Source organism: Lepus europaeus, chromosome 19 (assembly GCF_033115175.1).
Source record: "Lepus europaeus isolate LE1 chromosome 19, mLepTim1.pri, whole genome shotgun sequence".
In the NCBI taxonomy this organism is placed as follows: Eukaryota; Metazoa; Chordata; class Mammalia; order Lagomorpha; family Leporidae; genus Lepus; species Lepus europaeus.
In genome coordinates, this window is record NC_084845.1 from 29,056,270 (window position 1) to 29,128,358 (window position 72,089).

Below are 72,089 nucleotides of genomic sequence, written 5' to 3' on the forward strand. Positions count from 1 at the left end.
GTTTGCATACATGACATTTTATGAACTGGCCGAAGGAAAAGACTTTGCTTTTCTCCAAAACCATTCTTACTGTGATTTTCTCGGTCCAATACATACGAATTCCACACCACTTTCCGGATATGCCAGGATGAAAACAGAAATATCCGGTTGTGTTTTGGCTAACTCAATGCCAGATATTGCTACAGCCTCTGTGTTGGTGTTTTCCGGATATTATCAATGGACTTTATGGTTTTTCATGTCTTTTATCAGGGAACATTTAATTTTTTGCTGGGGAACACTAGTTGGTTCCACATGGAGACACCAGCTCTACACATTCGTATTTTCTGGGGAGACAGCTAGAGGAACTGCAGCAAACAAACATGATATTTCTGTTTATATAGATGGCATTTTATGCACTTGGCAAATGAAAAGACTTTGCTTTTCTCCAAAACCATTTTTACTGTGATTATTTTTTCGGTCCATTGCATACGAATTCCACGAAACATTGTCCGGATATGACTGGATGAAACCAGAAATATCCGGTTGTGTTTTGGCTACCACAATGCCAGATATTGCTACAGCCTCTTTGTTTGTGTTTTCCGGATATTATCAACGGACTTTATAGTTTTTCATGTCTTTTATCAGGGTACATTTAATTTTATACTGGGGAACACTAGTTGGTTCCACATGGAGACACCAGCTCTACACATTCGTATTTTCTAGGGAGAAAGCTAGAGGAACTGCAGCAAGCAAACATATTTCTGTTTATATAGATGACATTTTATGCACTTGCCTAAAAAAAGAATTGGCTTTTCTCCAAAACCATTTTTACTGTGATTTTCACGGTCCATTGCCTCCGAATTCCACACCACTTTCCGGATATGCCTGGATGAAAACAGAAATATCCAGTTCTGTTTTGGCTAACTATATCCCAGATATGGCTACAGCCTCAGTGTTTGTGTTTTCTGGATATGATCAACAGACTTTATTGGTTTGACTGTTTTTATCAGGGAACATTTAATTTTGTCCGGTAGAAACACTAATTGGTTCCACATGGAGACACCAGCTCTACACATTCGTATTTTCTAGGCAGACAGCTAGAGGAACTGCGGCAAACAAACTTGATATTTCTGTATGAATAGATGACATTTTATGCACTTGCCTAATGAAAAGACTTTGCTTTTCTCCAAAACCATTTTTACTGTGCTTTTTCGGTCCATTGCATATGAATTCCACCCCACTTTGTCTGGATATGACTGGATGAAACCAGAAATATCCAGTTGTGTTTTGGCTAACTCAATCCCAGATATTGCTACAGCCTCTGTGTTTGTGTTTTCCGGATATTATCAACGGACTTTATGGTTTTTCATGTTTTCTATCAGGGAACATTTAATTTTATGCTGGGAAACACTAGTCGGTTCCACATAGTGACACCAGCTTTACACATTAGTATTTTCTGGGGAGAAAGCTAGAGGAACTGCGGCAAACAAACATGATATTTCTGTTTATATAGATGACATTTTATGCATTTGCCTAAAAAAAGACTTTGATTTTCTCCAAAACCATTTTTACTGTGATTTTCTCAGTCTGTTGCATGCGAATTCCACACCACTTTGTCCGGATATGCCTGTATGAAAACAAAAATATCCGGTTATGTTTTGGCTAACTATATCCAAGATATGGCTACAGCCTCAGTGTTTGTGTTTTCCGGATATTATCAACGGACTTTATGGTTTTTCATGTTTTCTATCAGGGAACATTTAATTTTATGCTGGGGAACACTAGTTGGTTCCACATGGTGACACCAGCTCTACACATTCGTATTTTCTAGCTAGAAAGCTAGAGGAACTGCAGCAAATAAACATGATACTTTTTGTTTGCATAGATGACATTTAATGTACTTGCCTTAAAAAAGACTTTGCTTTTCTCCAAAACAATTTTTACTCTGATTTTCTCAGTCTATTGCATGCGAATTCCACACCACTTTGTCCGGATATGCCTGGATGAAACCAGAAATATCCAGTTGTGTTTTGGCTAACTATATCCCAGATATGGCTACAGCCTCTGTGTTTGTGTTTTCCGGATATAATCAACGGACTTTATGGTTTTTCATGTTTTCTATCAGGGGACATTTAATTTTATGCTGGGGAACAATAGTTGGTTCCACATGGTGACACCAGCTCTACACATTCGTATTTTCTACGGAGAAAGCCAGAGGAACTGCAGCAAACAAACATGATATTTCTGTTTGTATAGATGACATTTTAGGCACTTGCCTAAAAAAAGACTTTGCTTTTCTCCAAAACCATTTCTACGGTGATTTTCTCAGTCTATTGCATCCGAATTCCACACCAATTTGTCCGTATATGCCTGGATGAAAACAAAAATATCCGGTTATGTTTTGGCTAACTATATCCAAGATATGGCTACAGCCTCAGTGTTTGTGTTTTCTGCATATTATTCACAGACTTTATTATTTTGAGTGTTTTTATCTGGGAACATTTAATTTTGTACCCTAGAAAACTGATTGGTTCCACATGGAGACACCAGCTCTACACATTCATATTTTCTAGGGACAAAGCTAGAGGAACTGCGGCAAACAAACATGATATTTCTGTTTGAATAGATGACATTTTATGCACTTGCCTAATGAAAGGACTTTGCTTTTTTCCACAACCATATTTACTGAGATTTTCTCGGTCCATTGCATAAGAATTCCACCCCACATTGTAAGGATATGACTGGATGAAACCAGAAATATCCGGTGTGTTTTGGCTAACTCAATCCCAGATATTGCTACAGACTCTGTGTTTGTGTTTTCCGGATATTATCGATGGACTTTATGGATTTCCATGTTTTTTATCAGGGAACATTAAATTTTGTGCTGGGAAACACTAATTGGGTCCACATGGAGACACCAGCTATACACATTCGTATTTTCTAGGCAGAAAGCTAGAGGAACTGAGGCAAACAAACATGATATTTCTGTTTGCATACATGACATTTTATGAACTGGCCGAAGGAAAAGACTTTGCTTTTCTCCAAAACCATTCTTACTGTGATTTTCTCGGTCCAATACATACGAATTCCACACCACTTTCCGGATATGCCAGGATGAAAACAGAAATATCCGGTTGTGTTTTGGCTAACTCAATGCCAGATATTGCTACAGCCTCTGTGTTGGTGTTTTCCGGATATTATCAATGGACTTTATGGTTTTTCATGTCTTTTATCAGGGAACATTTAATTTTTTGCTGGGGAACACTAGTTGGTTCCACATGGAGACACCAGCTCTACACATTCGTATTTTCTGGGGAGACAGCTAGAGGAACTGCAGCAAACAAACATGATATTTCTGTTTATATAGATGGCATTTTATGCACTTGGCAAATGAAAAGACTTTGCTTTTCTCCAAAACCATTTTTACTGTGATTATTTTTTCGGTCCATTGCATACGAATTCCACGAAACATTGTCCGGATATGACTGGATGAAACCAGAAATATCCGGTTGTGTTTTGGCTACCACAATGCCAGATATTGCTACAGCCTCTTTGTTTGTGTTTTCCGGATATTATCAACGGACTTTATAGTTTTTCATGTCTTTTATCAGGGTACATTTAATTTTATACTGGGGAACACTAGTTGGTTCCACATGGAGACACCAGCTCTACACATTCGTATTTTCTAGGGAGAAAGCTAGAGGAACTGCAGCAAGCAAACATATTTCTGTTTATATAGATGACATTTTATGCACTTGCCTAAAAAAAGAATTGGCTTTTCTCCAAAACCATTTTTACTGTGATTTTCACGGTCCATTGCCTCCGAATTCCACACCACTTTCCGGATATGCCTGGATGAAAACAGAAATATCCAGTTCTGTTTTGGCTAACTATATCCCAGATATGGCTACAGCCTCAGTGTTTGTGTTTTCTGGATATGATCAACAGACTTTATTGGTTTGACTGTTTTTATCAGGGAACATTTAATTTTGTCCGGTAGAAACACTAATTGGTTCCACATGGAGACACCAGCTCTACACATTCGTATTTTCTAGGCAGACAGCTAGAGGAACTGCGGCAAACAAACTTGATATTTCTGTATGAATAGATGACATTTTATGCACTTGCCTAATGAAAAGACTTTGCTTTTCTCTAAAACCATTTTTACTGTGAGTTTCTCGGTCCATTGCATCCAAATTCAACCAAATTTTTCCGGATATGACTGCATGCAACAAGAAATATCCGGTTGTGTTTTGGCTAACTCAATCCCATATATTGCTACAGCCACTGTGTTTGTGTTTTCCGGATAATATGAATGGACTTTATTGTTTTGAATGTTTTTATCAGGGAACATTTAATTTTGTACTTGGAAACACTAATTGGTTCCACATGGAGACACCAGCTCTACACTTTTGTATTTTCTAGGGAGAATGCTAGAGGAACTGTGGCAAACAAACATGATATTTCTGTTTGTATTCATGACATTTTATGCACTTGACGAAGGAAAAGACATTGCGTTCCTTCAAAAAAATTATTATTGTGATTTTCTTGGTCCATTTCATGCGAATTCCACACCACTTTGTCCGTATATTACTGGATGAAACCAGAAATATCCGGTTTTGTTTTGGCTGACTCAATCCCAGATATTGCTACAGCCTCTGTGTTTGTGTTTTCCAGATATTATCTACAGACCTTATTGTTTTGAATGTTTTTTATCAGGGAACATTTAATTTTGTGCTGGAAATACTAGTTGACTCCACATGGAGACACCAGCTCTACACATTCGTATTTTCTAGGGAGAACGCTAGAAGAACTGCGGCAAACACACATGATATTTCTGTTTCAATAGATGACATTTTATGCACTTGCCTAACGAAAAGACCTTGCTTTTCTCCAAAACCGTTTTTACTGTGGTTTTCTTGGACCATTGCATACGAATTCCACAACACTTTCTCTGGGTATGACTGGATGAAACCAGAAATATTCAGTTTTGTTTTGGCTAACCTAATCTGAAATATTTTGAAAGCCTGTGTGTTTGTTTTTTCCGGATTTTATCATTGGACTTTTTCTTTTGAATGTTTATTTTATCAGGGACTATTTAATTTTGTGCTGGGAAAACTAGTTCACCCCACTTGGAGACACCAGCTCTGCACATTTGTATTTTCTACTGAAAAAGCTAGAGGAACTGCGGCAAACAAACATGATAGTTCTGTTTGTATACATGACATTTTATGCACTTTCCTAACGAAAAGACTTGCTTTTCTCCACAACCATTTGTACTGTGATTTTCTCGGTCCATTGCATACGAATTTCACACCACTTTGTCCGGATATGCCTGGATGAAAACAGAAATATCCGGTTGTGTTTTGCCTAACTAAATCCCAGAATTTGCTACAGCCTCTGTGTTTGTGTTTCCTGGATATTACCATTGGACTTTATTGTTTGAATGTTTTTATCAGGGAACATTTAATTTTGTACCATAGAAACATTAATTGGTTCCACATGGAGACACCAGGTCTACAAATTCACATTTTCCAGGGAGAAAGCTAGAGGAACTGCGGCAAACAATCATGATATTTCTGTTTGTATACATGGCATTTTATGCACTTGCCTAAAAAAAGAATTTGCTTTTCCCCAAAACCATGTTTACTGTGATTTTTTTGGTCCATTGCATATGAATTCCACCAAACTTTGGGCTGATATGACTGGATGAATCCAGAAATATCCGGTTGTGTTTTGTCTAACTAAATCCGAAATATTGTGAAAGCATCTGTGTTTGTGTTTTCTGGATATTATCAACGGGCTTTATTGTTTTGAATGTTTTTATCAGGGAACCTTTAATTTTGTATCATAGAAACACTAATTGGTTCCACATGGAGACACCAGCTCTAACAATCGTATTTTCTAGTGAGAAAGCTAGAGGAACTGCGGCACACAAACATGATATTTCTGTTTGTGTAGATGACATTTTATGCACTTGCCTAACGAAAAGACTTTGCTTTTCTCCAAAACCATTTTCACTATGATTTTCTGAGTCCATTTCATATGAATTCCACCAAACTATGTCCGGATATGACTGGATGATACCAGAAATATCCGGTTGTGTTTTGGCTAACTTAATCCCAGATATTGCTACAGCCTCTGTGTTTGTGTTTTCTGGATATTCTCAATGGACTTTATTGTTTTGAATGTTTTTATCTGGGAACATTTAATTTTGTCCGGTAGAAACATTGATTGGTTCCACATGGAGAAACCAGCTCTACACATTCGTATTTTCTAGGGAGAAAGCTAGAGGGACTTTGGCAAACAAACATGATATTTCTGTTTGAATAGGTGACATTGTATGCACTTGCCTAATGAAAAGACTTTGCTTTTCCCCAAAACCATTTATACTGTTATTTTTTCGGTTCATTGCATACGAATTCCACCCCAATTTGTCCAGCTATGACTGGATGAAACCAGAAATATCCGGTTGTGTTTTGGCTAACTCAATCCCAGATATTGCTACAGCGTCTGTGTTTGTGTTTTTTGGATATTATCAATGGACTTTATTGTTTTGAATGTTTCTATCAGGGAACATTTAATTTTGTACCGTAGAAACACTAATTGGCTCCACATGGAGACACCAGCTCTGCACATTTACATTTTCTAGGGAGGAAGCTAGAGGAACTGCGGCAAACAAACATGATATTTTTGTTTGTATAGATGACATATTATGCACTTGCCTAATGAAAAGACTTTAATATTCTCCAAAACCATTTTTACTGTGATTTTCTCCGCCCATTGCATACGAATTCCACATCACTTTGTCCAGATATGACTGGATGAAACCAAAAATATCCGGATGTGTTTTGGCTATCTCAATCTGAAATATTGAGAAAGCATCTGTGTTTGTGATATCCGGATATTATCGATGGACTTTATTGTTTTGAATATTATTATCAGGGAACATTTAATTTAGAACCGTAGAAACACAAAATAATTCACCATGGAGAAACAAGCTGTACACATTCGTATTTTCTGGGAGAAAGCCAGTGGAATTGCGGCAAACAAACATGATATTTCTGTTTCTATAGATGACATTTTATGCACTTGCCTACAGAAAGGACTTTGCTTTTCTCCAGAATTATTTTTACTGTGATTTTCTCGGTCCATTGCATACGAATTCCACACCACTTTGTCCGGATATGACTGGATGAAACCAGAAATATCCGGTTTTGTTTTGGCTAACACAATCCCAGATGTTGTGAAAGCCTCTGTGTTCGTGATTTCCGGATATTATCAACGGACTTTATGGTTTTGAATGTTTTTATCAGGGAACCTTTAATTTTGTATCGTAGAAACACTAATTGGTTCCACATGGAGACACCAGGTCTGAACATTTACATTTTCTAGGGAGGAAGCTAGAGGAACTGTGGCAAAGAAACATGATATTTCTGTTTTTATACATGACATTTTATGCACTTTCCTAATGAAAAGACTTTGCTTTTCCCTAAAACCATTTTTACGGTGATTTTCTCGGTCTATTGCATCCAAATTCCACCAAACTTTGTCCGGATATGACTGGATGAAACCAGAAATATCCGGTTGTGTTTTGGCTAACTCAATCTCAGGTATTGCTACAGCCACTGTGTTTGTGTTTTCCGGATATTATGAATGGACTTTATTGTTTTGAATGTTTTTATCAGGGAACATTTAATTTTGTACTTGGAAACACTAATTGGTTCCATATGGAGACACCAGCTCTACACTTTTGTATTTTCTAGGGAGAAAGCTAGAGGAACTGCGGCAAACAATCATGATATTTCTGTTTGTATATATGACATTTTATGCACTTGCCTAAAAAAAGAATTTGCTTTTCCCCAAAACCATTTTTACTGTGATTTTTTCGGTCCATTGCATCCAAATTCAACCAAATTTTGTGCTGATATGACTGGATGAAACCAGAAATATCCAGTTGTGTTTTGGCTACATCAATCCGAAATATTGTGAAAGCCTCTGTGTTTGTGTTTTCTGGATATTATCAATGGACTTTATTGTTTTCAATGTTTTTATCAGGGAACCTTTAATTTTGTACCGTAGAAACACTAATTGGTTCCACACGGAGACACCAGCTCTAACAATCGTATTTTCTAGGGAGAAAGCTAGAGGAACTGCGGCACACAAACATGATATTTCTGTTTGTGTAGATGACATTTTATGCACTTGCCTAACGAAAAGACTTTGCTTTTCTCCAAAACCATTTTCACTATGATTTTCTGAGTCCATTTCATATGAATTCCACCAAACTATGTCCGGATATGACTGGATGATACCAGAAATATCCGGTTGTGCTTTGGCTAACTCAATCCCAGATATTGCTACAGCCTCTGTGTTTGTGTTTTCTGGATATTCTCAATGGACTTTATTGTTTTGAATGTTTTTATCCTGGAACATTTAATTTTGTCCAGTAGAAACACTGATTGGTTCCACATGGAGACACCAACTCTACACATTGGTATTTTCTAGGGAGAAAGCTAGAGGGACTTTGGCAAACAAACATGATATTTCAGTTGAATAGGTGACATTTTATGCACTTGCCTAATGGAAAGACTTTGCTTTTCCCCAAAACCATTTATACTGTTATTTTTTCGGTTCATTGCATACAAATTCCACCCCAATTTGTCCAGCTATGACTGGATAAACCAGAAATATCCGGTTGTGTTTTGGCTAACTCAATCCGAAACATTGTGAATTCCTATGTGTTTGTGTTTTCTGGTTATTATCGATGGACTTTGTTGTTTTGAAGTTTTTTACCAGGGAACATTTAATTTTGTACCGTGGAAACACTAATTAGTTGAAAATGGAGACACCAGCTCTACACATTCGTATATTCTAGGGAGAAAGCTAGAGAAACTGCAGTAAACACGATATTTCTGTATGTATAGATGACATTTTATGCACTTGCCTAATGAAAAGACTTTGCATTTCTCGAAAAACATTTTTACTGTGATTTTCTGGGTCCATTGCATACAAATTCCAGCCCATTTTGTGCGGATATGACTGGATGATACCAGAAATATCCGGTTGTGTTATGGCTAACTCAATCCCAAATATTGCTACAGCCCCTGTGTTTGTGTTTTCAGGATATTATCGACAGACTTTATTGTTGTGAATTTTTTTTATCAGGAAACCTTGAATTTTGTACCGTAGAAACACTAATTGGTTCAACATGGAGACACCAGCTCTACACATTCGTATTTTCTAGGGAGAAAGCTAGAGGAACTGCGGCAAACAAACATGAACATGATATTTCTGTTTGTATAGATGACATTTCATGCACTTGCCTAATTAAATTACTTTGCCTTTCTCTAAAACCATATTTACTGTGATTTTTTTGGTCCATTGCATAAGAATTCCACCCCACTTTGTCTGGATATGACAAGATGAAACCAGAAATATCCGGTTGTGTTTTGGCTAACTATATCCCAAATATTGTGAGAGCCTCCGTGTTTGTGTTTTCTGGACATTATCAACGGACTTTACTGTTTTGAACGCTTTTTATCAGGGAACATTTAATTTTGTGCTGGGTAACACTAATTGGTTGTACATGGAGACACCAGCTCTAAACAGTCGTATTTTCTAGGGAGAAAGCTCGAGGAACTGTGGCAAACAAACCTGACATTTCTCATTGTATAGATGACATATATGCACTGGCCGAAGAAAAGACTTTACTTTTCTCCAAAACCATTTTTACTGAGATTTTCTTAGTCCATTGCATATGAATTCCACACCACTTTGTCCGGATATACCTGGATGAAAACAGAAATATCTGGTTGTGTTTTGGCTAACTCAATGCCAGATATTGCTACAGCCTGTGTGTTTGTGTATTCTGGATATTATTGATGGACTTTATTGTTTTGAATGTTTTTTTATCAGGGAACATTTAATTTTGTGCTTGGAAACACTCGTTGACTCCACATGGAGACACCAGCTCTACACATTCATATTTTCTAGGAAGAAAGCTAGAGGAACTGCAGCAAACAAACCTGACATTTCTGTTTGTATAGATGACATTTTATGCACTTGCCTAACGAAAAGACTTAGCTTTTCTCCAAATCCATTTTTACTCTGAGTTTCTCAGTCCATGGCATGCGAATTCCACACCAATTTGTCCGGATATATCTGGATGAAAACAGAAATATGCGGTTGTGTTTTGGCTAACTCAATCAAAAATATTGTGAAAGCATCTGTGTTTGTGTTTTCTGGATTTTACCCATGGACTTTATTTTTTTGAATGTTTTTATCAGGGAACATTTAATTTTGTACCGTAGAAACACTAATTGGTTCACATGGAGACACCAGCTCTACACATTCGTATTTTCTAGGGAGAAAGCTAGAGGAAGTGCGGCAAACAGCATGATATTTCTGTTTGTGTAGAATACATTTTATGCACTTGCCTAATGAAAAGAATTTTTTTTTCTCCAAAACCATTTTTACTGTGATTTTCTCAGTCCATTGCATCCGAATTCCACACCACTTTGTCCGTATATGCCTGGATGAAACCAGAAATATCCGGTTCTGTTTTGGCTAAATATATACCAGATATGTCTACAGTGTCAGGGTTTGTGTTTTCTGGATATCATCAACAGACTTTATTGTTTTGAATTTTTTATCATGGAACATTTAATTTTGTACCATAGAAACACTAATTTGTTCACATGGAGACACCAGCTCTACACATTCCTATTTACTAGTGAGAAAGCTAGAGGAACTGCGGCAAACAAACTTGATATTTCTGTTTGTATACATGACATTTTATGCACTGGCCGAAGGAAATGACATTACTTTTCTCAAAAAAAATTCTTATTGTGATTTTCTCAGTCCAATGTATCCGAATTCCACACCACTTTGTCCGGATATGCCTGGATGAAAACACAATATCCGGTTCTCTTTTGGCAAACCTTATCCCAGATATGGCTACAGCCTCAGAGTTTGTGTTTTCTGGATATTATCAATGGACTTTATTGTTTTGAATGTTTTTTATCAAGGAGCATTTAACTCTGTGCTAGGAAACACTAGTTGATTCTACATGGAATCACCAGTACTACAAACCTGTATTTTGTACGGTGAAATCTAGAGGAACTGCAGCAAACAAATGTGCCATTTCTGTTTGTATAGATGACATTTTATGCACTTGCATAACAAAAAGACTTTGCTTTTCTCCAAAACCATTTTTGCTGTGATTTTCTCAGTCCATTGCATACGAATTCCACACCACTTTGACCGGATATGCCTGGATGAAAACAGAAATATCTGTTCTGTTTTCGCTAACTCAATCTGAAACATTGTGAAAACCTCTGTGTTTGTGTTTTTTGGATATTATCGATGGACTTTATTGTTTTGAAATTTTTTACCAAGGAACATTTGATTTTGTACCATAGAAAAACTAATTCATTCCACATGGAGACACCAGTCTAAACAATCCTATGTTCTAGGGAGGAAGCTTGAGGAACTACAGCAAACAAACATGATGTTTCTCTTTGTATAGATGATATTTTATGCAATTGCCGAAGGAAAAGACTTTGCTTTTCTCCAAAAGCATTTTTACTGAGATTTTCTCGGCCCATTGCATACCAATTCAATACCACTTTATCCGGATATGACTGGATGAAACCACAAATATCCGGTTGTATTTTTGGTAACTCAATCCCAGATATTGCTACTGCTTTTGTGTTTTTGTTTTCTGTATATTATTGAGGGACTTTATTGTTTTCAATGTTCTTTAGTTGGAAACATTTAATTTTGTGCTGGGAAACACTAAATGGTTCCACATGTAAACACCAGCTCTACACATTTGTGTTTTCAAGGGAAAAAGCTAGAGGAACTGCTGCAAACAAACATGATATTTCTGTTTGTATACATTACATATTATGCAGTTGCCTAAAGAAAAGACTTTGCTTTTCTCCAAAACCATTTTTACTCTGATTTTTTCGGTCCATTGCATACGAATTCCACACCACTTTGTTCGGATATGACGGGATGAAACTAGAAATATCCAGTTGTGTTTTGGTGACTAAATCCCAGATATTGCTACAGCCTCTGTATTGTGTTTTCCAGATATTATCGATGGACTTTATTGTTCTGAATGTTTTTATCAGGGAACATTTAATTTTGTACCGTACAAACACTAATTGGTTCAAAATGGAGACACAAGCTCTACGCATTTGTATTTTTTAGGGAGAAAGCTAGAGGAACTGCGGCAAACAAACATGATATTTCTGTTTGTATAGATGACATTTTATTCCCTTGCTGAAGGAAAGGACTTTGCTTTTCTCAAAACCATTTTTACTGTGATTTTCTCGGTCCATTGCATACGAATTCCACCAAATTCTGTCCGGATATAACTGGATGAAACCAGAAATATCCCGTTGTGTTTTCGGTAACTCAATCCGAAATATTGTGAAAGCCTCTAAGTTTGTGTTTTCTGGATATTACCAATGGACTTTATTGTTTAAATGTTTTTATCAGGGAACATTTAATTTAATACCATAAAAACACTAATTGGTTCCACGTGGAGACAACAGCTCTACACATTCTTATTTTCTAGGGAGAGAGCTAGAGGAACTGCGGCACACTATCATGATATTTCTGTTTGTATACATGCCATTTTATGCACTTGCCTAACGAAAAGACTTGCTTTTCTCCAAAACCATTTTACTGTGATTTTCTCGGTCCGTTGCATACAAATTCCACACCACTTTGTCCTTATATGACTGGATGATACCAGAAATATCCGGTTGTGTTTGGCTAACTCAATACCAGATATTGCAACAGCATCTCTGTTTGTGTTTTGTGGATATTATCAATGGACTTTATTGTTTTGAACGTTTTTTATCAGGGAACATTTAATTTTGTTCTGGGAATCACTAATTGGTTCCACATGAAGACACCAGCTCTACACATTCGTATATTCTAGGGAGAAAGCTAGAGGAAATTCAGCAAACAAACATGATATTTCTGTTTTTATACATGACAGTTTATGCACTTGCCTAACGAAAAATCTTTGCTTTTCAACAAAACCATTTTTACTGTGATTTTCTCGATCCATTGCATACAAATTCCACACCACTTTGACCGGATATGCCTGCATGAGAACACAATTATCCTGTTGTAATTTGGCTAACTCAATCCGAAATATTGTGAAAGCCTCTGTGTTTGTGTTTTCTGGATATTATATATGGACTTTATTGTTTTGAATGTTTTTATCAGGGAACATTTAATTTTGTACCGTAGAAACACTAATTGGTTCAACATGGAGACAACAGCTCTAAACATTCGTATTTTCTACGGAGAAAGGTAGAGGAACTGCGGCAAAGAAACATGATATTTCTGTTTGTATACATGACATTTTATGCACTTCCCTAACGAAAAGACTTTGCTTCTCTACAAAACCATTTTTACTATGATTTTCTCAGTAAATTGCATATGAATTCCACACCACTTTGTCCGGATATGACTCGATGAAACCAGAAATATCCTGTTGTGTTTTGGCTAACTCAATGGGAAATATTGTGAAAGAATCTGTGTTTCTGTTTGATGGATATTATCAATGGACTTTATTGTTTTCAATGTTTTTATCAGGGAATATTTAATTTGTACCATAGAAACACTAATTGGTTTAACATAGAGACACCAGCTCTACACATTCGTATTTTCTAGGGAGAAAGCTAGAGGAACTGCAGCAAACAATCATGATATTTATGTTTGTATAGATGACAATTTTATGCACTTACCTAACGAAAAGACTTGCTTTTCTCCAAAACCATATTTACTGTGATTTTCTCGGTCCATTGCATACAAATTCCAGACAACTTTGTCCGTATATGACTGGATGAAACCAGAAATATCCAGTTGTGTTTTGGTTAACTCAATGCCATATATTGCTACAGCATATCTGTTTGTCTTTTTTGGATATTATCAATGGACTTTATTGTTTTGAATGTTTTTTATCAGGGAACATTTAATTTTGTTCTTGGAATCACTAACTGGTTCCACATGGAGACACCACCTGTACACATTCGTATTTTCAAGGCAGAAAGCTAGAGGAACTGCGGCAAATTAACATGGTATTTTCGTTTGTATAGATGACATTTTAAGCACTTGCCGAAGGAAATGACTTTGCTTTTCTCCAAAACCATTTTTGCTGTCATTTTCTTGGTCCATTGCATACGAATTCCACACGACTTTGTCAGGATATGAATGGATGAAACCATAAATATCCGGTTGTGTTTTGGCAAACTCAATCCGAAATATTGTGAAAACCTCTGTGTTTGTGTTTTCTGGAAATTTCCTATGGACTTTATTGTTTTGAATGTTTTTATCAGGGAACATTTAATTTTGTACCGTAGAAACACTAATTGGTTCCACATGGAGACACCAGCTCTACACATTCGTATTTTTTAGGGAGAAAGCTAGAGGAACTGCAGCAAAGAAACATGATATTTCTGTTTGTATACATGACATTTTATGCACTTCCCTAACAAAAAGACTTTGCTTCTCTCCAAAACCATTTTTACTGTGATTTTCTCAGTCCATTGCATACGAATTCCACACCACTTTGTCCGGATATGACTGAATGAAACCAGAAATATCCGGTTGTCTTTTGGCTACTCAATACCAGATATTGTGAAAGCCTCTGTGTTTGTGTTTTCCGGATATTATTGATGGACTTTATTGTTTTGAATGTTCTTTAGCTGGGAACATTTAATTTTGTTCTGTGAAACAATAATTGGTTCCACATGGAAACACCAGCTCTACAGATTTGTGTTTTCAAGGGAGAAAGCTAGAGGAACTACGGCACACAAACATGATATTTCTGTTTGTATACGTGGCATTTTATGCACATGCCTAACGAAAAACTTTGCTTTTCTCCAAACCATTTTTACTGTGATTTTCTCTTTCCATTGCATACGAATTCCACCAAACTTTGTCTGGATATGATTGGATGAAACCAGAAATATCCGGTTGTGTTTTGGCTAACTCAATCCCATTATATTGTGAAAGCCTCTGTGTTTGTGTTTTCCAGATATTATCAACGGACCTATGGTTTTGCATGTTTTTTATCAGGGAACATTTAATTTTCTGCTGGGAAACACTAATTGGTTCCACATGGAGACACCAGCTCTACACATTCGTATTTTCTAGGGAGAAAGCTAGAGGAACTGTGGCAAACCAATATGAGATTTCTGTTTGTATAGATGATATTTTATGCACTTGCGAAGGAAAAGACTTTTTGATTTTCTCCAAAACAATATTCCTGTATTTTCTCCATCCATTACATACGAATTCCTCCCCACATTGTCCGGTTATGACTGCATGCAACCAGAAATATCCGGTTGTGTTTTGGCTAACCCAATCCCAGGTATTTCTACAGCCTCTTTGTTTGTGTTTCCTGGATATTATCAACGGACTTTATTGTTTTGATTGTTTTTATCAGGGAACATTTCATTTTGTACCATAGAAACACTAATAGTTTCAACATGGAGACATCAGTTTGCACATTCATATGTTCTAGTGAGAAAGCTAGAGGAACTGCGGCAAACAAACATGATATTTCTGTTCGTATACATGACATTTTATAAACTGGACGAAGGAAAAGACTTTGCTTTTCTCGAAAACCATTTTTACTGTGATTTTCTCGGTCCATTGCATATGAATTCCACCCCACTTTGTCCGGATATGCCTGGATGAAACCAGAAATATCCGGTTGTGTTTTGGCTAACTCAATCCCAGATATTGTGAAAGACTCTGTGTTTGTGTTTTCCAGATATTATAAATGGAATTTATGTTTTTGCATGTTTTTTATCAGGGAACATTTCATTTTGTGCTGGGAAACCCTTTGGTTCCACATGGAGACACCACCATTACACATTGGTATTATCTAGGGAGAAATCTAGTGGAACTGCAGCAAACAAACATGATATTTCTGTTTCTATAGATGATAGTTTATGCACTTTTCTAAATAAAATACTTTGCTTTTCTCCAAAACAATTTTTCCTGTGATTTTCTCGGTCCATTACATACGAATTCCACACAACTTTCTCCGGATATGACTGGATGAAACAAGAAATATCCTGTTATGTTTTGGATTACTATATTCCAGATATTGCTACAGCCGCAGTGTCTGTGTTTTCTGGAAATTATCCATTTATTTTATTTTTTGAATGTTATTTTATCAGGGAACATTTAATTTTTGCTGGGAATCACTAATTGGTTCCACATGGAGACACCAGTCTACACATTCGTATTTTCTAGGGAGAAAGCTAGAGGAACTGTGGAAAACAAACATGATATTTCTGTTTTCATACATGACATTTTATGCATTTGCGAAGGAAAAGACCTTTTGATTTCTCCAAAACCATATTTACTGTGATTTTCTCCGTCCATTGCATACGAATTCCACCCCAATTTGTCCGGTTATGACAGAATGCAACCAGAAATATCCCGTTGTGTTTTGGCTAACTCAATCCCAGCTATTGGTACAGCCTCTGTGTTTCTGTTTCCTGGATATTGTGGACAGACTTTATTGTTTTGAATATTTTTATCAGGAACCCTTTAATTTTGTAACGTACAAACACTAATTGGTTCCACATGAAGTCACCACTCTTCACATGCGGATGTTCTCGGGAGAAAGCTAGAGGAACTGCGGCAAACAAACATGGTATTTCTGTTTGAATAGATGATATTTTATGCACTTGCCTAACGAATAGACTTTGCTTTTTTTATAAAATCATTATTACTGTATTTTTCTTGGTCCATTGCATACAACTTCCAACCCAATTTGTCCGGATATGACAGCATGAAACCAGAAATATCCGGTTGTGTTTTGGCTAACTCAATCCCAGATATGCTGAAGCCTCTGTGTTTGTGTATTCTGGATATTATCAATGGAATTTATGGTTTTGAATGTTTTTATGAGGGAACATTTAATTTTGTACTGGGAAACACTAATTGGTTCCACATGGAGACACCAGCTCTACAAATTCATATTTTCTAGGAAGAAAGCTAAATGAACTGCAGAAAACAAACATGATATTTCTGTTTGAATAGATGACATTTTATGCACTTGCCTAAAGAAAAGACTTTGTTTTTCTCCAAAACCATTTTTACTGTGATTTTCTCGGTCCATTGCATACGAATTCCACACAACTTTGTCCAGATAGGACTGGATGACACCAGAAATATCCGGTTGTGTTTTGGCTAACTCAATGCCAGATAGTGCTACAGCCTCTGTGTTTGTGTTTCCTGGATTTTATGGACATACTTTATTGTTTTGAATGTTTTTATCAGGGAGCATTTACATTTGTACCGTAGAAACACTAATTGGTTCCACATGGAGACACTAGTCTACACATTCGTATTTTCTAGGGAGAAAGCTAGAGGAACTGCAGCAAACCAATATGAGATTTCTGTTTGTATAGATTGCATTTTATGCACTTGCCTAATGAAAAGACTTTGCTTTTCTCTAAAACCATTTTTACTGTGATTTTCTCGGACCATTGCATCCAAATCCACACCACTTTGTTCGGATATGACTGGATAAAACCAGAAATATCCGGTTGTGTTTTGGCTAACTCAATCCCAGATATTGTGAAAGCCTCTGTGTTATTGTTTTCTGGATATTATCAATGGACTTTATGGTTTTGAATGTTTTTTATCAGGGAACATTTAATTTTGTACCGTAGAAACATTAATTGGTTCCACATGGAGACACCATTCTACAAATTCTTATGTTCTAGGCAGAAATCTAGCGGAACTGCGGCAAACAAACATGATATTTCTGTTTGTATAGATGACATTTTATGCACTGGCCAAAGGAAAAGACTTTGCTTTTCTCCAGAATTATTTTTACTGTGATCTTCTCGGTCCATTGCATTACGAATTCCACACCACTTTGTCCGAATATGACTGGATGAAACCACAAAAATCCGGTTGTTTTTTGGCTAACTCAATCCCAGATATTGCTACAGCCTCAGTGTATCTGTTTTCCGGATATCATCAATGGATTTTATGGTTTTGAATGTTTTTTATCAGGGAACATTTAATTTTGTGCTGGGAAACACTAATTGGTTCCACATGGAGACAGCAGCTCTACATATTCGGATTTTCTAGGGAGGCATCTAGAGGAACTGTGGCAATCCAATATGAGATTTCTGTTTGTATAGATGATATATTATGCACTTGCGAAGGAAAAGACTTTTTGATTTTCTCCAAAACCATTTTTCCTGTGATTTTCTCCGTCCATTACATACGAATTCCACCACACATTGTCCGGTTATGACTGCATGCAACCAGAAATATCCGGTTGTGTTTTGGCCAACCCAATCCCAGGTATTTCTACAGCATCTGTGTTTGTGTTTCCTGGATATTATGGACGGACTTTATGGTTTTGAATGTTTTTATCAGGGAACATTTAATTTTGTACCATAGAAACACTAATTGGTTCCACATGGAGACACCAGCTCTACACATTCGTATCTTCTAGGGAGAAAGCTAGAGGAACTGCGGCAAACAAACATGGTATTTCTTTTTGTATGGATGACATTTTATGCACTTGCCTAACGAAAAGATTTTGCTTTTCTCCAAAACCATTTTTACTGTGATTTTCTTGGTCCATTGCATATGAATTCCAACCAAATTTGTCCGGATATGATTGGATGAAACCAGAAATATCCGGTTGTGTTTTGGCTAACTCAATCCCAGATTGTGAATGCCTCTGTGTTTGTGTTTTCCGCATATTATCAACGGACTTTATGGTTTTGCATGTTTTTTATCAGTGAACATTTAATTTTGTACAATAGTAACACTTGCCTAAGGAAAAGACTTTGCTTTTCTCTAAAATCTTTTTTACTAAGATTTTCTTGGTCCATTGCATACGAATTCCAACCCACTTTGTCCGGATATGACTAGATGAAACCAGAAATATCCGGTTGTGTTTTCGCTAACTCAATCCCAGATATTGTGAAAGCCTCCTTGTTCGTGTTTTCTGGATATTATCAATGGACTTTATGGTTTTGAATGTTTTTTATCAGGGAACATTTAATTTTGTACTGTAGTAACACTAATTGGTTCCACATGGAGACAACAGTATACACATTCGTATGTTCTAGGGAGAAAGTTAGAGGAACTGCGGCAAACAAACATGATATTTCTGTTTGTATAGATGGCATTTTATGCACTTGCCTAAAGGAAAGACTTTGCTTTTCTCCAAACCATTTATACTGTGATTTCTCGGTCCATTACATACGAACACCACACCACTTTGTCCGGATATGACTGGATGAAAACAGAAATATCCAGATGTGTTTTGGCTTCCTATATCCCAGATATTGTGAAAGCCTCTGTGTTTTGTTTTCTGCATATTATTTATGGACTTTATTGTTTTCAATGTTTTTATCAGGGAACATTTAATTTTGTGCTGGGAAACACTAATTGGTTCCACATGGAGACACCAGCTCTACACATTCATATTTTCTAGGGAGAAAGCTAGAGGAACTGCGGCAAACAAACATGGTATTTCTGTTTGTATAGATGACATTTTATGCACTGGCGGAACGAAAAGTCATTGCTTTTCTCCAAAACAATTTTTACTGTGATTTTCTCGGTCCATTTCTTACGAATTCCAACCCACTTTGTCCAGAAATGACTGCATTCAACCGGAAATATCCTGTTGTGTTTTGGCTAACTCCGTCCCTGATATTGCTACAACCTCTGTGATTCTCTTTTCCGGATATTATCAACAGACTTTATGGTTTTGCATGTTTTTTTTTGCAGGGAACATTTAATTTTGTACAATAGAAATATTAATAGGTTCAACCTGGAGACACCAGCTCTACACCTTCATATGTTCTAGGGAGAAAGCTAGAGGAAATGCGGCAAACAAACATGATATTTCTGTTCGTATACATGACATTTTATACACTTGCCTAACGGAAAGCTTTGCTTTTTTCCAAAACCATTTTTACTGTGATTTTCTCGGTCCATTGCATACGAATTCCACCAAATTTTGTCCAGTTATGACTGGATGAAACCAGAAATATCCGGTTGTGTTTTGGCTAACTCAATCCCATATGTTGCTACAAATTTTGTGTTTGTTTTTTCAGATATTATCAACAGACTTTATGGTTTTGCATGCTTTTTATCAGGGAACATTTAATTTTTTGCTGGGAAACTCTAATTGGTTCCACATGGAGACACCAGCTCTACATATTCGTATTCTCTAGGCAGAAATCTAGAGGAACTGCGGCAAACAAACATGATATTTCTGTTTGTATAGATGGCATTTTATGCACTTGCCTAAAGGAAAGACTTTGCTTTTCTCCAAACCATTTATACTGTGATTTTCTCGGTCCATTACATACGAACACCACACCACTTTGTCCGGATATGACTGGATGAAAACAGAAATATCCAGATGTGTTTTGGCTTCCTATATCCCAGATATTGTGAAAGCCTCTGTGTTTTGTTTTCTGCATATTATTTATGGACTTTATTGTTTTCAATGTTTTTATCAGGGAACATTTAATTTTGTGCTGGGAAACACTAATTGGTTCCACATGGAGACACCAGCTCTACACATTCATATTTTCTAGGGAGAAAGCTAGAGGAACTGCGGCAAACAAACATGGTATTTCTGTTTGTATAGATGACATTTTATGCACTGGCGGAAGGAAAAGTCATTGCTTTTCTCCAAAACAATTTTTACTGTGATTTTCTCGGTCCATTTCTTACGAATTCCAACCCACTTTGTCAAGAAATGACTGCATTCAACCGGAAATATCCTGTTGTGTTTTGGCTAACTCAGTCCCTGATATTGCTACAACCTCTGTGATTCTCTTTTCCGGATATTATCAACAGACTTTATGGTTTTGCATGTTTTTTTTGCAGGGAACATTTAATTTTGTACAATAGAAATACTAATAGGTTCAACCTGGAGACACCAGCTCTACACATTCGTATGTTCTAGGGAGAAAGCTAGAGGAAATGTGGCATACAAACATGATATTTCTGTTCGTATACATGACATTTTATACACTTGCCTAACGGAAAAACTTTGCTTTTTTCCAAAACCAATTTTACTGTGATTTTCTCGGTCCATTGCATACGAATTCCACCAAATTTTGTCCGGTTATGACTGGATGAAACCAGAAATATCCGGTTGTGTTTTGGCTAACTCAATCCCATAAGTTGCTACAAATTCTGTGTTTGTATTTTCAGATATTATCAACGGACTTTATGGTTTTGCATGTTTTTTATCAGGGAACATTTAATTTTTTGCTGGGAAACTCTAATTGGTTCCACATGGAGACACCAGCTCTACATATTCGTATTCTCTAGGCAGAAATCTAGAGGAACTGCGGCAAACAAACATGATATTTCTGTTTGTATAGATGAAATTTTATGCACTTTCCTAAAGAAAAGACTTTGCTTTTCTCCAAAACAATTTTTCCTGTGATTTTCTCAGTCCATTACATACGAATTCCACACCTCTTTCTTCGTATATGACTGGAGGAAACCAGAAATATCCAGTTGCGTTTTGACTTCCTATATCCCAGATATTGCCACAGCCTCAGTGTCTGTGTTTACTGGATATATATGGATGGATTTTATTTTTTTGCATGTTTTTTATCAGTGAACATTATATTTTGTGCTGGGAAACACAAATTGGTTCCACATGGAGACACCAGCTCTACACATTCGTATTTTCCAGGGAGAAAGCTAGAGGAACTGTGGCAAACAAACACGATATTTCTGTTTGTATAGATGACATTTTATGCACTTGCCTAAACAAAAGATTTTGCTTTTCTCTAAAATCATAATTACTGTGATTTTCTCGGCCCATTGCATACGAATTCCACCCGAATTTTTCGGATATGACTGCATACAACCAGAATATCCGGTTGTGTTTTGTCTAACTCAATCACAGATATTCCTACTGCCTATGGGTTTGTGTTTTCTGGATATTATCAACGGACTTTATTGTTTTGAATGTTTTTATCAGGGAACATTTAATTTTGTACCATAGAAACACTAATAGTTTCAACATGGAGACATCAGTCTACACATTCATATGTTCTAGGGAGAAAGCTAGAGGAACTGCGGCAAACAAACATGATATTACTGTTTGTAGACACGACATTTTATGCACTGGCCGAAGGAAAAGACTTTGCTTTTCTCGAAAACCACTTTTACTGAGATTTTCTCTGTCCATTGCATAGGAATTCCACCCCACTTTGTCCGGATATGACTGGATGAAACCAAAAATATCCGCTTGTGTTTTTGGCTAACTCAATCCCAGATATTGTGAAAACCTCTGTGTTTGTGTTTTCCAGATATTATCAACGGAATTTATGTTTTTGAATGTTTTTTTATCAGGGGACATTTAATTTTGTGCTGGGAAACGCTAATTGGTTCCACATGGAGACAGCAGTTTTCACATTCATATTTTCTAGGGAGAAAGCTAGAGGAACTGTCACAAACAAACATGATATTTCTGTTTGTATACATGAGATTTTATGCACTTGCCTAACGAAAAGACTTTGCTTTTCTGTAAAATCATTATTACTGTGATTTTCTCCGTCCATTGCATATGAATTCCACACTACTTTGTCCGGATATGCCTGTATGAAAACAGAAATATCCAGTTGTGTTTTCGCTGACCCAATCCGAAATATTGTGAAAGCCACTGTGATGCGTTTTCTGGATATTATCGATGGACTATATTGTTTTGAATGTTTTTATCAGGGAACATTTAATTTTGTACAGTAGAAATACTAATTGGTTCCACATGGAGACACGACTCTACACATTCGTATTTTCTAGTGAGGAAGCTACAGGAACTGCGGAAAACATGATATTTCTGTTTGTATAGATGACATTTTATACACTTGCCTAATGAAAAGACTTCTTCTTCTGCAAAACAACTTTTCCTGTGATTTTCTCGGTCCATACATACGAATTCCACAACACTTTGTCCGAATATGCCTGGATTAAAACAGAAATATCCGGTTCTTTTTGGCTAACTATATCCCAGATATGGCTACAGCCTCAGTGTTTGTGTTTTCTGGATATTATCAATGCACTTTATGGTTTTGACTGTTTTTTACCAGGGAACATTTAATTTTGTGCTGGGAAACAGTAATTGGTTCCACATGGAGACACCAGGTCTACAAATTCGTATTTTCTAGGGAGAAAGCTAGAGGAACTGGGGCAAACAAATATGATATTTCTGTTTGCATACATGACATTTTATGCACTGGCCGAAGGAAACGACTTTGCTTTTCTCCAAAACCATTCTTACTGTGATTTTCTCAGTCCAATACATACGAATTCCAAACGACTGTCTGGATATGCCTGGATGAAAACAGAAATATCCGGTTCTGTTTTGGCTAACTATATCCCAGATATGGCTACAGCCTCAGTGTTTGTGTTTTCTGGATATTATTCACAGACTTTATTGTTTTGAGTGTTTTATCAGGGAACATTTAATTTTGTACCGTAGAAACACTGATTGGTTCCACATGGAGACACGAGCTGTACACATTCGTATTTTCTAGGGAGAAGGCTAGAGGAACTGCCTAAAACAATCATGATATTTCTGTTTGTGTAGTTGACATTTTATGCACTTGCCTAACGAAAATACTTTGCTATTCACTAAAACCATTATAATATGATTTTCTGGGTCAATTCCGTAGGAATTCGACGCCACTTTGTCTGGATAAGACTGGATGAAACCAGAAATCTCCGGTTGTGTTTTGGCTAACTCAATCCCAGATATTGTGAAAGCCTCTGTGTTTGTGTTTTCTGGATATTATTCACACAATTTATTGTTTTGAGTGTTTTTTCAGGGAACATTTAATTTTCTGCTGGGAAACACTAATTGGTTCCACATGGAGACACCATTCTACACATTCGTATTTTCTAGGGAGAAAGCTAGAGGAACTGCGGCAAACAAACATGATATTTATGTTTGTACAGATGACATTTTATGCACTGGCTGAAGCATAAGACTTTGCTTGTCTCCAAAACCATTTTTACTGTGATTTTCTGGGTCCATTACATACGAATTCCACAAGACTTTGTCCGGATATGACTGGATGAAACCAGAAATATCCGGTTGTGTTTTGGTTAACTCAATGCCAGATATTGCTACAGCCTCTGTGTTTGTGTTTTCTTGATATTATCAATGGATTTTATTGTTTTGAATGTTTTTATGAGGGAACATTTAATTTTGTACCGTAAAAACAATAATTGGTTCCACATATGGGGACACCAGACTACACATTCATATTTTCTTGGGAAAAGCTAGATGAACTGTGGCAAAGAAACATGATATTTCTGTTTGTATAGATGACATTTTATGCACTTCCCTAACGAATAGATCTTGCTTTTCTCTGAAACTCTGTTTATTGTGATTTTCTGGGTCCATTGCATACGAATTCCACACCACTTTGTCTGGATATGACTGGATGAAACCAGAAATATCCGGTTGTGTTTTGCCTAACTCAATCCCAGATATTGCTACAGCCTCTGTGTTTGTGTTTTCTGGATATTTTCGATGGACTTGATTGTTTTGAATGTTTTTATCAGGGAACATTTAATTTTCTGCTGGGAAACACTAATTGCTTCCACATGGAGACACCAGTCTACACATTCGTATGTTCTAGGGAGAATGTTACAGAAACTGCGGCAAACAGGCATGATATTACTGTTTGTATACAAGACATTTTATGCACTGGCTGAAGGAAAAGACTTAGCTTTTCTCCAAATCCATTTTTAATTGATTTTCTCATTCTATTTCATAGTAATTCCACCCCGTTTTTCCCGGATATGACTGGATGAAACCAGAAATATCCGGTTTTGTTTTGCCTAAATCAATCCCAGATATTGCTACAGGCTCTTGTTTGTGTTTTCCAGATATTATCAACGGATTTTATGGTTTTTCATGTTTTTTATCATGGAACATTTAATTTAGTGCTAGGAAACATAATTGTTTCCACTTGGAGACAACAGCTCTACACGTTCGTATTTTCTAGGGAGAAAGCTAGAGGAACTGTGGCAAACAAACATGATATTTCTGTTTGTATAGATGATATTTTATGCACTGGCCGAAGGAAAAGACTTTGCTTTTCTCCAAAACCATTTTTCCTGTGATTTTCTCCGTCCATTACATACGAATTCCACCAAACTTTGTCCGGGTATGACTGGATGAAACCAGAAATGTCCGGTTTTGTTTTTGCTTACTATAACCCAGATATTGCTACAGCCTTTGTGTTTGTGTTTTCTGGAGATTATCGATTTATTTTATTGTTCTGAATGTTTGTATTAGGATACATTTAATTTTTGTTGCAAACACTAATTGGTTCCACATGGAGACACCAGGTCTACACATTCGTATTTTCTAGTGAGGAAGCTACAGGAACTGCGGAAAACATGATATTTCTGTTTGTATAGATGACATTTTATACACTTGCCTAACGAAAAGACTTTTTTTTTTTCTGCAAAACAATTTTTCCTGTGATTTTCTCGGTCCATACATACGAATTCCACACCACTTTATTCGAATATGGCTGGATGAATCAGAAATATCCGGTTCTGTTTTGGCTAACTATATCCCAGATATTGCTACAGCCTCTGTGTTTGTGTTTTCTGGATATTTTCGATGGACTTGATTGCTTTGAATATTTTTATCAGGGAACATTTAATTTTCTGCTGGGAAACACTAATTGGTTCCACATGGAGACACCAGTCTACACATTCCTATGTTCTAGGGAGAATGTTACAGGAACTGCGGCAAACAGGCATGATATTACTGTTTCTATACATGACATGTTATGCACCGGCCGAAGCAAAAGACTTAGCTTTCCTCCAAAACCATTTTTACTTGATTTTCTCGTTCTATTTCATAGGAATTCCACCACAGTTTTCCCGGATATGACTGGATGAAACCAGAAATATCCGGTTTTGTTTTGCCTAAATCAATCCCAGATATTGCTACAGCCTCTGTGTTTGTGTTTTCTGGATATTATCAACGGATTTTATGGTTTTTAATGTTTTTTTATTATGGAACAAAATTTACTGCTGGGAAACATAATTGTTTCCACATGGCGACAACAGCTCTACGCATTCGTATTTTCTAGGGAGAAAGCTAGAGGAACTGTGGCAAACAAACATGATATTTCTGTTTGTATAGGTGACATTTTGTGCACTGGCCGAAGGAAAAGACTTTGCTTTTCTCCAAAACCATTTTTACTGTGATTTTCTCTGTCCATTGCATACGAATTCCACACTACTTTTTCTGGATATGACTGGATGATATCAGAAATGTCCAGTTGTGTTTTGGCTAACACAATCCGAGGTATTGCTATAGCCTCTGCGTTTGTGTTTTCTGGATAGTATCGACGGACTTTATTGTTTTGAATGTTTTTATCAGGGAATATTTAATTTTGTACAGTAGAAACACTAACTGGTTCCACATGGAGACACCAGTCTACACATTCGTATCTTCTAGGGAGAAAGCTAGAGGAACTGAGGCAAACAAACATGATATTTCTGTTTGCATACATGACATTTTATGAACTGGCCGAAGGAAAAGACTTTGCTTTTCTCCAAAACCATTCTTACTGTGATTTTCTCGGTCCAATACATACGAATTCCACACCACTTTCCGGATATGCCAGGATGAAAACAGAAATATCCGGTTGTGTTTTGGCTAACTCAATGCCAGATATTGCTACAGCCTCTGTGTTGGTGTTTTCCGGATATTATCAATGGACTTTATGGTTTTTCATGTCTTTTATCAGGGAACATTTAATTTTTTGCTGGGGAACACTAGTTGGTTCCACATGGAGACACCAGCTCTACACATTCGTATTTTCTGGGGAGACAGCTAGAGGAACTGCAGCAAACAAACATGATATTTCTGTTTATATAGATGGCATTTTATGCACTTGGCAAATGAAAAGACTTTGCTTTTCTCCAAAACCATTTTTACTGTGATTATTTTTTCGGTCCATTGCATACGAATTCCACGAAACATTGTCCGGATATGACTGGATGAAACCAGAAATATCCGGTTGTGTTTTGGCTACCACAATGCCAGATATTGCTACAGCCTCTTTGTTTGTGTTTTCCGGATATTATCAACGGACTTTATAGTTTTTCATGTCTTTTATCAGGGTACATTTAATTTTATACTGGGGAACACTAGTTGGTTCCACATGGAGACACCAGCTCTACACATTCGTATTTTCTAGGGAGAAAGCTAGAGGAACTGCAGCAAGCAAACATATTTCTGTTTATATAGATGACATTTTATGCACTTGCCTAAAAAAAGAATTGGCTTTTCTCCAAAACCATTTTTACTGTGATTTTCACGGTCCATTGCCTCTGAATTCCACACCACTTTCCGGATATGCCTGGATGAAAACAGAAATATCCAGTTCTGTTTTGGCTAACTATATCCCAGATATGGCTACAGCCTCAGTGTTTGTGTTTTCTGGATATTATCAACAGACTTTATTGGTTTGACTGTTTTTATCAGGGAACATTTAATTTTGTCCGGTAGAAACACTAATTGGTTCCACATGGAGACACCAGCTCTACACATTCGTATTTTCTAGGCAGACAGCTAGAGGAACTGCGGCAAACAAACTTGATATTTCTGTATGAATAGATGACATTTTATGCACTTGCCTAATGAAAAGACTTTGCTTTTCTCCAAAACCATTTTTACTGTGCTTTTTCGGTCCATTACATACGAATTCCACCCCACTTTGTCTGGATATGACTGGATGAAACCAGAAATATCCAGTTGTGTTTTGGCTAACTCAATCCCAGATATTGCTACAGCCTCTGTGTTTGTGTTTTCCGGATATTATCAACGGACTTTATGGTTTTTCATGTTTTCTATCAGGGAACATTTAATTTTATGCTGGGAAACACTAGTCGGTTCCACATAGTGACACCAGCTTTACACATTAGTATTTTCTGGGGAGAAAGCTAGAGGAACTGCGGCAAACAAACATGATATTTCTGTTTATATAGATGACATTTTATGCATTTGCCTAAAAAAAGACTTTGATTTTCTCCAAAACCATTTTTACTGTGATTTTCTCAGTCTGTTGCATGCGAATTCCACACCACTTTGTCCGGATATGCCTGTATGAAAACAAAAATATCCGGTTATGTTTTGGCTAACTATATCCAAGATATGGCTACAGCCTCAGTGTTTGTGTTTTCCGGATATTATCAACGGACTTTATGGTTTTTCATGTTTTCTATCAGGGAACATTTAATTTTATGCTGGGGAACACTAGTTGGTTCCACATGGTGACACCAGCTCTACACATTCGTATTTTCTAGCTAGAAAGCTAGAGGAACTGCAGCAAATAAACATGATACTTTTTGTTTGCATAGATGACATTTAATGTACTTGCCTTAAAAAAGACTTTGCTTTTCTCCAAAACAATTTTTACTCTGATTTTCTCAGTCTATTGCATGCGAATTCCACACCACTTTGTCCGGATATGCCTGGATGAAACCAGAAATATCCAGTTGTGTTTTGGCTAACTATATCCCAGATATGGCTACAGCCTCTGTGTTTGTGTTTTCCGGATATAATCAACGGACTTTATGGTTTTTCATGTTTTCTATCAGGGGACATTTAATTTTATGCTGGGGAACAATAGTTGGTTCCACATGGTGACACCAGCTCTACACATTCGTATTTTCTACGGAGAAAGCCAGAGGAACTGCAGCAAACAAACATGATATTTCTGTTTGTATAGATGACATTTTAGGCACTTGCCTAAAAAAAGACTTTGCTTTTCTCCAAAACCATTTCTACGGTGATTTTCTCAGTCTATTGCATCCGAATTCCACACCAATTTGTCCGTATATGCCTGGATGAAAACAAAAATATCCGGTTATGTTTTGGCTAACTATATCCAAGATATGGCTACAGCCTCAGTGTTTGTGTTTTCTGCATATTATTCACAGACTTTATTATTTTGAGTGTTTTTATCTGGGAACATTTAATTTTGTACCCTAGAAAACTGATTGGTTCCACATGGAGACACCAGCTCTACACATTCATATTTTCTAGGGACAAAGCTAGAGGAACTGCGGCAAACAAACATGATATTTCTGTTTGAATAGATGACATTTTATGCACTTGCCTAATGAAAGGACTTTGCTTTTTTCCACAACCATATTTACTGAGATTTTCTCGGTCCATTGCATAAGAATTCCACCCCACATTGTAAGGATATGACTGGATGAAACCAGAAATATCCGGTGTGTTTTGGCTAACTCAATCCCAGATATTGCTACAGACTCTGTGTTTGTGTTTTCCGGATATTATCGATGGACTTTATGGATTTCCATGTTTTTTATCAGGGAACATTAAATTTTGTGCTGGGAAACACTAATTGGGTCCACATGGAGACACCAGCTATACACATTCGTATTTTCTAGGCAGAAAGCTAGAGGAACTGAGGCAAACAAACATGATATTTCTGTTTGCATACATGACATTTTATGAACTGGCCGAAGGAAAAGACTTTGCTTTTCTCCAAAACCATTCTTACTGTGATTTTCTCGGTCCAATACATACGAATTCCACACCACTTTCCGGATATGCCAGGATGAAAACAGAAATATCCGGTTGTGTTTTGGCTAACTCAATGCCAGATATTGCTACAGCCTCTGTGTTGGTGTTTTCCGGATATTATCAATGGACTTTATGGTTTTTCATGTCTTTTATCAGGGAACATTTAATTTTTTGCTGGGGAACACTAGTTGGTTCCACATGGAGACACCAGCTCTACACATTCGTATTTTCTGGGGAGACAGCTAGAGGAACTGCAGCAAACAAACATGATATTTCTGTTTATATAGATGGCATTTTATGCACTTGGCAAATGAAAAGACTTTGCTTTTCTCCAAAACCATTTTTACTGTGATTATTTTTTCGGTCCATTGCATACGAATTCCACGAAACATTGTCCGGATATGACTGGATGAAACCAGAAATATCCGGTTGTGTTTTGGCTACCACAATGCCAGATATTGCTACAGCCTCTTTGTTTGTGTTTTCCGGATATTATCAACGGACTTTATAGTTTTTCATGTCTTTTATCAGGGTACATTTAATTTTATACTGGGGAACACTAGTTGGTTCCACATGGAGACACCAGCTCTACACATTCGTATTTTCTAGGGAGAAAGCTAGAGGAACTGCAGCAAGCAAACATATTTCTGTTTATATAGATGACATTTTATGCACTTGCCTAAAAAAAGAATTGGCTTTTCTCCAAAACCATTTTTACTGTGATTTTCACGGTCCATTGCCTCCGAATTCCACACCACTTTCCGGATATGCCTGGATGAAAACAGAAATATCCAGTTCTGTTTTGGCTAACTATATCCCAGATATGGCTACAGCCTCAGTGTTTGTGTTTTCTGGATATGATCAACAGACTTTATTGGTTTGACTGTTTTTATCAGGGAACATTTAATTTTGTCCGGTAGAAACACTAATTGGTTCCACATGGAGACACCAGCTCTACACATTCGTATTTTCTAGGCAGACAGCTAGAGGAACTGCGGCAAACAAACTTGATATTTCTGTATGAATAGATGACATTTTATGCACTTGCCTAATGAAAAGACTTTGCTTTTCTCCAAAACCATTTTTACTGTGCTTTTTCGGTCCATTACATACGAATTCCACCCCACTTTGTCTGGATATGACTGGATGAAACCAGAAATATCCAGTTGTGTTTTGGCTAACTCAATCCCAGATATTGCTACAGCCTCTGTGTTTGTGTTTTCCGGATATTATCAACGGACTTTATGGTTTTTCATGTTTTCTATCAGGGAACATTTAATTTTATGCTGGGAAACACTAGTCGGTTCCACATAGTGACACCAGCTTTACACATTAGTATTTTCTGGGGAGAAAGCTAGAGGAACTGCGGCAAACAAACATGATATTTCTGTTTATATAGATGACATTTTATGCATTTGCCTAAAAAAAGACTTTGATTTTCTCCAAAACTATTTTTACTGTGATTTTCTCAGTCTGTTGCATGCGAATTCCACACCACTTTGTCCGGATATGCCTGTATGAAAACAAAAATATCCGGTTATGTTTTGGCTAACTATATCCAAGATATGGCTACAGCCTCAGTGTTTGTGTTTTCCGGATATTATCAACGGACTTTATGGTTTTTCATGTTTTCTATCAGGGAACATTTAATTTTATGCTGGGGAACACTAGTTGGTTCCACATGGTGACACCAGCTCTACACATTCGTATTTTCTAGCTAGAAAGCTAGAGGAACTGCAGCAAATAAACATGATACTTTTTGTTTGCATAGATGACATTTAATGTACTTGCCTTAAAAAAGACTTTGCTTTTCTCCAAAACAATTTTTACTCTGATTTTCTCAGTCTATTGCATGCGAATTCCACACCACTTTGTCCGGATATGCCTGGATGAAACCAGAAATATCCAGTTGTGTTTTGGCTAACTATATCCCAGATATGGCTACAGCCTCTGTGTTTGTGTTTTCCGGATATAATCAACGGACTTTATGGTTTTTCATGTTTTCTATCAGGGGACATTTAATTTTATGCTGGGGAACAATAGTTGGTTCCACATGGTGACACCAGCTCTACACATTCGTATTTTCTATGGAGAAAGCCAGAGGAACTGCAGCAAACAAACATGATATTTCTGTTTGTATAGATGACATTTTAGGCACTTGCCTAAAAAAAGACTTTGCTTTTCTCCAAAACCATTTCTACGGTGATTTTCTCAGTCTATTGCATCCGAATTCCACACCAATTTGTCCGTATATGCCTGGATGAAAACAAAAATATCCGGTTATGTTTTGGCTAACTATATCCAAGATATGGCTACAGCCTCAGTGTTTGTGTTTTCTGCATATTATTCACAGACTTTATTATTTTGAGTGTTTTTATCTGGGAACATTTAATTTTGTACCCTAGAAAACTGATTGGTTCCACATGGAGACACCAGCTCTACACATTCATATTTTCTAGGGACAAAGCTAGAGGAACTGCGGCAAACAAACATGATATTTCTGTTTGAATAGATGACATTTTATGCACTTGCCTAATGAAAGGACTTTGCTTTTTTCCACAACCATATTTACTGAGATTTTCTCGGTCCATTGCATAAGAATTCCACCCCACATTGTAAGGATATGACTGGATGAAACCAGAAATATCCGGTGTGTTTTGGCTAACTCAATCCCAGATATTGCTACAGACTCTGTGTTTGTGTTTTCCGGATATTATCGATGGACTTTATGGATTTCCATGTTTTTTATCAGGGAACATTAAATTTTGTGCTGGGAAACACTAATTGGGTCCACATGGAGACACCAGCTATACACATTCGTATTTTCTAGGCAGAAAGCTAGAGGAACTGAGGCAAACAAACATGATATTTCTGTTTGCATACATGACATTTTATGAACTGGCCGAAGGAAAAGACTTTGCTTTTCTCCAAAACCATTCTTACTGTGATTTTCTCGGTCCAATACATACGAATTCCACACCACTTTCCGGATATGCCAGGATGAAAACAGAAATATCCGGTTGTGTTTTGGCTAACTCAATGCCAGATATTGCTACAGCCTCTGTGTTGGTGTTTTCCGGATATTATCAATGGACTTTATGGTTTTTCATGTCTTTTATCAGGGAACATTTAATTTTTTGCTGGGGAACACTAGTTGGTTCCACATGGAGACACCAGCTCTACACATTCGTATTTTCTGGGGAGACAGCTAGAGGAACTGCAGCAAACAAACATGATATTTCTGTTTATATAGATGACATTTTATGCACTTGGCAAATGAAAAGACTTTGCTTTTCTCCAAAACCATTTTTACTGTGATTATTTTTTCGGTCCATTGCATACGAATTCCACGAAACATTGTCCGGATATGACTGGATGAAACCAGAAATATCCGGTTGTGTTTTGGCTACCACAATGCCAGATATTGCTACAGCCTCTTTGTTTGTGTTTTCCGGATATTATCAACGGACTTTATAGTTTTTCATGTCTTTTATCAGGGTACATTTAATTTTATACTGGGGAACACTAGTTGGTTCCACATGGAGACACCAGCTCTACACATTCGTATTTTCTAGGGAGAAAGCTAGAGGAACTGCAGCAAGCAAACATATTTCTGTTTATATAGATGACATTTTATGCACTTGCCTAAAAAAAGAATTGGCTTTTCTCCAAAACCATTTTTACTGTGATTTTCACGGTCCATTGCCTCCGAATTCCACACCACTTTCCGGATATGCCTGGATGAAAACAGAAATATCCAGTTCTGTTTTGGCTAACTATATCCCAGATATGGCTACAGCCTCAGTGTTTGTGTTTTCTGGATATGATCAACAGACTTTATTGGTTTGACTGTTTTTATCAGGGAACATTTAATTTTGTCCGGTAGAAACACTAATTGGTTCCACATGGAGACACCAGCTCTACACATTCGTATTTTCTAGGCAGACAGCTAGAGGAACTGCGGCAAACAAACTTGATATTTCTGTATGAATAGATGACATTTTATGCACTTGCCTAATGAAAAGACTTTGCTTTTCTCCAAAACCATTTTTACTGTGCTTTTTCGGTCCATTACATACGAATTCCACCCCACTTTGTCTGGATATGACTGGATGAAACCAGAAATATCCAGTTGTGTTTTGGCTAACTCAATCCCAGATATTGCTACAGCCTCTGTGTTTGTGTTTTCCGGATATTATCAACGGACTTTATGGTTTTTCATGTTTTCTATCAGGGAACATTTAATTTTATGCTGGGAAACACTAGTCGGTTCCACATAGTGACACCAGCTTTACACATTAGTATTTTCTGGGGAGAAAGCTAGAGGAACTGCGGCAAACAAACATGATATTTCTGTTTATATAGATGACATTTTATGCATTTGCCTAAAAAAAGACTTTGATTTTCTCCAAAACCATTTTTACTGTGATTTTCTCAGTCTGTTGCATGCGAATTCCACACCACTTTGTCCGGATATGCCTGTATGAAAACAAAAATATCCGGTTATGTTTTGGCTAACTATATCCAAGATATGGCTACAGCCTCAGTGTTTGTGTTTTCCGGATATTATCAACGGACTTTATGGTTTTTCATGTTTTCTATCAGGGAACATTTAATTTTATGCTGGGGAACACTAGTTGGTTCCACATGGTGACACCAGCTCTACACATTCGTATTTTCTAGCTAGAAAGCTAGAGGAACTGCAGCAAATAAACATGATACTTTTTGTTTGCATAGATGACATTTAATGTACTTGCCTTAAAAAAGACTTTGCTTTTCTCCAAAACAATTTTTACTCTGATTTTCTCAGTCTATTGCATGCGAATTCCACACCACTTTGTCCGGATATGCCTGGATGAAACCAGAAATATCCAGTTGTGTTTTGGCTAACTATATCCCAGATATGGCTACAGCCTCTGTGTTTGTGTTTTCCGGATATAATCAACGGACTTTATGGTTTTTCATGTTTTCTATCAGGGGACATTTAATTTTATGCTGGGGAACAATAGTTGGTTCCACATGGTGACACCAGCTCTACACATTCGTATTTTCTACGGAGAAAGCCAGAGGAACTGCAGCAAACAAACATGATATTTCTGTTTGTATAGATGACATTTTAGGCACTTGCCTAAAAAAAGACTTTGCTTTTCTCCAAAACCATTTCTACGGTGATTTTCTCAGTCTATTGCATCCGAATTCCACACCAATTTGTCCGTATATGCCTGGATGAAAACAAAAATATCCGGTTATGTTTTGGCTAACTATATCCAAGATATGGCTACAGCCTCAGTGTTTGTGTTTTCTGCATATTATTCACAGACTTTATTATTTTGAGTGTTTTTATCTGGGAACATTTAATTTTGTACCCTAGAAAACTGATTGGTTCCACATGGAGACACCAGCTCTACACATTCATATTTTCTAGGGACAAAGCTAGAGGAACTGCGGCAAACAAACATGATATTTCTGTTTGAATAGATGACATTTTATGCACTTGCCTAATGAAAGGACTTTGCTTTTTTCCACAACCATATTTACTGAGATTTTCTCGGTCCATTGCATAAGAATTCCACCCCACATTGTAAGGATATGACTGGATGAAACCAGAAATATCCGGTGTGTTTTGGCTAACTCAATCCCAGATATTGCTACAGCCTCTGTGTTTGTGTTTTCCGGATATTATCGATGGACTTTATGGATTTCCATGTTTTTTATCAGGGAACATTAAATTTTGTGCTGGGAAACACTAATTGGGTCCACATGGAGACACCAGCTATACACATTCGTATTTTCTAGGCAGAAAGCTAGAGGAACTGAGGCAAACAAACATGATATTTCTGTTTGCATACATGACATTTTATGAACTGGCCGAAGGAAAAGACTTTGCTTTTCTCCAAAACCATTCTTACTGTGATTTTCTCGGTCCAATACATACGAATTCCACACCACTTTCCGGATATGCCAGGATGAAAACAGAAATATCCGGTTGTGTTTTGGCTAACTCAATGCCAGATATTGCTACAGCCTCTGTGTTGGTGTTTTCCGGATATTATCAATGGACTTTATGGTTTTTCATGTCTTTTATCAGGGAACATTTAATTTTTTGCTGGGGAACACTAGTTGGTTCCACATGGAGACACCAGCTCTACACATTCGTATTTTCTGGGGAGACAGCTAGAGGAACTGCAGCAAACAAACATGATATTTCTGTTTATATAGATGACATTTTATGCACTTGGCAAATGAAAAGACTTTGCTTTTCTCCAAAACCATTTTTACTGTGATTATTTTTTCGGTCCATTGCATACGAATTCCACGAAACATTGTCCGGATATGACTGGATGAAACCAGAAATATCCGGTTGTGTTTTGGCTACCACAATGCCAGATATTGCTACAGCCTCTTTGTTTGTGTTTTCCGGATATTATCAACGGACTTTATAGTTTTTCATGTCTTTTATCAGGGTACATTTAATTTTATACTGGGGAACACTAGTTGGTTCCACATGGAGACACCAGCTCTACACATTCGTATTTTCTAGGGAGAAAGCTAGAGGAACTGCAGCAAGCAAACATATTTCTGTTTATATAGATGACATTTTATGCACTTGCCTAAAAAAAGAATTGGCTTTTCTCCAAAACCATTTTTACTGTGATTTTCACGGTCCATTGCCTCCGAATTCCACACCACTTTCCGGATATGCCTGGATGAAAACAGAAATATCCAGTTCTGTTTTGGCTAACTATATCCCAGATATGGCTACAGCCTCAGTGTTTGTGTTTTCTGGATATGATCAACAGACTTTATTGGTTTGACTGTTTTTATCAGGGAACATTTAATTTTGTCCGGTAGAAACACTAATTGGTTCCACATGGAGACACCAGCTCTACACATTCGTATTTTCTAGGCAGACAGCTAGAGGAACTGCGGCAAACAAACTTGATATTTCTGTATGAATAGATGACATTTTATGCACTTGCCTAATGAAAAGACTTTGCTTTTCTCCAAAACCATTTTTACTGTGCTTTTTCGGTCCATTACATACGAATTCCACCCCACTTTGTCTGGATATGACTGGATGAAACCAGAAATATCCAGTTGTGTTTTGGCTAACTCAATCCCAGATATTGCTACAGCCTCTGTGTTTGTGTTTTCCGGATATTATCAACGGACTTTATGGTTTTTCATGTTTTCTATCAGGGAACATTTAATTTTATGCTGGGAAACACTAGTCGGTTCCACATAGTGACACCAGCTTTACACATTAGTATTTTCTGGGGAGAAAGCTAGAGGAACTGCGGCAAACAAACATGATATTTCTGTTTATATAGATGACATTTTATGTATTTGCCTAAAAAAAGACTTTGATTTTCTCCAAAACCATTTTTACTGTGATTTTCTCAGTCTGTTGCATGCGAATTCCACACCACTTTGTCCGGATATGCCTGTATGAAAACAGAAATATCCAGTTCTGTTTTGGCTTACTCAGTCCCAGATATTGCTACAGCCGCAGTGTTTGTGTTTTCTGGATATTATCAATGGACTTTATTGTTTTGAATGTTTTTATCAGGGAACATTTAATTTTGTACCGTAGAAACACTAATTGGTTTCACATGGAGAAACGTCTCTAAACATTCTTATTTCTAAGCAGAAAGCTAGAGGAACTGCGGCAAACAAACATGATATTTCTGCTTGAATAGATGATATTTTATTCACTTGCCTAATGAAAAGACTTTGCTTTTCTCCAAAACCATTTTTACTGTGCTTTTTCGGTGCATTGCATACGAATTCCACCCCACTTTGTCTGGATATGACTGGATGAAACCAGAAATATCCGGTTGTGTTTTGGCTAACTCAATCCCAGATATTGCTACAGACTCTGTGTTTGTGTTTTCTGGATATTATCAACGGACTTTATGGTTTTTCATGTTTTCTATCAGGGAACATTTAATTTTATGCTGGGGAACACTAGTTGGTTCCACATGGACACACGTCTCTAAACATTCTTATTTTCTAAGCAGAAAGCAAGAGGAACTGCGGCAAACAAACATGATATTTCTGTTTCTATTTTTTTTTTATTTTTGACAGGCAGAGTGGACAGTGAGAGAGAGAGAGAGAGACAGAGAGAAAGGTCTTCCTTTGCCGTTGGTTCACCCTCTAATGGCCGCCGCGGTAGCGCGCTGCGGCCGGCGCACCACGCTGTTCTGATGGCAGGAGCCAGGTGCTTATCCTGGTCTCCCATGGGGTGCAGAGCCCAAGCACTTGGGCCATCCTCCACTGCACTCCCTGGCCACAGCAGTGAGCTGGCCTGGAAGAGGGGCAACCGGGATAGGATCGGTGCCCCGACCGGGACTAGAACCCGGTGTGCCGGCGCCGTAAGGCAGAGGATTAGCCTAGTGAGCCGCGGCGCCGGCCGATATTTCTGTTTCAATAGATGATATTTTATGCACTTGCCTAAAGAAAGAATTTGCTTTTCCACCAAAACCATTTTTACTGTGATTTTCTCGGTCCATTGCATCCGAATTCCACACCACTTTGTCCGGAGATGCCAGGATGAAACCAGAAAAATCCAGTTGTGTTTTCGCTAACTATATCCCAGATATGGCTACAGCATCAGTGTTTGTGTTTTCTGGATATTATCAACAGACTTTATTTGTTTGAGTGTTTTTCTCAGGGAACATTTAATTTTGTACCATAGAAACACTAATTGGTTCCACATGGAGACACCAGCTCTACACATTCGTATTTTCTAGGCAGAAAGCTAGAGGAACTGCAGCAAACAAACGTGACATATCTGTTTGATAGATGACATTTTATGCACTTGCCTAATGAAAAGACTTTGCTTTTCTCCAAAACCATTTTTACTGTGCTTTTTCGGTGCATTGCATACGAATTCCACCACATTTTATCTGAATATGCCTGGATGAAACCAGAAATATCCGGTTGTGTTTTGGCTAACTCAATCCCAGATATTGCTACAGCCTCTGTGTTTGTGTTTTCCGGATATTATCAACGGACTTTATGGTTTTTCATGTTTTCTATCAGGGAACATTTAATTTTATGCTGGGGAACACTAGTTGGTTCCACATGGTGACACCAGCTCTACACATTCGTATTTTCTAGCTAGAAAGCTAGAGGAAGTGCAGCAAATAAACATGATACTTTTTGTTTGCATAGATGACATTTAATGTACTTGCCTTAAAAAAGACTTTGCTTTTCTCCAAAACAATTTTTACTCTGATTTTCTCAGTCTATTGCATGCGAATTCCACACCACTTTGTCCGGATATGCCTGGATGAAACCAGAAATATCCAGTTGTGTTTTGGCTAACTATATCCCAGATATGGCTACAGCCTCTGTGTTTGTGTTTTCCGGATATAATCAATGGACTTTATGGTTTTTCATGTTTTCTATCAGGGGACATTTAATTTTATGCTGGGGAACAATAGTTGGTTCCACATGGTGACACCAGCTCTACACATTCGTATTTTCTATGGAGAAAGCCAGAGGAACTGCAGCAAACAAACATGATATTTCTGTTTGTATAGATGACATTTTAGGCACTTGCCTAAAAAAAGACTTTGCTTTTCTCCAAAACCATTTCTACGGTGATTTTCTCAGTCTATTGCATCCGAATTCCACACCAATTTGTCCGTATATGCCTGGATGAAAACAAAAATATCCGGTTATGTTTTGGCTAACTATATCCAAGATATGGCTACAGCCTCAGTGTTTGTGTTTTCTGCATATTATTCACAGACTTTATTATTTTGAGTGTTTTTATCTGGGAACATTTAATTTTGTACCCTAGAAAACTGATTGGTTCCACATGGAGACACCAGCTCTACACATTCATATTTTCTAGGGACAAAGCTAGAGGAACTGCGGCAAACAAACATGATATTTCTGTTTGAATAGATGACATTTTATGCACTTGCCTAATGAAAGGACTTTGCTTTTTTCCACAACCATATTTACTGAGATTTTCTCGGTCCATTGCATAAGAATTCCACCCCACTTTGTAAGGATATGACTGGATGAAACCAGAAATATCCGGTGTGTTTTGGCTAACTCAATCCCAGATATTGCTACAGACTCTGTGTTTGTGTTTTCCGGATATTATTGATGGACTTTATGGTTTTCCATGTTTTTTATCAGGGAACATTAAATTTTGTGCTGGGAAACACTAATTGGGTCCACATGGATACACCAGATCTACACATTCGTATTTTCTAGGCAGAAAGCTAGAGGAACTGAGGCAAACATACATGATATTTCTGTTTGCATACATGACATTTTATGAACTGGCCGAAGGAAAAGACTTTGCTTTTCTCCAGAACCATTTTTACTGCGATTTTCTCGGTCCATTGCATACGAATTCCACGAAATATTGTCCGGATATGACTGGGTGAAACCAGAAATATCCGGTTGTGTTTTGGCTACCACAATGCCAGATATGGAAACAGCCTCTTTGTTTGTGTTTTCCGGATATTATCAACGGACTTTATAGTTTTTCATGTCTTTTATCATGGTACATTTAATTTTATACTGGGGAACACTAGTTGGTTCCACATGGAGACACCAGCTCTACACATTAGTATTTTCTAGGGAGAAAGCCAGAGGAACTGCAGCAAACAAACATGATATTTCTGTTTATATAGATGACATTTTATGCACTTGCCTAAAAAAAGACTTTGATTTTCTCCAAAAACATTTTTACTGTGATTTTCGCGGTCCATTGCCTCCGAATTCCACACCACTTTCCGGATATGCCTGGATGAAAACAGAAATATCCAGTTCTGTTTTGGCTAACTATATCCCAGATATGGCTACAGCCTCAGTGTTTGTGTTTTCTGGATATTATCAACAGACTTTATTGGTTTGAGTATTTTTCTGAGGGAACATTTAATTTTGTACCATAGAAACACTAATTGGTTCCACATGGAGACACCAGCTCTACACATTCGTATTTTCTAGGCAGAAAGCTAGAGGAACTGCGGCAAACAAACTTGATATTTCTGTATGAATAGATGACATTTTATGCACTTGCCTAATGAAAAGACTTTGCTTTTCTCCAAAACCGTTTTTACTCTGATTTTCTCATTCTATTGCATGCGAATTCCACCCCACTTTGTCTGGATATGACTGGATGAAACCAGAAATATCCAGTTGTGTTTTGGCTAACTCAATCCTAGATATTGCTACAGCCTCTGTGTTTGTGTTTTCCGGATATTATCGATGGACTTATTGTTTTGAATGTTTTTATCAGGGAACATTAAATTTTGTTCCGTTAAAACACTAATTGGTTCATAATGGGAACACCAGCTCTACAAATTCGTATTTTCTAGGGAGAAAGCTAGAGGAAATGCGGCCAAGAAACATGATATTTCTGTGTGTATAGATGACATTTTATGCACTTGCCTAACGAAAAGACTTTGCTTTTCTTCAAAACCATTTGTACTGTGATTTTCTCGGTTCATTGCATACGAATTCCACACCACTTTGTCCGGATATCACTGGATGACACCAGAAATATCCGGTTGTGTTTGGGCTAACTCAATCCGAAATATTGCTACAGCCTCTGTGTTTGTGTTTTCGGGATATTATCGATGGACTTATTGTTTTGAATGTTTTTATCAGGGAACATTAAATTTTGTACCGTTAAAACACTAATTGGTTCATAATGGGAACACCAGCTCTACACATTCGTATTTTCTAGGGAGAAAGCTAGAGGAACTGCGACAAACAAACATGATATTTCTGTTTGTATCAATGACATTTTATGCATTTGCCTAACGAAAAGACTTTGCTTTTCTCCAAAACCATTTTTACTGTGATTTTCTCAGTCCATTGCATACGAATTCCACACCAGTTTGTCCGGATATGACTGGATGAAACCGGAAATATCTTTTTTTTTTTTTTTGCTAACTCTATCCCAGATATTGTTACCGCCTCTGTGTTTGTGTATTCCTCATATTATCCACGGACTTTTTTTTTGAATATTTTTATCAGGTGACATTTAATTTTGTTCTGCGAAACGCTTGTTGGTTCCACGTGGAGACACCAGCTCTACATATTTGTAGTTTCTAGAGAGAATGGGAGAGGAACTGCGAAAAACAAACATGATATTTCTATTTCTATAGATGACATTTTTTCGACTTGCCTAATGAAAAGACTTTGCTTTGCTCCAAAACCATTTTTACTGTGAATTTCTCGGTCCATTGCATACGAATTCCACACCACTTTGTCCAGAAGACTGGTTGAAACCAGAAATATCCGGTTGTGTTTTGGCTAACTCATTCCGAAATACTGTGAAAGCCTCTGTGTTTGTGTTTTCTGGATATTATCGATGGACTTTATTGTTTTTAATGTTTTTATCAGGAAACATTTAATTTTGTACTGTTGAAACACTAATTGGTTCCACATGGAGACACCAGCTCCACACATTCTTATTTTCTAGGGATAAAGCTAGAGGAACTGCGGCAAACAAACATGATATTTCTGTTTGTATCGATGACATTTTATGCTCTTGCCTAAACAAAGGACTTTGCTTTTCTCCAAAACCATTTGTACTGTGATTTTCTCAGTCCATTGCATACGAATTCCACACCACTTTGTCCGTATATGACTGGATGAAACCGGAAATATCTGGTTTTGTTTTGGCTAACTCAATCCCAGATATTGCTACAGCCACTGTGTTTGTTTGTTCTTGATATTATCCACAGACTTTTTTGTTTTGAATGTTTTTTATCGGGGAACATTTAATTTTGTGCTTGGAAACACTAATTGGTTCCACATGAAGACACCAGCTCTACACATTCGTAATTAGTTTTTTTTTATTAAACTTTTATTTAATGAATATAAATTTCCAAAGTTCAGCTCATGGGTTACAATGGCTTCCCTCTCCCAAAACTTCCCTCCCACCCACAACCCTCCCCTTTCCCGCTCCCTCTCCCCTTCCAATCACATCATGATTCATTTTCAGTTCTCTTTATATACAAAAGATCAGTTTAGTATAAATTAGGTAACGATTTCAACAGTTTGCCCCCATATAGCAACACAAAGTGAAAAAAAATACTGTTGGAGTACTAGTTATAGCATTAAATAAGAGTGTACAGCACATTAAAGGCAGAGATCTTACATAATATTTTTTTAAATTAATTAATTATCTATGCCATTTCCAATTTAACACCAGGTTTTTTTTTTCATTTCCAATTATCTTTATATACAGAAGATCGATTCAGTATATAATTAGTAAAGATCTCATCAGTTTGTACCCATGCAGAAACACAAAGTGTAAAAATACTCTTTCAGTTCTAGTTATAGAATCACTGCACATTAGACAACACATTAAGGACAGATCCCACATGGGATGTAAATACACAGTGACTCCTGTTGCTGACTTAACAATTTGACACACTTGTTCATGGCGTCAGTAATTACGTTCGTAATTTCTACAGAAAACCTATAGGCTTTGCGGCAAACAAACATGATATTTCTGTCTGTATAGATGACATTTTATGCACTTGCCGAACGAAAATACTTGCTGTTCTCCAACACCATTTGCACTGTGATTTTCTCAGTCCATTGCATACGAATTCCACACCACTTTGTCCCGGTAAGACTGGATGTAACCAGAAATATCCGGTTGTGTTTTGGCTAACTCAATCCCAGATATTGCTACAGCCTCTGCGTTTGTGTATTCCTAATATTATCCACGGACTTTATTTTTTTTGAATGTTTTTTTTTCAGGGAACATTTACTTTGGTACCGTTGAAACACTAATTGTTTCCACATGGAGACACCAGTCTACACATTCGTATTTTCTAGGCAGAAAGCTAGAGGAACTGCGGCAAACAAACATGATATTTCTGTTTGTATGGATGACATTTTATGCACTTGCCTAACGAAAAGACTTTGCTTTTCTCCAAATCCATTTTTACTGTGATTTTCACAGTCCATTGCATATGAATTCTACACCACTTTGTCCAGATATGACTGGGTGAAACCAGATATATCTGGTTGGGTTTTGGCTAACTCAACCCAAAATATTGCTACAGCCTCTAAGTTTATGTATTCCTGATATTATGGACGGACTTTATTTTTTTGAATTTTTTTTTCAGGGAACATTTAATTTGTGCTTGGAAACAATAATTGGTTCCATGTGGAGACACCAGCTCTACATATTCGTATTTTCTAGGGAAAAACCTAGACGAACTGCGGCAAACAATCATGATATTTCTGTTTGCATAGATGACATTTTATGCATTTTATTGCCTAACGAAAAGACTTTGCTTTTCTCCAAAACTATTTGTACTGTGGTTTTGTCGGTCCATTGTATACCAATTCCACACCACTTTGTCTGGATATGACTGGATGAATCCAGAAATATCTGGTTGTGTTTTGGCTAACTCAATTCGAAATATTACTATAGCCTCTGTGTTTGTGTTTTCCGGATATTATCAATGGACTTTATTTTTTTCAATGTTTTTTTTCAGGGAACATATAATTTTGTGCTTGGAAACACTAATTGGTTCCACATGAAGACACCAGCTCTACACATTCGTATTTTCTATGGAGAATGCTAGAGGAATTACGGCAAACGAACATGATATTTCTGTTTCTGTAGATGACATTTTATGTACTTGCCTAATGAGAAGACTTTGCTTTTCTCCAAAACCATTTTTACTGTGATTTTCTCGGTCCATTGCATACGAATTCCACACCAGTTTGTCTGGATATGACTGCATGAAACCAGAAATATCCGGTTTTGTTTTGCCTAACTCAATCCCAGATATTGCTACAGCCTCTGTGTTTGTGTATTCCTGATATTATCCACAGACTTTATTGTTTTGAATGTTTTTTTTTATTAGGGAACCTTTAATTTTGTACCATTGTAACACTAATTGTTTTCACATGGAGTCACCAGCTCTACGTATTCATATTTCTAGGTAGAAAGGTAGAGGAACTGCGGAAAATATACATGATATTCCTGTTTGTATAGATGACATTTTATGCACTTGCCTAACGAAAAGACTTTGCTTTTCTCCAAAACCATTTGTACTGTGATTTTCTCGATCCATTGCATACGTATTCCACACCACTTTGTCCGGATATGACTGGATGTAAACGGAAATATGCGGTTTTCTTTTGGCTAACTCAATCCCGGGTATTGCTACAGCCTCTGCGTTTGTTTTTTCTTGATATTATCCACAGACTTTTTTCTTTTCATTGTTTTTTTTAATCGTGGAACTTTTTATTTTGTGCTTGGATACTGTAATGGGTTCCACATGAAGTCACCAGCACTACATATTCGTATTTTCTAGGGAGAAAGCTAGAGGAACTGCGTCAAACAAACATGATATTTTTGTTTGTATCGATGATATTTTATCTACTTCCCTTATGAAAAGACTTTGTTTTTCTAAAAAAACATTTTTACTGTGATTTTCTAGTTCCATTGCATACAAATTCCACACCAGTTTGTCCGGATATGACTGCGTGAAACCGGACATATCTGGTTTTGTTTTGCCTAACTAAACACCAGATATTGATACGGCCTCTGTGTTTGTGTAAGCCTGATATTATTCACAGACTTTAATGATTTGAATATTTTTATAAGGGTACATTTAATTTTGTACCATTGAAATAACAATTGTTTCCACATGGAGACACCAGCTCTACACATTCATATTTTCTAGGGAGAAAGAGAGAAGGAACTGCGGCAAACAAACATGATATTTCTGTTTGTATAGATGACATTTTATGCACTTGCCTAACGAAAAGACTTTGCTTTTCTGCAAAACCATTTGTATTTTGATTTTCTCGGTCCATTGCATATGAATTCCACAACAGTTTGTCCGGAAATGACTGGATGTAACCGGAAATATCCGGTTTTGTTTTGGCTAACTCAATCCCAGATATTGCTACAGCCTCTGTGTTTGTGTTTTCCGGATATTATCCACAAACTTTATTGTTTTAAATGTTTTTTTAACAGGGAACATTTAATTTTGTACCGTTGAAACACTAATTTTTTCCACATGGAGACACCAGCTCTACACATTCATATTTTCTAGGGAGAAAGCTAGAGGAACTGCGGCAAACAAACATGATATTTCTGTTTGTATCGATGACATTTTATACACAAGCCTAACGAAAAGACTTTGCTTTTCTCCAAAACCATTTTTACTGTTATTTTCTCGGTCCATTGCATATGAATTCCACAACCCTTTGTCAGGATATGACTGGGTGAAACCGGAAATATCGGGTTGTGTTTTGGCTAACTCTGTCCCAGATATTGCTACAGCCTCTGAGTTTGTTTTTTCTGGATATTATCCACAGACTTTATTATGTTGAATGTTTTTTATTAGGGAAGATTTCATTTTGAGCTTGTATAGAGTAATTAGTTCCACATGGAGACACCAGCTCTACACATTCGTATTTTCTAGGGAGAAAGCTAGAGGAACTGCGGCAAAGAAACATGATATTTCTGTTTGTATCGATGACATTTTATGCACTTGCCTAGTGAAAAGACTTTGCTTTTCTCCAAAACCATTTGTACTGTGATTTTCTCGGTCCATTTCATATGAATTCCACACCACTTTGTCCGGATATGACTGGATGAAACTAGAAATATCCGGCTGTGTTTTGGCTAACTAAATCCTAAATATTGTGAAAACCACTGTGTCTGTGTTTTCTGGATATTATCGATGGACTTTATTGTTTTAAATATTTTTTCAGGGAACATTTAATTTTGTACCGTAGAAACACTAATTGGTTCATCATGGGGACTCCAGCTCTACACATTCGTATTTTCTATGGAGAAAGCTAGAGGAACTGCGGCAAACATACGTGATATTTCTGTTTGTATAGATGACATTTTATGCACTTCCCACACGTAAAGACTTTGCTTTTCTCTAAAACCATTTTTACTTTGATTTTCTCTGTCCATTGCATACAAATTCCACACCAGTTTGTCCGGATATGACTGGATGAAACCGGAAATATCTGGTTTCCTTTTTGCTAATTCAAACCCAGATATTCCTACAGCCTCTTTGTTTGTGTATTCCTGATATTATCTACGGACTTTATTTTTTTTCAATGCTTTTTTCCAGGGAACATTTAATTTTGTGCTGTGAAATACTAATTTTTTCCACATGGAGACAGCAGCTCTACACATTTGTATTTTCTAGGGAGAAAGCTAGAGGAACTGTAGCAAACAAACATGATATTTCTGTTTGTATCGATGACATTTTAAGCACTTGCCTAACGAAATGACTTTGCTTTTCTCCAAAAACATTTTTTACTGTGATTTTCTTCGTCCATTGCATACGAATTCCACACCAGTTTGTCCGGATATGACTGGATGAAACCGGAAATATCCGGTTGTGTTTTGGCTAACTCAATCCCGGGTATTGTTACTACTTCTGTGTTTGTGTATTCCTGATATTATTCACAGAATTTATTGTTTGAATGTTTTTTATCAGGGAACATTTAGTTTTCTGCATGGAAACACTAATTGTTTCAAAATGGGAACACCAGCTCTACAGATTCGTATTTTCTAGGGAGAAAGCTAGAGGAACTGCGGCAAACAAACATGATATTTCTGTTTGTATAGATAACATTTTATGCACTTGCCTAACGAAAAGACTTTGCTTTTCTCCGAAACCATTTGTACTGTGATTTTCTCGATCCATTGCATACGTATTCCACACCACTTTGTCCGGATATGACTGGATGTAAACGGAAATATGCGGTTTTGTTTTGGCTAACTCAATCCAGATATTGCTACAGACTCTGTGTTTGTTTTTTCTTGATATTATCCACAGAATTTTTTCTTTTCATTGTTTTTTTATCGTGGAACTTTTTATTTTGTGCTTGGATACTGTAATTGGTTCCACATGAAGACACCAGCACAACATATTCATATTTTCTAGGGAGAAACCTAGAGGAACTGCGGCAAAGAAACATGATATTTCTGTTTGTATCGATGACATTTTATGCACTTGCCTAGTGAAAAGACTTTGCTTTTCTCCAAAACCATTTGTACTGTGATTTTCTTGGTCCATTTCATATGAATTCCACACCACTTTGTCCGGATATGACTGGATGAAACTAGAAATATCCGGCTGTGTTTTGGCTAACTAAATCCTAAATATTGTGAAAACCACTGTGTCTGTGTTTTCTGGATATTATCGATGGACTTTATTGTTTTAAATATTTTTTCAGGGAACATTTAATTTTGTACCGTAGAAACACTAATTGGTTCATCATGGGGACTCCAGCTCTACACATTCGTATTTTCTAGGGAGAAAGCTAGAGGAACTGTGGCAAACAAACGTGATATTTTTGTTTGTATACATGACATTTTATGCACTTCCCAAACGTAAAGACTTTGCTTTTCTCCAAAACCATTTTTACTGTGATTTTCTCTGTCCATTGCATACAAATTCCACACCAGTTTGTCCGGATATGACTGGATGAAACCGGAAATATCTGGTTTTCTTTTTGCTAATTCAAACCCAGATATTCCTACAGCCTCTTTGTTTGTGTATTCCTGATATTATCTACGGACTTTATTTTTTTGAATGCTTTTTTTCAGGGATCATTTAATTTTGTGCTGTGAAACACTAATTTTTTCCACATGGAGACAGCAGCTCTACACATTCGTATTTTCTAGGGAGAAAGCTAGAGGAACTGCGGCAAACAAACATGATATTTCTTTTTGTATGGATGACATTTTAAGCACTTGCCTAACGAAACGACTTTGCTTTTCTCCAAAACCATTTTTACTGTGATTTTCTTCGTCCATTGCATACGAATTCCACACCAGTTTGTCCGGATATGACTGGATGAAACCGGAAATATCCGGTTGTGTTTTGGCTAACTCAATCCTGGGTATTGTTACCGCCTCTGTGTTTGTGTATTCCTGATATTATCCACAGAATTTATTGTTTGAATGTTTTTTATCAGAGAACATTTAGTTTTCTGCATGGAAACACTAATTGTTTCAAAATGGGAACACCAGCTCTACAGATTCGTATTTTCTAGGGAGAAAGCTAGAGGAACTGTGGCAAACAAACATGATATTTCTTTTTGTATAGATGACATTTTATGCACTGGCTTAAGGAAAAGACTTTGTTTTACTCCAAAACCATTTTTACTGTCATTTTCTCGGACCATTGCATACGAATTCCACACCAGTTTGTCCGGATATGATTGGATGAAATCGGAAATATCCGGTTTTGCTTTGGCTAACTCAATCCCAGATATTGCTACAGCCTCTGTGTTTTTTTTTTTCTGGATATTATCGATGGACTTATTGTTTTGAATGTTTTTGAAAGAATTAGGCAGGTTAGGCAGGTTTAAGATGGAGTGGCTTGAGCTAACTGCATATTGTTCTGCTTTTGTACAATTTGACTGGGCTTGCAATAATCTTGCAAGAAATGTGACTGCTTTCATAAGATGGCTGAGCTTGCAATATGTAACCGTTTTTAGGAACTATATAGGCTGAAGTTAACAGAAAATGTACCCAACCTATATCCTGTTACAACACTACAAGTTACCACACACTACATACCCGGCTTGACGACCCCTGCCCTTGCTTGCTCAAGCTAAAGATAAAAACCGCAAGGCACGTACAGCATGTAACTTCTTCCTTTATCCTGTAATCATTTAGGTTACCCAATGAAATTGTAACATAGTGGAAATATGCTAATGTTGTGGTTTTAAGCCTTAAATACTCTGTGAAACTGATGATCGGGGCCGCTCTCTCTGCACTAAACTAGAGGGTGATGCTGAGACGGCCCATTTGCAAATGAAATAAACTTCCCTCTTGCCTTTTGCATCGATTGGTGTGGAGATCGTGTATCTGGGGTTCGGTCGATTTGTGGGACTCCTGCTTCGGGGGTCCTACATTTTGGGGGCTCGTCCGGGATGCAGACCCCCCCCCCCAGATTCACCCTCCATCTCCCAATTGGAGGTAAGTCTTTTCTGTTCCGTGTATTTTTGTGTGTTCCATTGTCTATCTTCCCCGGGCGCCTGGCGTACGGGTGTTTGTGTTTGCGGGCACTGGGCGCCGAAAGAGTAGAGAGCCAGTAGAAGGAAAGGACAGACGTGTCCAGGACCCCTGGCTCGAGCCTCTGGAGGACGCTCCAGTGGCAGTCCGGGAGGAGAAGGAGGTGGATTTTGTCTCCCTCCTTCTTCGGGAGAGCCTGGCTGCTAGGCAGCCGCTCCCGAGCCTGCCTGTCAGGCGGCTGCTCCCATCGGAGGTTTTGGTTTCAGTTTTGTCTCGTTCCATAGTCGCGCGCAGTGTGTTTGTGTGTTTTGTAATTGTGTTCTGTGTTATAATTTACTTACCTTTCTTCTCCAATATGGGACAGGGATTAACTACACCTCTAAGCCTCACTTTAGGTCATTGGAAAGAGGTCCGGGAGCGGGCCCAAAACTTGTCTGTGAGAGTGCAGAAGAAGAATTGGACAGGTTTTTGTACGTCCGAATGGCCAGCCTTCAATATCGGGTGGCCACGGGATGGGACTTTTGACTCTCGTATTATCTTACAGGTGAAAAGCCAGGTCTGTAAGGAAGGGAAAGAGGGGCACCCGGATCAAGTGCCCTACATCTTTGTGTGGGAGGACCTGGCACAAAACCCCCCAAAATGGGTAAAACCTTTCCTCTTCTCCAACAGGGTGGTGGTGGTGGAGCTCGATCCCGCTACACCCGCCACCGCCCAGGTTTTAACAGGGTTAATCGAATCTATCCTTTTGACCCACCAACCGACTTGGGATGATTGCCAGCAGCTTTTGCAGGCCCTCCTGGCCACGGAAGAAAGACAACGAGTTCTCACGGAAAATCGGAAGAGCGTTCCGGGGGACAATGGTCAACCCACCCAACTGCCAAACGAAATTGATGCAGCTTTTCTGTTAACCAGATCAGATTGGGATTTCAATATGGCAGCCGGTAGGGAACGACTCCGTCTCTATCGCCATATTCTCCTGACAGGTCTCAAAGGGGCAGGGAGACGCCCTACCAATTTGGCTAAGATACGAGCCATAATCCAGGGTAAGGGAGAGACCCCGGCGGGGTTTCTGGAGAGGTTAATGGAGGGATACCGAATGTACACCCCGTTTGATCCCCAGGCCCCAGACCGACAGTCGGATGTAATAATGTCTTTCATAGGCCAGTCGGCCCCAGACATCCGGACGCGGCTGCAGAGGCTGGAGGGCCTACAGGGCTATACATTGCCGGACCTCCTAAAGGAAGCAGAAAGAATTTTCAATAAGAGAGAAAAGAGGAAAAAACCGCGGTTAGGTCGTGACCAATGCACGTACTGCAAGGAGAAAGGACACTGGTATAGAGACTGTCCAAATAAAAAATGCCACCAGAGAAAAGAGGAAAAAGGACATTCCAGTCCTTCTACTGGAGGAGGACAATGACTGGGGGGGGTCAGGGCCAGGAGCCTCCCCCTGAGCCCCGGGTAACCTTAAGAATGGGAGGCCCCGCTAGCACCTGAGTGGCTAGAAAAATTTCCGGGGTCCTGGGCAGAGACTGGGGGAATAGGATTAGCAATTCAGCAGCCACCCATAATAGTAAATGTAAAGCCCACGGCTGAACCAATATCTGTGCGGCAGTACCCTATGACCAAGAAAGCAAAAGATGGGATTCGGCCCCATATTAAGAGACTGTTGGACTTGAAAATATTAAAGCCTTGCCAGTCCCCCTGGAACACGCCGTTATTGCCGGTAAGGAAACCAGGCACTAATGATTTCCGACCTGCGCAGGACTTACGCGAGGTAAATCGCCGGGTTGAAGATATACACCCGACAGTGCCAAATCCGTATAACTTGCTGAGTACCTTGCCCCCGTCATGTACCTGGTATACAGTGTTAGATTTAAAAGACGCTTTCTTTTGCCTGAGACTGAGCCCCCAGAGCCAACCCTTACTTGCCTTCGAGTGGAAGGATCCGAAGACCGGATTTTCGGGGCAATTGACTTGGACATGGCTTCCTCAGGGATTCAAGAACCCGCCCACACTATTCAAAATAACGACCTCCCTCAATCCCGCCACGCTGCTACCGGAACCAGGAGACCAAACGCAGGTCAGTCATAACTGTCAACAGGTGCTGACCGAAGTCCATGGGGCCCGAGAAGACCTGACAGATCGGCCCCTACCAGATGCTGAGTACACCTGGTATACTGATGGCAGCAGCTTCCTCCATCAAGGTGAGAGGAGGGCAGGGGCGGTGGTGGTCGACGGGAAGGCTGTTGTTTGGGCCTCTGCCTTACCACCAGGCACTTCAGCCCAAAAAGCTGAGTTAATTGCACTAACTCAAGCCCTAAAACGGGCAAAGGCAAGGAGAGTAAACATTTATACGGACAGTCGGCACGCCTTTGCCACTGCACATGTGCATGGTGAAATATACAAAAGAAGGGGACTGCTAACTTCGGGAGGCAGAGAAATCAAAAATAAACAAGAAATCCTAGACCTCCTACAGGCCCTCTTCCTACCAAAGAAGGTGAGCATCATGCATTGCCCAGGTCACCAAAAAGGAGAGGACCCAGTGGCACAAGGTAACCGGATGGCAGATGAGGTGGCCAGGGCCAGTGCCTTAGGTAGCGACGTGTTAAACTTTAACGCGCTGAACTCCCCCAGCCGGGAGCCGGGATGGACTTATACCAAACAGGATGTGGCAGCTATACAAAGGCTGGGGGGAATATATAATGAAGCTACTAAAAATTGGAAGATACAGGACAAGGTTGTGCTACCCAAAGAGGAAACTAAGAGACTAGTACAAGATTTACACAGATGGACCCACTTAGGATATAAAAAGCTAAAAACTTTGCTGAACAGAGAAGAGACTTCTCATTGTTTATTAGGGCTAGATACAGCGGTAAAGCAAACCATAGAGGCCTGCATCCCATGTGCCAAAGTAAATCCCAAATGCTCCAAAATACCTGAAGGAATAAGAGTGCGGGGAGCTAGACCAGGAAAAAGGAAACGGCACAAGTGGTGAAAAAAAAAAAACTGTTAGAAGAAATCTTCCCGCGGTTTGGCTTACCTAAGGTATTGGGGTCAGATAATGGACCCGCTTTCGTCTCCCGGGTAAGCCAGTTGGTGGCCAAGGTGCTGGGGATTGATTGGAAATTACATTGTGCATACAGACCCCAGAGTTCAGGTCAGGTAAAACGTATGAACAGAACAATAAAAGAGACCTTAACTAAATTAATAGTGGAGACTGGCACTAGAGACTGGGTCGAGTTGCTGCCGATGGCTTTGTTTAGGGCTCGTAATACACCTTCTATATGTGGATTAACACCTTATGAAATATTGTATGGAGGTCCCCCACCCGCGGCGGATTTGTTAGGACCCATTGCTGACTCTTTTGCAACTTCCCCTACCCTGTAGACTCGCTTCCGTGCCTTGCAGCTGATTCACAAGCACATGGGAAAGCAGCTGGTGGCTGCCGCATATTGGTCCAGGGGTTTCGTGCTCCCACACTCGTTCCAGGCTGGGGACACCGTCTATGTTCGCAGGCACCAAAGCACGACTCTTGAGCCGCGCTAGACCACCCCAACAGCGGTAAAAGTCGACGGATTCGCCGCCTGGGTCCACGCGTTCTATGTGAAGCGAGCCCTACTGGAGGAGGACAAAACTCAGGACGATTGCCCCGCTGACCGGACAGTATGGAAGGCACAACACACTCAAAATCCACTCAAGATAAGACTCTTAAAGACTGTTTAGTACTTGTAATACTTTTGATTTTTCTTACCCCGATTATGGGCAGCCCACATACCCCAAGGAGGCTCACGTGGGAGGTGAGATCTGGTACCACTGAGGTCGTGTGGTCCGTTTCCCACGAGGCCCCTTCTGGGACGTGGTGGCCTTCATTGCACCCTGATGTGTGTCAGTTGGTAGCAGGGATAGACACCTGGGATATACCGGACTGGAGCCCAGCCGAAATCCCCAAGGAAGGAGTCCCCGCCAGCGCCGCTGGAGGGTGGATCCCCATGGTCTACGGCGCCAGGTGGCTTGGGTGCAGATATAAGACAAAAAGATGCCAGTTACAACAACAAGAGTTTTACGTGTGCCCTAAGGATGGCAGGTCTACGGAAGAAAGGTGGCGGTGCGGGGGGCCAGAATCTCTTTACTGTAAAGCCTGGGGATGTGAGACCACGGGTCACGCATATTGGAAACCCTCCTCTAGTTGGGATTGGATTACTGTGCACCGTAATTTCACCCCGGGAACAGGGCCCTCCTGCTCTATGCCCCTAAACATTTCCTTCACAGAAAAGGGAAAAAAGGCCAACATTGCTGACTGGAAAAGGGGAAGGACTTGGGGTTTAAGGTTTTATGTTTCTGACTACGATCCTGGGTTCCAATTTTCCATTCAACTTAAAGAAAAAACTATCTCTCAGTCTATAAGCCCCAACCTAGTGTTGGCGGGGTTGGCGGATCAGAGGCCGAGGCCTGTGTTGGCAGATCAAAGGCCTGTGTCTAGGGTTACACCCCCAAGATCCCAGGGCCAACCCTCGACCTCTCCACCTTCCCTGACGACAGGGGCAGCTGTGAGTCCTAACTCGTCTCCTGCTGTATGGCTGGGCACAGGGGACCGCCTCTTAGGCCTAATACATGGGGCCTTCCAAGCACTAAATGGCTCTGACCCCGATAGGACCCGGGATTGCTGGCTGTGCCTTGCCACACTTCCCCCTTATTATGAGGGAGTAGCTGTCGTTGGGAATTGGACCAACCTACTATTGTCCCTCCCCAGTGCTCCAATCTTCCATCCCACCGACTAACTCTTACAGAAGTATCAGGACAGGGACTTTGCGTAGGCTCCATTCCCCCTCAATATCAGGGCCTCTGTAATAAAACTATGACTCTCAAACCAGGCACCTATTATTTAACAGGACCAAATGGGACATTTTGGGCATGCAATACAGGCCTAACCCCCTGCTTGGCAGGACAAACTCATAATCAAACTCATGAATGGTGCGTCATGGTTGAGGTATGGCCTCGGGTCACACTACATGACCCTGAGGAAGTCTACCGACAATATGAGGGAAATCTCCGGCTCCCTAGGAAACCCCTAACCATAACGCTAGCCCTCATATTGGGAGGACTCACAGTCAGGGGCATCGGAGCAGGCATAGGTACCGGAGCCACTGCTCTGTCAAAGACAAATCAGTTTCACCTGTTACAGCAAGCTATGCATTCAGATTTACAAGCTTTAGAAGAATCTGTCAGTGCCTTGGAAAAGTCCTTAACTTCACTTTCCGAGGTAGTATTACAAAATAGAAGGGGGCTGGACCTGGTATTTTTAAAGGAAGGGGGACTCTGTGCAGCCCTAAAGGAAGAGTGTTGTTTCTATGCGGATCACACTGGAGTGGTCAGAGATAGCATGGCAAAATTAAGGGAAAGACTAAAACAACGACAGAGCCATTTTGAGGCAGGACAGTCATGGTTTCAGAGCTGGTTTAATTCATCCCCTTGGTTAACAACCCTAATCTCCACCATCACAGGACCCTTAATAATATTACTTTTAATTTTAACCTTTAGACCCTGCATAATAAATAGGCTTCTTCAGTTTATTAAAAGTAAATTGTCTATCACCCACGCCTTGGTCCTGACCCAGCAGTACCAAAGTTTAAAAACGAAGGACATAGAAGAAAAATTTCAGGATGCAGCTATTCCTTAAATTTTAAGATTAAAATTTGCCAAAAACAAGAGGAGGGAATGAAAGAATTAGGCAGGTTAGGCAGGTTTAAGATGGAGTGGCTTGAGCTAACTGCATATTGTTCTGCTTTTGTACAAATTGACTGGGCTTGCAATAATCTTGCAAGAAATGTGACTGCTTTCATAAGATGGCTGAGCTTGCAATATGTAACCGTTTTTAGGAACTATAAAGGCTGAAGTTAACAGAAAATGTACCCAACCTATATCCTGTTACAACACTACAAGTTACCACACACTACATACCCGGCTTGACGACCCCTGCCCTTGCTTGCTCAAGCTAAAGATAAAAACCGCAAGGCACGTACAGCATGTAACTTCTGCCTTTATCCTGTAATCATTTAGGTTACCCAATGAAATTGTAACATAGTGGAAATATGCTAATGTTGTGGTTTAAGCCTTAAATACTCTTTGAAACTGATGATCGGGGCCGCTCTCTCTGCACTAAACTAGAGGGTGATGCTGAGACGGCCCATTTGCAAATAAAATAAACTTCCCTCTTGCTTTTTGCATTGATTGGTGTGGAGATCGTGTATCTGGGGTTCGGTCGATTTGTGGGACACCTGCTTTGGGGGTCCTACAGTTTTATCAGGGAACATTTAATTTTGTGCCGTAGAAACACTAATTTGTTCATCATGGGAACACCAGCTCTACACATTCGTACTTTCAGGGAGAAACCTAAAGGAACTGCGGCAAACAAACATGATATTTCTGTTTGTATCGATGATATTTTATCTACTTGTCTAATGAAAAGACTTTGCTTTTCTCCAAAACCATTTTTTACTGTGATTTTCTCGGTCCATTGCATACGAATTCCACATGACTTTGCACAGATATGACTGCATGAAACCGGAAATATCCGATTGTGTTTGGCTAACTCAATCTCAGATATTGATACAGCCTCTGTGTTTGTGCATTCCTGATATTATCCACGGATTTTATTGTTTTTAATGTTAATTATCAGGGAACATTTAATTTTGTGCTTGGAAACACTAATAGCTTCCCCATGGAGACACCAGCTCTACACATTCTAATTTTCTAGGGAGAAAGCTAGAGGAACTGCGGCAAACAATCATGATATTTCTGTTTGTATCGATGACATTTTATGCTCTTGCCTAACGAAAAGACTTTGCTTTTCTCCAAAACCATTTGTACTGTGATTTTCTCAGTCCATTGCATACGAATTCCATACCACTTTCTCAGGATATGACTGGATGTACCAGAAATAGCTGGTTGTGTTTTGGCTAACTCAATTCCAGATATTGCTACAGCCTCTGTGTTTGTGTATTCCTGATATTATCGATGGACTTTATTGTTTTGAATGTTTTTTTTTCAGGGAACATTTAATTTTTTACCGTGGAAACACTCATTGGTTCATCATGGGGACACCAGCTCTACACATTCATATTTTCTAGGGAGAAAGCTTGAAGAATTGCGGCAAACAAACATGATATTTCTGTTTCTATTATTGACATTTTATGCACTTTCCAAACGTAATGACTTTGCTTTTCTCCAAAACCATTTTTACTGTGATTTTCTCGGTCCATTGCATACGAATTCCACACCACTTTGTCCGGATATGCCTGGATGAAACAGGAAATATCTTGTTTTGTTTTGCCTAACTCAATCCCAGATATTCCTGCAGCCTCTATATTTGTTTTTTCTAAATATTATCAACAGACTTTATTGTATTGAATGTTTTTTATCGGGGAACATTTTATTTTGAGCTTTAATACGGTAATTATTTCCACATGGAGACAGCAGCTCTACACATTCGTATTTTCTAGGGAGAAAGCTAGAGGAACTGCGATAAACAAACATGATATTTCTGTTTGTATAGATGACATTTTATGCACTTCCCTAACGTAAAGACTTTGCTTTTCTCCAAAACTATTTGTACTGTGATTTCTCAGTCCATTGCATACGAATTCCACACAACTTTGTCCGGATATGACTGGAAGAACTGGAAATAATCGCTTTTCTTTTGGCTAACTCAATCCCAGAGATTGCTACAGCCTCTGTGTTTGTGCATTCCTGATAATATCAACGGAATTCATTGTTTTGAATGTTTTTTATCAGGGAACATTTAATTTTGTACCGTTGAAACACTAATTGTTTCCAGATGGAGACACCAGCTCTACACATTCCTATTTTCTAGGGAGAAAGCTAGAGGAACTGCGGCAAACAAATATGATATTTCTGTTTGTATCGATGACATTTTAAGCACTTGCCTAACGAAAAGACTTTGCTTTTCTCCAAAACCATTTTTACTGCGGTTTTCTCGGTCCATTGCATATGAATTCCACCTCACTTTGTCCGGATATGACTGCATGAAACCGGAAATATCTGGTGGTGTTTTTTGTCTAAAACAATCTGAATATTGCTACAGTGTCTGTGTTTGTGTATTCCTGATATTATCCACAGACGTTATTTTTTTCAATGTTTTTTTCAGGGAACATTTAATTTTGTGCTTGGAAACACTAATTGGTTCCACATGGAGATAGCAGTACTATATATTCGTATTTTCTAGGGAGAATGCTAGAGGAACTGTGGCAAAGAAACATGATATTTCTGTTTCTATAGATAACATTTTATGCACTTGCCTAACGAATAGACTTTGCTTTTCTCCAAAACCATTTTTACTGTGATTTTCTCGGTCCATTGCATATGAATTCCATACCACTTTGTCAGGATATGACTGGATGTACCAGAAATAGCTGGTAGTGTTTTGGCTAACACAATCCCAGATATTGCTACAGCCTCTGTGTTTGTGTATTCCTGACATTATCGATGGACTTTATAGTTTTGAATGTTTTTTTTTTCAGGGAACATTTAATTTTTTACCGTAGAAACACTCATTGGTTCATCATGGGGACAGCAGCTCTACACATTCATATTTTCTAGGGAGAAAGCTTGAGGAATTGCGGCAAACAAACATGATATTTCTGTTTCTATTATTGACATTTTATGCACTTGCCAAACGTAAAGACTTTGCTTTTCTCCAAAACCATTTTTACTGTGATTTTCTCGGTCCATTGCATACGAATTCCACATCAGTTTGTCTGGATATGACTTGATGAATCCGGAAATATCCGGTTGTGTTTTGGCTAACACTATCAGAAATATTGCTACAGCCTGTGTGTTTGTGTATTCCTGATATTATCCACGGACTTTATTTTTTTCAATGTTTTTTTAACAGGGAACATTTAATTTTTTACCGTTGAAACACTAATTGTTTCCACATGGAGACACCAGCTCTACACATTCATATTTTCTAGGGAGAAAGCTAGAGGAACTGCAGTAAACAAACATGATATTTCTGTTACTATAGATAACATTTTATGCACTTGCCTAACGGAAAGACTTTGCTTTTCTCCAATACCATTTTTTACTGTGATTTTCTCAGTCCATTGCATACGAATTCTACACCAGTTTGTCCAGATATGACTGGGTGAAACCAGATATATCTCATTGTGTTTTGGCTAACTCAATCAGAAATATTGCTACAGCTTCTAAGTTTGTGTATTCCTGATATTATAGATGGACTTTATTTTTTTCAATATTTTTTTCAGGGAATATTTAATTTATAATGGAAACAATAATTGGTTCCACGTGGAGACACCAGCTGTACATATTCGTATGTTCTAGGGAAAAAGCTAGACGAACTGAGGCAAACAATTATGATATTTCTGTTTGCATAGATGATATTTTATACACTTGCCTAACAAAAAGACTTTGCTTTTCTCCAAAACTATTTGTTGTGACTTTGACGGTGCATTATATACGAATTCCACACCACTTTGTCCGGATATGACTGGATGAATCCAGAAATATCTGGTTCTGTTTTGGCTAACTCAATCCGAAATATTACTACAGCCTCTGTGTTTGTGTATTCCTGATATTATCGACGGACTTAATTTTTTTCAATGTTTTTTTTCTGGGAACATATAATTTTGTGCTTGGAAACACTAATTGGTTCCACATGAAGACACCAGCTCTACACATTCGTATTTTCTATGGAGAAAGTTAGAGGAATTGCGGAAAACGAACATGATATTTCTTTTTCTTAGATGACATTTTATGCACTTGCCAAACGAGAAGACTTTGCTTTTCTCCAAAACCATTTTTACTGTGATTTTCTCGGTCCATTGCATACGAATTCCACACCAGTTTGTCAGAATATGACTGGATGAAACCGGAAATACCCGGTTTTGTTTTGGCTAACTCAATCCCAGATATTGCTGCAGACCCTATGTTTCTGAATTCCTGATATTATCCACGGACTTTATTGTTATGAATGTTTTTATCAGGGAACATTTAATTTTGTGCTGTGAAACACTAATTTTTTCCAAATGGAGACACCAGCTCTACATATTTGTATTTTCTAGGGAGAAAGCTAGAGGAACTGCGGCAAACAAATATGATATTTCTGTTTGTATCGATGATATATAATCTACTTCCCTAATGAAAGACTTTGCTTTTCTCCAAAACCATTTTTACTGTGATTTTCTCGGTCCATTGCATACGAATTCCACACCAGTTTGTCAGAATATGACTGGATGAAACCGGAAATACCCGGTTTTGTTTTGGCTAACTCAATCCCAGATATTGCTGCAGACCCTATGTTTCTGAATTCCTGATATTATCCACGGACTTTATTGTTATGAATGTTTTTATCAGGGAACATTTAATTTTGTGCTGTGAAACACTAATTTTTTCCAAATGGAGACACCAGCTCTACATATTTGTATTTTCTAGGGAGAAAGCTAGAGGAACTGCGGCAAACAAATATGATATTTCTGTTTGTATCGATGATATATAATCTACTTCCCTAATGAAAGACTTTGCTTTTCTCCAAAACCATTTTTACTGTGATTTTCTCAGTCCATTGCATACGAATTCCACACCATTTGTCCGGATATGACTGGATGAATTCGGAAATATCCGGTTGTGTTTTGGCTAACTCAATCTGAAAATTTGCTACAGCCTCTGTGTTTGTGTATTCCTGATATTATCCACGGACTTTATTTTTTTCAATGTTTTTTAACAGGGAACATTTAATTTTGTACTGTTGAAACACTAATTGTTTCCACAGGGAGACACCAGCTCTACACATTCGTGTTTTCTAGGGAGAAAGCTAGAGGAACTGCGGCAAACAAACATGATATTTCTGTTTGTATAGATGACATTTTATGAACTTGCCTAACTAAAAGACTTTGCTTTTCTCCAAATCCACTTTTACTGTGATTTTCTCAGTCCATTGCATACGAATTCTACACCCTTTGTCCGGATATGACTGGGTGAAACCAGATATATCTGGTTGGGTTTTGGCTAACTCAATCCGAAATTTTGCTACAGCCTCTAAGTTTGTGTATTCCTGATATTATCCACAGACTTTATTGTTTTGAATATTTTTTTCAGGGAACATTTAAATTTGTGCTGTGAAACAGTAATTGTTTCCACATGGAGACACCAGCTCTACATATTTGTGTTTTGTAGGGAGAAAGCTAGAGGAACTGCGGCTAAAAAACATGATATTTCTGTTTGTGTATGATATTTTATCTACTTCCCTAATGAAAGACTTTAAAGCATTTGTACTGTGATTTTCTCGGTCCATTGAATACAAATTCCACAATTTGTCAGGATATGATTGGATTTAACAGAAATATCTGGTTGTGTTTTAGCTAACTAAATCCGATTATTGTGAAAGACTCTGTGTTTTTGTGTTTTCTGGATATTATCGATGGACTCATTGTTTTGAATGTTTTTATCAGGGAACATTTAATTTTGTGCTGTGAAACACTACTTGGTTCATCATGGGGACACCAGCTCTACACATTCGTATTTTCTAGGGAGAAAGCTAGAGGAACTGCGGCAAACAAACATGATATTTCTGTTTGTATAGATGACATTTTATGCACTTGTCTAATGAAAAGACTTTGCTTTTCTCCAAAACCATTTTTACTGTGATTTTCTCGGTACATTGCATACGAATTCCACATGACTTTGTCCGGATTTCACTGGATGAAACCGGAAATATCCAGTTGTGTTTTGGCTAACTCAATCACAGATAATGCTACAGCAACTCTGTTTGTGTTTTCCGGATATTATCAACGGATTTATTGTTTTGAATTTTTTTTATCAGGGAACATTTAATTTTATGCTTGCAAACTCTAATTGGTTCCACATGGAGACACCAGCTCTACACATTCTTATTTTCTAGGGAGAAATCTAGAGGAAATGCGGTAAACAAACATAATATTTCTGTTTGTATAGATGACATTTGATACACTTGCCTAACGAAAAGACTTTGCTTTTCGCCAAAACCATTTTTACTGTGATTTTCTCGGTCCATTGCATACGAATTCCACACCAGTTTGTCCGGATATGACTGGATGAAACCAGAAATATCCAGTTGTGTTTTGGCTATCTCAATCCGGAATACTGTGAAAGCCTCTGTGTTTGTGATTTCTGGATATTATCGATGGACTTTATTTTTTTGAATGTTTTTATCAGGGAACCTTTAATTTTGTAACGTAGAAACACTAATTGGTTCATCATGGGGAAACCAGCTCTACACATTCGTATTTTCTAGGGAGAATGCTAGAGGAACTGCGACAAACAAACATGATATTTCTGTTTCTATCGATGACATTTTATGCACTTGCCTAACGAAATGATTTTGCTTTCCTCCAAACCATTATTACTGTGATTTTCTTGGTAGATTGCATACGAGTTCCACACCAGTGTTCCGAATATGACCGGATGAAGCCGGAAATATCTGATTTTGGTTTGGCTAACTCAATCCGAAATATTGTGAAAGCCTCTGTGCTTGTGTTTTCAGGATATTATCATAGGACTTTATTGTTTTGAATTTTTTTTATCGGGGAACATTTAATTTAGTGCTTTGATACACTAATTGGTTCCACAAGGAGACACCAGCTCTACACATTCGTATTTTATAGGGAGAAAGCTAGAGGAACTGCGGCAAACAAACATGATATTTCTGTTTGTTTAGACGACATTTTATGCACTTTCCTAAAGAAAAGACTTTGCTTTTCTCCAAAACCATTTTTACTGTGATTTTGTCAGTCCATTGCATACGAATTCCACACCAGTTTGTCCGGATATCACTGGATGAAACCAGAAATATCCCGTTGTGTTTTGGCTAACTCAATCCGGAATACTGTGAAAGCCTCTGTGTTTGTGTTTTCTGGATATTATCGATGGACTTTATTGTTTTGAATGTTTTTATCAGGGAACCTTTAATTTTGTACTGTTGAAACACTAATTGGTTCATCATGGGGACACCAGCTCTACACATTCGTAATTTCTAGGGAGAAAGCTAGAGGAACTGCGGCAAACAAACATGATATTTCTGTTTGTATAGATGACATTTTATGCACTTGCCTAACGAAATGATTTTGCTTTCCTCCAAACCATTATTACTGTGATTTTCTCGGTACATTGCATACGAGTTCCACACCAGTGTTCCGAATATGACTGGATGAAGCCGGAAATATCTGATTTTGGTTTGGCTAACTCAATCCGAAATATTGTGAAAGCCTCTGTGCTTGTGTTTTCAGGATATTATCGTAGGACATTATTGTTTTGAATTTTTTTTATCGGGGAACATTTAATTTAGTGCTTTGATACACTAATTGGTTCCACAAGGAGACACCAGCTCTACACATTCGTATTTTCTAGGGAGAAAGCTAGAGGAACTGCGGCAAATAAACATCATATTTCTGTTTGTATCAATGACATTTTATGCACTTACCTAACAAAAAGACTTTGCTTTTCTCCATAACCATTTTTACTGTGATTTACTCGGTCCATTGCATATGAATTCAAAACGACTTTTTCCGGATATGACTGGATGAAACTGGAAATATCCGATTTTGTTACAGCTAACTCAATCCCAGATATTGTTACCGCCTCTGTGTTTGTGAATTCCTGATATTATCCACAGACTTTATTGTTTTTAATGTTTATTATCAGGGAACATTTAACTTTGTGCTGAGAAACACTAGTTGGATGCACTTGGAGACACCAGCTCGACATATTTTTATTTTCCATAGAGAAAGCTAGATGAACTGCGGCAAACAAACATGATATTTCTGTTGGTATCGATGACATTTTACGCACTTGCCTAACGAAAAGACTTTGCTTTTCTCCAAAACCATTTTACTGTAATTATCTCGTTCCATTCCATACGAATTCCACACGAGTTTGTCCGGATATGACTGGATGAAACCAGAAATATACAGTTTTCTTTGGCTAACTGAATCCCAGATATTGCTAAAGCCTCTGTGTTTGTTTTTTCTGGATATTGTCCACAGACTTTATTGTTTTGAATGTTTTTTATCGGGGAACATTTAATTTTGTGCTGGGAAACACTAATTTTATTTTGAGCTTGGATACATTAATTGGTTACACATGGAGACACCAGCTCTACACATTTGTATTTTCTAGGGAGAAAGCTAGAGGAACTGCGGCAAACAAACATGATATTTCTGTTTGTATACATGACATTTTATGCACTTGCCTAATGTAAAGACTTTGCTTTTCTTCAAAACCATTTTTACTGTGATTTTCTCAGACCATTTCATACGAATTCCACACCACTTTGTCTGGATATGACTGGATGAATCCAGAAATATCTGGTTGTGTTTTGGCTAACTCAATCCGAAATATAGCTACAGCCTCCGTGTTTGTGTATTCCTGATATTATCCACGGACTTTTTTTTTTGAATTTTTTTAAGGGAACATTTAATTTTGGGCTTGTAAACACTAATTGGTTCACATGGAGACACCAGCTCTACACATTCGCATTTTCTAGGGAGAAAGCTAGAGGAACTGCGGCAAACAAACATGATATTTCTGTTTGTATTGATGACATTTTATGCACTTGCCTAACGAAAATACTTTGCTTTTCTCCAAAACGATTTTTACTGTGAATTTCTCGGTCCATTGCATACAAATTCCAAACCACTTTGTCCGGATATGACTGAAAAGAACCAGAAATATCCGGTTGTCTTTTGGCTAACTCAATCTGAAATACTGTGAAAGCCTCTGTGTTTGTGTTTTCTGGATATTATCGATGGACTTTATTGTTTTGAATGTTTTTTTTTTCAGGGAACATTTAATTTTCTACCGTAGAAACACTACTTGGTTCATCATGGGGACACCAGCTCTACACATTCGTATTTTCTAGGGAGAAAGCTAGAGGAACTGCGGCAAACAAACATGATATTTCTGTTTATAAAAATGACATTTTATGCACTTGCCTAACTAAAAGACTTTGCTTTTCTCCAAAAAAAATTTTACTAAGATTTTTTTGGTTCATTGCATCCGAGTTCCACACCACTTTGTCTGGATATGCCGGGATGAAACCAGAAATATCCGGTTGTGTTTTGGCTAACTGAATCCGAAATATTGTGAAAGCCTCTTTGTTTGGGACTTCTGGATATTATCGATGGACTTTATTGTGTTGTTTATTTTTATCAGGGAACATTTAATTTTGTACCGTAGAAACACTAATTGGTTCATCATGGGGACACCAGCTCTACACATTCGTATTTTCTAGGGAGAAAGCTAGAGCAACTATGCAAACAAACATGATATTTCTGTTTGTATAGATGACATTTTATGCATTTGCCTAATGAAAAGTCTATGCTTTTCTCCAAAACCATTTTTATTGTGATTTTCTCGGTCCATTGCATACGAATTCCACAACAGTTTGTCCGGATATAGCCAGATGAAACCGGAAATATCCAGTTTTGTTTAGGCTAACTCAATCCCAGATATTGCAACAGCCTCTGTGTTTCTGTTTTGAGGATATTATGAACGGATATTTTGTTTTGAATGTTTTTTTATCTGGGAACATTTTATTTTGAGCTTGGATACAGTAATTGGTTCCACGTGGAGACACTCACTCTACGTATTCGTATATTCTAGGTAAAAAACTAGAGGAACTGCAAGAAACAAACATGATATTTTTGTTTGTATAGATGACATTTTATGCACTCGCCTAACGAAAGGACTTTGCTTTTCTCCAAAACCATTTTTACTGTGATTTTCTCGGTCCATTGCATACGAATTCCACACCAGTTTGTCCGGATATAACTGGATGAAACCAGAAATATCTGGTTGTGTTTTGGAAAACACTCTGCGAAATATTGTGATAGATTTTGTGTTTGTGTTTTCAAGATATTATCAATTGACTTTATTGTTTTGAATGTTTTTATCAGGGAACATTTAATTTTGTGCTGGGAAACACTAATTGGTTCCACATGGAGACACCAGTCTACACATTCGTATTTTCTAGGGAGAAAGCTAGAATAACTGCAGTAAACAAACATGATGTTTCTGTTTGTATAGATGACATTTTATGCACTGGCTTAAGGAAAAGACTTTGTTTTACTCCAAAACCAGTTTTACTGCGATTTTCCCGGTTCATTGCATACGAATTCCACCAAACTTAGTCCGGATATGACTGGATGAAACCAGAAATATCCGGTTGTGTTTTGGCTAACTCAATCCCAGATATTGTGAAAGCTTCTGTATTTGTGTTTTCCGGATATTATCAACGGATTTTATGGTTTTGCATGTTATTTATCAGGGAACATTTAATTTTGTACCTTAGAAACACTAATTGGTTCCACACGGAGACACCAGCTCTACACATTTGTATTTTCTAGGGAGAAAGCTAGAGGAACTGCGGCAAACAAACATGATATTTCTGTTTGTATAGATGACATTTTATGCACTTGCATAACGAAAAAAACTTTGCTTTTCTCCAAAACCATTTTTACTGTGATTTTCTCGGTCCATTGCATACGAATTCCACCTCACTTTGTCCGGATATGACTGGATGAAACCAGAAATATCCGTTTTCTTTTTTTTTGGGTTACTATATTCCAGATATTACTACAGACTCTGTGTTTGTGTTTTCTGGATATTATCGATGGATTATATTGTTTTGAATGTTTTTATCAGGGAACACTTAATTTTGTGCTGGGAAACACTAATTGGTTCCACATGGAGACACCAGTCTACACATTCGTATTTTCTAGGGAGAAAGCTAGAATAACTGCAGTAAACAAACATGATGTTTCTGTTTGTATAGATGACATTTTATGCACTGGCTTAAGGAAAAGACTTTGTTTTACTCCAAAACCAGTTTTACTGCGATTTTCCCGGTTCATTGCATACGAATTCCACCAAACTTAGTCCGGATATGACTGGATGAAACCAGAAATATCCGGTTGTGTTTTGGCTAACTCAATCCCAGATATTGTGAAAGCTTCTGTATTTGTGTTTTCCGGATATTATCAACGGATTTTATGGTTTTGCATGTTTTTTATCAGGGAACATTTAATTTTGTACCTTAGAAACACTAATTGGTTCCACACGGAGACACCAGCTGTACACATTTGTATTTTCTAGGGAGAAAGTTAGAGGAACTGCGGGAAACAAACATGATATTTCTGTTTGTATACATGACATTTTATGCACTTGCATAACGAAAAAAACTTTGCTTTTCTCCAAATCCATTTTTACTGTGATTTTCTCGGTCCATTGCATACGAATTCCACCTCGCTTTGTCCGGATATGACTGGATGAAACCAGAAATATCCGGTTGTGTTTTGGCTTACTACAACCCAGATATTGTGAAAGCCTCTGTGTTTATGTTTTCCGGATATTATCAACGGAATTTATGTTTTTGCATGTTATTTATCAGGGAACATTTAATTTTGTGCTGGGAAACACTAATTGGTTCCACATGGAGACACCAGCTCTACACATTCGTATTTTCTAGGGAGAAAGCTAGAGGAACTGCGGCAAACAAACATGATATTTCTGTTTGTATAGATGACATTTTATGCACTTTCCTAAAGAAAAGACTTTGCTTTCCTCCAAAACCATTTTTCCTGTGATTTTCTCGGTCCATTACATATGAATTCCACCCCACTTTGTCCGGATATGAGTGGATGAAACCAGAAATATCCGTTTTCTTTTTTTTTTTTTTTTGGCTTACTATATCCCAGATATTACTACAGACTCTGTGTTTGTGTTTTCTGGACATTATCAACGGACTTTATTGTTTTGAATGTTTTTATCAGGGAACATTTAATTTTGTACCTTAGAAACACTAATAGGTTCAACATGGAGACACCAGTCTACACATTCGTATGTTCTAGGGAGAAAGTTAGAGGAACTGCGGCAAACAAACATGATGTTTCTGTTTGTATAGATGACATTTTATGCACTTTCCTAAAGAAAAGACTTTGCTTTTCTCCAAAACCATTTTTACTGTGATTTTCTCAGTCCATTGCATACGAATTCCACCTCGCTTTGTCCGGATATGACTGGATGAAACCAGATATATCCGGTTGTGTTTTGGCTTACTACAACCCAGATATTGTGAAAGCCTCTGTGTTTATGTTTTCCGGATATTATCAACGGAATTTATGTTTTTGCATGTTATGTATCAGGGAACATTTAATTTTGTGCTGGGAAACACTAATTGGTTCCACATGGAGACACCAGCTCTACACATTCGTATTTTCTAGGCAGAAAGCTAGAGGAACTGCGGCAAACAAACATGATATTTCTGTTTGTATAGATGACATTTTATGCACTTTCCTAAAGAAAAGACTTTGCTTTTCTCCAAAACCATTTTTCCTGTGATATTCTCCATCCATTACATATGAATTCCACCCCACTTTGTCCGGATATGAGTGGATGAAACCAGAAATATCCGGTTGTGTTTTGTCTTACTATATCCCAGATATTGCTACAGCCTCAGTGTCTGTGTTTTCTGGATATTATGGATGGATTTTATTGTTTTGAATGTTTTTATCAGGGAACATTTAATTTTGTACCGTAGAAACACTAATTGGTTCCACATGGAGACACCAGTAACACATTCCTATGTTCTAGGGAGAAAGCTTGAGGAACTGCAAATCGATATGATATGTCTGTTTGTATAGATGACACTTTATGCACTTGCGATGGAAAAGACTTTTTGCCTTTCTCTAAAACCATTTTTTACTGTGATTTTGTTGGTCCATTGCATACGAATTCCAACCCACTTTGTCCGGATATGACTGGATGAAACCAGAAATATCCGGTTGTGTTTTGGCTAACTCAATCCCAGATATTGTGAAAGCTTCTGTATTTGTGTTCTCCGGATATTATGAACGGATTTTATGGTTTTGCATGTTTTTTATCAGGGAACATTTAATTTTGTACCGTAGAAACACTAATTGGTTCCACACGGAGACACCAGCTCTACACATTTGTATTTTCTAGGGAGAAAGCTAGAGGAACTGCGGCAAACAAACATGATATTTCTGTTTGTATAGATGACATTTTATGCACTTTCCTAAGAAAAAGACTTTACTTTTCTCCAAAACCATTTTTACTGAGATTTTCTCGGTCCATTGCATACGAATTCCACCTCACTTTGTCAGGATATGAGTGGATGAAACGAGAAATATCCGTTTTCTTTTTTTTTTTTTTTTGCTTACTATATCCCAGATATTACTACAGACTCTGTGTTTGTGTTTTCTGGATATTATCGATGGATTATATTGTTTTGAATGTTTTTATCAGGGAACATTTAGTTTTGTGCTGGGAAACACTAATTGTTTGCACATGGAGACACCAGTCTACACATTCGTGTTTTCTAGGGAGAAAGCTAGAATAACTGCGGTAAACAAACATGATGTTTCTGTTTGTATAGATGACATTTTATGCACTGGCTTAAGGAAAAGACTTTGTTTTACTCCAAAACCATTTTTACTGCGATTTTCCCGGTTCATTGCATACGAATTCCACCAAACTTAGTCCGGATATGACTGGATGAAACCAGAAATATCCGGTTGTGTTTTGGCTAACTCAATCCCAGATATTGCGACGGACTCTGTGTTTGTGTTTTCTGGACATTATCAACGGACTTTATTGTTTTGAATGTTTTTATCAGGGAACATTTAATTTTGTACCTTAGAAACACTAATAGGTTCAACATGGAGACACCAGTATACACATTCGTAAGTTCTAGGGAGAAAGTTAGAGGAACTGCGGCAAACAAACATGATATTTCTGTTTGTATACATGACATTTTATGCACTTGCATAACGAAAAAAAACTTTGCTTTTCTCCAAAACCATTTTTACTGTGATTTTCTTGGTCCATTGCATACGAATTCCACCTCGCTTTGTCCGGATATGACTGGATGAAACCAGAAATATCCGGTTGTGTTTTGGCTTACTAAAACCCAGATATTGTGAAAGCCTCTGTGTTTATGTTTTCCGGATATTATCAACGGAATTTATGTTTTTGCATGTTATGTATCAGGGAACATTTAATTTTGTGCTGGGAAACACTAACTGGTTCCACATGGAGACACCAGCTCTACACATTCGTATTTTCTAGGGAGAAAGCTAGAGGAACTGCGGCAAACAAACATGATATTTCTGTTTGTATAGATGACATTTTATGCACTTTCCTAAAGAAAAGACTTTGCTTTTCTCCAAAACCATTTTTCCTGTGATATTCTCCATCCATTACATATGAATTCCACCCCACTTTGTCCGGATATGAGTGGATGAAACCAGAAATATCCGGTTGTGTTTTGTTTTACTATATCCCAGATATTGCTACAGACTCTGTGTCTGTGTTTTCTGGATATTATCGATGGATTTTATTGTTTTGAATGTTTTTATCAGGGAACATTTAATTTTGTACCGTAGAAACACTAATTGGTTCCACATGGAGACACCAGGAACACATTCCTATGTTCTAGGGAGAAAGCTTGAGGAACTGCAAATCGATATGATATGTCTGTTTGTATAGATGACATTTTATGCACTTGCGATGGAAAAGACTTTTTGCCTTTCTCTAAAACCATTTTTACTGTGATTTTGTTGGTCCATTGCATACGAATTCCAACCCACTTTGTCCGGATATGACTGGATGAAACCAGAAATATCCGGTTGTGTTTTGTCTTACTATATCCCAGATATTGCTACAGCCTCAGTGTCTGTGTTTTCTGGATATTATCGATGGATTTTATTGTTTTGAATGTTTTTATCAGGGAACATTTAATTTTGTACCGTAGAAACACTAATTGGTTCCACATGGAGACAGCAGTAACACATTCCTATGTTCTAGGGAGAAAGCTTGAGGAACTGCAAATCGATATGATATGTCTGTTTGTATAGATGACATTTTATGCACTTGCGATGGAAAAGACTTTTTGCCTTTCTCTAAAACCATTTTTACTGTGATTTTGTTGGTCCATTGCATACGAATTCCAACCCACTTTGTCCGGATATGACTGGATGAAACCAGAAATATCCGGTTGTGTTTTGGCTAACTCAATCCCAGATATTGTGAAAGCTTCTGTATTTGTGTTCTCCGGATATTATGAACGGATTTTATGGTTTTGCATGTTTTTTATCAGGGAACATTTAATTTTGTACCGTAGAAACACTAATTGGTTCCACACGGAGACACCAGCTCTACACATTTGTATTTTCTAGGGAGAAAGCTAGAGGAACTGCGGCAAACAAACATGATATTTCTGTTTGTATAGATGACATTTTATGCACTTTCCTAAGAAAAAGACTTTACTTTTCTCCAAAACCATTTTTACTGTGATTTTCTCGGTCCATTGCATACGAATTCCACCTCACTTTGTCCGGATATGAGTGGATGAAACGAGAAATATCCGTTTTCTTTTTTTTTTTTTTTGCTTACTATATCCCAGATATTATTACAGACTCTGTGTTTGTGTTTTCTGGATATTATCGATGGATTATATTGTTTTGAATGTTTTTATCAGGGAACATTTAGTTTTGTGCTGGGAAACACTAATTGGTTCCACATGGAGACACCAGTCTACACATTCGTGTTTTCTAGGGAGAAAGCTAGAATAACTGCGGTAAACAAACATGATGTTTCTGTTTGTATAGATGACATTTTATGCACTGGCTTAAGGAAAAGACTTTGTTTTACTCCAAAACCATTTTTACTGCGATTTTCCCGGTTCATTGCATACGAATTCCACCAAACTTAGTCCGGATATGACTGGATGAAACCAGAAATATCCGGTTGTGTTTTGGCTAACTCAATCCCAGATATTGCGACGGACTCTGTGTTTGTGTTTTCTGGACATTATCAACGGACTTTATTGTTTTGAATGTTTTTATCAGGGAACATTTAATTTTGTACCTTAGAAACACTAATAGGTTCAACATGCAGACACCAGTCTACACATTCGTATGTTCTAGGGAGAAAGTTAGAGGAACTGCGGCAAACAAACATGATATTTCTGTTTGTATACATGACATTTTATGCACTTGCATAATGAAAAAATCTTTGCTTTTCTCCAAAACCATTTTTACTGTGATTTTCTCGGTCCATTGCATACGAATTCCACCTCGCTTTGTCCGGATATGACTGGATGAAACCAGAAATATCCGGTTGTGTTTTGGCTTACTACAACCCAGATATTGTGAAAGCCTCTGTGTTTATGTTTTCCGGATACTATCAACGGAATTTATGTTTTTGCATGTTATTTATCAGGGAACATTTAATTTTGTGCTGGGAAACACTAATTGGTTCCACATGGAGACACCAGCTCTACACATTCGTATTTTCTAGGGAGAAAGCTAGAGGAACTGCGGCAAACAAACATGATATTTCTGTTTGTATAGA